Genomic DNA, 72,089 nt, shown 5'->3' with positions numbered 1-72,089 from the left:
AAATTTAAATTTTATTGCATGTGTTAATAGTAAGATACTTATTGCCGTGCACATTTGGAACATTAAGATATTATATATTAACATTATATAACAGTGCACTCAAAATTGGTATAGACTATACATGTACATATATGTATATTAGTTTACACACACATGCATATATAATTTACATAGCCAAATTCAGTCAGGACACTTAAAACTAAAGTGAGTGTCTTATCTTAATACCACAGAGCTATAATATCCAAAAAATCCAACACATTCTTAATATACACACATTTCAGGCCCCCCAAAAATATTTTCAGTTGTGTGTACCAATTTATTTTACATAATCTATGGAGCAGTATCTGTTCAGTTACTCGTTAACTATACTAATTATCTTTTATTCCAGCTTCCATAACAATTATCAGTTCATGTCCAGAGGACAAATGAGAGCACAGTTTAATAACTACCATCAGCCTAGAAAGTGTCACATAGTAATTCTCTCAGGAGATGTTCAGAAGGAAGGCACCCTTCTGTTTTTATTTCTGCTTTCATTTTAGTGGATGTTCTTGATAATATTATTTTAGGAATCAGAGTACACAAAAACCCATAGAAGCTCGTGGTATAGGCTTGAAATCAAGCCTCTGAGGCTTAGACAAAATGATGCCAAGTTCAAGGACAGCGTAGGAAACCTTTTGAGACCCTGTCTCAGAAAGTATAAGAGGGCTCGGGCCATATTTAGTGGTAGATAGCTTGCTTAAGAGGACTTGTTAATCAGCACTACACACACAAAAAAAATCACAGCCATGCTGTCAAATTATTTCTAAATACTTAGGGAGAGGTTGGTAAGTTATATTTAGGTGCACTTTTATTGTAATGATTATTTTCTGGCTTTATAGAATTATTTTGGTTCTTTGACTTTTTCTAGAGATTTTATTCCTTTCTAATTCAGTTTTTCTCGTGACATAAGCATTGTTGCATACTTGCAACTTTCATTCCAGACCACAGGAATATACCAAAGTGTTGTACTAAAAAGGTCATGTGCATATTTTTGTTTAATGTCTATAAATTTCATGTTTCTAGTATACTATAGTCAATTAGGTGTGTTATGTAAAGTCCCTGTTGTGGTTTCAATATGTAATGTGACCTATAAGGCCATGTATCAAATGTCTATTCCCAGAAGGTGGTCCTTTTCTCATGGGCCATGAAGCCTTAGGAAGCAGGAGATGTTTGGCAGAGAGAAATAACTCAGGTGAGTCTCTATTTCTTACCTGCTTTCTCTGCTTCCAAGTGCTGGCCTAAGTGTTGTAACAAGTGTCTCCATCACAGGGTTCTGCTGCCATGAGTTCTGTGCTGTCTTCTCCACTATAATTAGACCAAAACTTCTGAAACTCTGAGCCCAAGGAAGTCCCTTTCTCCTGTAATTGTTCCTGTGAGATTTTTTTTTTTTTGCCATAGAAATGCTGAAAGCAGCTATATACCTGTATTCAAAAAGACTTCATCCCTAAAATCCTAGTAAGCATCTGCATTCCAGCTACCCACAGAAATTCTCCTTCCTTGGTATAATTAATAAAGGGGATAATTGCTAAAGACTAAAAGTCAGTAATTTCACAAAACAACAATAGAAGATGTCATGCCAATGGACCCTTCTGAGATGAAAATTTTCTTTACAAGATGCATTTTATGCATACTATCACTTCTTTCAGAAGCAGAGTCAATCCTCCCCAACCTTGCCACTGCTTTGTCAACTAAGTTTCTGTGCAATTCTCACACCCCTATTAGCAGTTTCAGCAATTTTTACTGCATCTCTACTGGGGGATAGCTGTGCTTGGCTCACTCATTAGAAATAACTCCTCATTTGTTACAACTTTACCATGAGATTATATCAATCTCGATACAGCTTTGGGTTCTATTTCTACATTGAAAATCTATATAGGTAGCCACCATCACCAACTGTCTTATCTAGATTGCCTGCATGGCTTGCTACAGGTTCTACCACAGAACACATGTTTCATCTTGGATTTGGGGAGGTGACTTGTCATTTAACCTCACAAATTAACTTGGATTAGCTTCGAGCTTTTCAGCTGCACTTTCCTCATCTCTTTCACCTTCAGGGCTTTGCTTCAAATTTGACTTTGGTTTAAGGGGTTGTAGCTGTTTCTGTCCAGACTACTAAAATCCTCCCCACATCAGCAACAGGCTGCTTCACTTTCTTATTTATGTGCTCAATGCAGTAGCACTTTTAATTTCCTTTAAAACATGTCTTTTGAATTCACAAATATATAGCAGTTTATCACTAAGGAACTGCCTATCTCAGCTTTCAACATGCCTTCCTCACTATGCTTAATTATTTAGTTTTCAAAGTGAAGAGCATGTGGCTGTAGGGTTACTAATTAACATACTTTCAATAGTGTTGTATTTCAGGGAATGGGGGTTTGAAAAGGGGAGACAGATGAGCAGGGGGCTGGTCAATGAAGTAGTCAAAACACACACATGTATCAATTAGGCTCACCAATTTATGATGGCACCATTAAATGGTACCTTACAATGATTACAATAGTATAGTAATACGAAAGATTATGGGTCACAGATCATCATGCAAAATAGTGAAATTTGAAATATTGAGAGAGATTCAAGTGACATGAACACAAACACGAAAAGTTAGGTCATGCTATTGGGCAATTGGCACCAGAGTGTCTACTTGAATCAGAGCCACTATACCTCTCAACTCTTAAAAAAATCTTCCATGTGAAGAACAAGTATGCAAAATGCAATAACAATGACATATAAATAGATGTAAGTAAGTAAAGGCAAGAGACAAAATTCTACTCTGCTGACAGGTCCAAGTGAATCACAGGTCTGCGCTCCTCTGGCTTGCACAGTTTTCTTGGAGCTGATGCTGGTGTCAATATGTGGCAACTTAGAAAATTCCCAGGGCTAACTTACATGAGACTTTCTTTATAAACTGGAAACAGTGAATTTCCATGTGGTAATTACTAAAGGTACTATACACATTAAACAATGAATCTCTAATTGATGGAGTTGTGGACAGCTGTGGAGTTCATCCTCTGGAACAGTTGCCTTTTTCTCACCAATGGCGGATGCTAATGTGGAAAACAGAAGAGACAGGAATCTATGAGTCCCTTCCCATCACACATAGTCACTATTTTCTTCATATACAGTATTTTCTAGTATATGGGCCATATTATTACATATTCCCCATGAAGAATCCTTGGATCCTTGTTGGACCACAGTCCAAGAATGGAGTTGTGTGAGAATTCTGAGTGTTTGTGAGAAAATAAGACATGAGTATTGTGACTTCTCTTTATTCAGAACAGAATGGAATATGTTTGTGCTCCTCCCAGGTGTAGCAGACAGGAGTGCATTTACTTCCACTGTTTTTATTCATATGATTGTGAAAAAAGTGTTTTGCCATATTCAGCTTGTCCTTGTGATTGTACACTTTACTCAGGTGATTCTTCTTAAAACTCAGAGTATAAACCGGGCAGTAGGTGCACACCTTTAATCCCAGCACTTGGTAGGCAGAGGCAGGCAGATTTCTGTGAGTTCAAGGCCAGCCTGGTCTACAGACTGAGTTCCAGGATAGGCTCCAAAGCTACAAAGAGAAACCCTGTCTCAAAGAAACAAAAAAAAAAAAATTCAGAGTATGAATTATCTGATGCTCAGAATAAAGTTGGCCATTGTATGAGACTTTCGTACCCCTTATCTTTAGGTCCTGCTCTCCCAGTTTTACTCTGCTAACTCGATTGGTAAACGAGTGGCAACACTAACAGGAGACCTGAAGCTGGCAAAGAGATAGTAGAGTGGTAGAGTGGACCCTACAGAAAGAGATGATAGAGTAGTAGAGTGGACCCTACAGAAAGAGATGATAGAGTAGTAGAGTGGACCCTACAGAAAGAGATGATAGAGTAGTAGAGTGGACCCTACAGAAAGAGATGATAGAGTAGTAGAGTGGACCCTACAGAAAGAGATGATAGAGTAGTAGAGTGGACCCTACACAAAGAGATGATAGAGTAGTAGAGTGGACCCTACAGAAAGAGATAGTAGAGAAGTAGAGTGGACCCTACACAAAGAGATGATAGAGTAGTAGAGTGGACCCTACACAAAGAGATGATAGAGTAGTAGAGTGGACCCTACACAAAGAGATGATAGAGTAGTAGAGTGGACCCTACACAAAGAGATGAGTAAGCGTAGTGGGCCAGAAATCAAGGGAGGCTGTGCCCTATGTTCAGCATGTATATCATTTCTTAAAGAAAGGAGGAGTACAAGTATCAAAATCACAACCATTAGATTGCTTGTAGGGTGAAAAGGGTCAAGTTAAAAACACCCTGCCCCACTAGACTCTGGACTGGGGCCAAGGAAAAACACCCTGACCTTGCCTTGACCCCAGGACCACTTTGAAACCCCACCAATCTCTGAGCCTTTCCCAGAGTCAGGCTGCTGAATCTCACCAATCCCTGAGCACAGACTCTCATCAATCCCTGAAGTCTCTGAGCGCAAAACTCCACCAATTTGTGAGCATGAAATCCCACTAATCCCTGAGTTTGCCCTAGAATCAGACCACAGGGAAAAAAAGAAAGAAAAAAGAACACCAATTCCAAGCCCCTTTGGAAAGCTCCGCACCCCTCCCCCACAAGAAACTCTACGTATGCTCTGTATATTCTCCGTACACTGTTCAGTTTGCTGCTGCTGCTTTTCTCCCCAAGGCAGCCTCCCTCTTGGACTTTTCCTTCCCAATAAATTTCTGGAACAAGGTTTGTTGTGTGGTGTGCCAATTTCACCAGAGCAGAGTCCAACTGTAACAACTTTTGATGTAGGAGCCAGACCCAAGCAGAACTGTAGCGCTTTTGCTGGGGAAACTTTCTCCTAGAGGAACAGAGTTGTTACACTCCTGGGGACCTAAGCAGAGCTGTAACACTTCACTGTGGGAAATTTTCCCCAGTGGAGCAAAACTGTAACAGCTTTGGTAGGGAAGCCCTCCCCTGCTGGAGCAGTTTTTACACTTGGATTAGGGAAACCTTTCCCTGGAGCAGAGTTGGTTAGCTATAAACTGCTATGTTTGCAGTGATTTTATAGTATTCCTTGGCTCCAGAATGCCAGGAAACCTTTGTATCCAAGCCATAATGTTTACATTGCTTGCAAGTTGTTTATGATTATAATCCCTGGTTTCCAGAAAGAACTTCAGATGAAGACGTATAGGACAGAATTCGAAAGAACATTGAAAAATCATACAAACAACAGTTAGATCCCCATCAATTTTGTGTAACCTGAACATTGATTTAAACTGTTATTTAAATACTTAAGGAAGAAAAGGATATCAGTCATGACAAAGAGATGGCTAATTCTTTGACTAAATATAAACTGATGATAAAACTTTAGAACTGATAAAAGAGCCAAAGAAGGAGGTTTGTCCTGTGCAGGCAGAATCAAAAGCAAAAACAGTGCCGCCTATGCTGCTGATGGGATCTCTCAGCTCCCTTACTGAAGCCTCTTTCAGATATGTATCCTCCACTGCCTGAAAATGACCCTGAAGCATAGGGTGAGGAATTTGATAATCTAATCTTGAAATTTCTCCAATTTTTGATGAGGAAGTAGGAAAACCTATGAAAATTCTAACTTTACAAAATAGACAAACTAAGACATACCTTAGAAAAGGGAAAAAGAATTGGATTACCAAATCTTCCCTAGCCTTAGGAATTGCAGTCCAATTTCAGCAGAATCAAAATATTTACCTAATTATGCACTATTCATTCTATTCAAAATTCTAGAATGAGAGACAGCATTGGACAGTTGTAAGTGTAATTCTTGCTTGATAATTGTTTTTTTAAAGGTAATTTTACTATGTTAAAGTTAAAGTCTTCCTTTTTGAAAAAACAGAAAAGGGGAAGCGCTGTGGGATGTCCTGTATGCTGTGACTATATGTTGCTATGATTGATTGATAAATAAAATGCTAATTGGCCAGTCGCCAGGCAGGAAGTATAGTGTAAGTGGGACAAGAGAGAGGAGAATGCTGGAGAGAAGAAGGCCGAGTCAGAGACATGGCCAGCCATGAGGAGAAGCAGGAGGTAAGACACGTGTAAGCCACGACCCATGTGGCAAGGTATAGATTTATGAAAATGGGTTAATTTAAGATATAAGAACAGATAGCGAGAAGCCTGCTATGGCCATACAGTTTATAAGTAATATAAATCTCTGTGTTTACTTGGGGGAGATTTGTCCAGCCTGCCAGCAGGCTGGAACACAGGAAAACTCCAGCTACAGACAGTCCTCACATATTTTGTTGATGCAAGAAAAGAACTAGAACTATTTGAACACAGACTGTCCACCACATCTCAAATCAAAACCACTCTGGATATCCTACCGTTAATGAAAGGGTTGGGGGAGATGTTAGAAGACAGTCTAAGAATGGAGTTGTGTGAGAATTCTGAGCACTTGTAAGAAAACTCCAAGGAAACAAGAATCTTGTGACCTCAGTTTCTTTAAGAATTCTTATTGAAATATATTTTCATGCTCATCCAAGCTGTAGTGGATAGGAGTGAGTTTACTTCAGCTGTTGTTATTTATATGCCTCTATGGAAAAAAGCACGTTTTCGCCACATGTGGTCTGTCCTTGTGATTGCAAAGTTATTCAAGTAATTCTTCTTAACCCCCAGAGTATAAATTGTCTGATCCTCTCAATAAAATTGGCTATTGCATGAGACTTCAGACCACCTCATTTTAGGTCCTGCTCTCTGAGGTTCACACCCACAACTAGAGTGGTAAACAGATCCTACCATGTTTCATATTTTTAACTGAATTGTCACATATTCTTTGCATTACTTAATAAAATATACAATACCATGCTTTGCCTACAAAAGCTTGCAAATGCTTTTTGAGATTCCATTATCTTTAACCATTCACATTTTGAAAAATCCAGAAAGTTATGGTAATTATTGTGATAGTCTGCTTAAAATCCTGACTGTAGGGAAATTTTCTTATTAACATTTTTTGTTTGTTTTGCATATTTTTTACTTCTTTGGCAGAACAGATATAAACAAATAACATTATTATAGTAGCATCTATGTACATGAGTAAGGACTTACTTCAGCAAAACAACTTCTGATAATATGTACCTCATGATTACTCAAGGTTCTCCATCTTCCTGATGCTGACCCTTTAATATAGTTCCTCATGTGGTGACTCCCAACCATAAAATTATTTTTGTTGCTACTTTATAACTAATTTTGCTACTGTTTTGAAAAGTCATGTAAATACCTGTGTTTTATTATGATCTTAGGTGACCCCTGTGAAAGAATCACTTCGAACCCCAAAGTGGTCATGACCCACAGTTTGAGCGTTGTTGCCTAGAAGAATGGAACCAAGAGAAAAAAATGTATTTTTAAAGGGATTTATTAGATTGATTTTTAAAAACACCATTTCAGTAGTACAACCATGGGTATCTTCACACAGGCTGAAAACCTAGAAGCTGCTCAGTCTATAGACCAGGATGCCTGCTGCAGCAGGCCCAGTCTGGCAGCACAGCTTTGAGGCAGTGCAGTGAGCCTCATTGTAAGCCCTGCCAGGTGCACACAGCACCTCATCCATCAGCTGGACCTCTCTATGGGCAGTTGGGGACATGGGTGAGGCCAGAGCCAGGGTGCACAGTGTTTGAGGTAGGGGGTTGAGAGTCAAGTGGAGAGGAGGCCAGGTGACACCCCACCCTGGTGAGGCTTCTGGGATGCCCCTGCTCCAGCCCTGTACACAGCTCTCTATGGCTTCCCAAATAAACCAGAAGAGAAGACACAAACAGGCTGCCATCAATCGATTCAGGAAATGGTCCTGGGTAGGGGCTCAGCAGCCAAAACCCTCATACTGTGCAAATGCAAAGACCAAAGTAAAGAACCCCCATAAAGGCTGGGTGCACATGGCTGTACTTCCAGCCTGGGAGGGAATCCCAGAGTGAAGAGGACAAAGACAGATGGGTAGAAACATGGCTCCGGGCTAAGAGTGCTTGCTGCCCTTGTAGAGGACCTGCGTTCAGTTCCTAGCACTCATGGTGGGAGGCTAACAATTCTAACTCCAACTTCAGGGTAATTTGATGCCTCTAGCCACCATGGGCGCGCGCGCACACACACACACACACACACACACACACACACACACACACACAGGCTTTGGGCCTTCTGTCTACATTGAAAGTTCAATGAAACTGGCCACTGATATCTGCCAAGGAATAACAGCAGCAGCAGTGGCAAACCAAGTAGACAAACTTCTAGCAAGAACCAAGGCAGGTGGACAAGCAGGCAAGAATCAGGAAGCTTTCCCCTTGATGTGCTATTATCGATGCCGCCCCCAAAGGGGCTGCCATATTTAGAGTGGGTACTCCCATTTCACTTAGTCTAATGGAGGAAGTCCCCCACAGGTATGCCCAGTCACTTGACAAGCAAGATTAACAATCATACATAGTAAAACTAAATATCATAACTAAATATATATATATATATATATATATATATATATATATAACTTTAATGTTTTATGCTAATATGAATTTAGTATTCATGAAAAAAGAAAATTTCTGTAATTTATGGTTGAATTAAAAAATTTTGTTTTTAGTTAATGATACCAAACCAAATTCAGCTGTTTTCATTCACTTATGCTTCAATAACAAAAACAAAATGCTAGCTTTCCTAAACATGAGATAATTTATTATCATATAAGATAATACATATAAACAACATAAACAATCTATATATCTTATGTATGTGTGTATGTATATGAACCCACACACACACATACACACACACACACACACACACACACACACACACATATATATATATACATGTGTACTTATCCTGGGACCTAAATTAATTCAGCATATCCTTGGGATATTGGTAATATGTCACCTCTCACTTCTTTAAGGAATTCCAAAGTCAGATAAAGATAAATATTTCTGAGACAGATGAAGAACAAAGGCCTGAGGCTTTCGGAAAGCCCTTGGGAGTCTTCAAGAAGACATTCCCTTTTCTTTGAATTAGAAATATAAGAGTGCTTCTAATATGTCTGACAATACTCCCAGTGTCATTATGGTGTCCATTCTAAATAAATGAAATATATCTTCACAGGAAAACAGGTATAAGAAGAAATGAAGAGACTGCGATTGTTATGAGTTGTAGAATTCCAAAATCAAACAAGTCAGTGGAGTAAGCCTGCACCCCAAAATCTCCCAGAGATTTACAGTAGGAGTCAGCATTCATCCCTCACTTGGGATGAAAAGCCGGGATCCACTTCATAGGGACAAAAGATCACATCATTTTAAATGCCAGCAAGTCCTTTCCTCCCCGCCAGAAAGCTGGCACCAACATACATTATTTTGCTGACAGCCTGTCAGTGGATAAAGTAAGGGATGCTGCTGTGACCTTCCTGCTCCCTCCCCACACTTCCCCTGCACTCTTTGGTATTTGAACTGATAAGGCCTGCCTGTTCTCAGTCTGACCAGTGTATGCAAATTAGCTGTATTTCGCTTGTTCCTTTGTCTTCGAGTCGTATATAAACTAGCCTATTACCCCAATGAACAAGGTTCCCCAGATGCAGACTTCCAGTTTTTTGCTCCTACCTACTCATAGCCTTCAGACACCCAAGCCTTTGTTCCCCCTGGGTCCTAAGACTGCCTCCACTCTGGAGTCTTGGGGATAACAACCTCAAACAGAGGACATCTGTCAGTGTTTAAGCTGTGGGGATGAAAATTCATCAGCTGAATGAGTCTGCACAACTCACTCTCTGTGTTGGTGGAAAAATAGAATCTCTACCAAGTTGTATATTATAGTGTGTGTCACATCTCTTAAAGAATCAGTTATGAGTGATATCCCTATTCCAGGTATCCTTGTTTTGGAATTACTTTTGATGTGTACCAAAGTTTGCATCAGCAGAATCCCAGGCATAATAGTTGTCACTGTATTTTTTAACTATTTTTTTTTGCTTACAATTAAGTTTCATTATGAATTTTTAAAAACAAAGATCCTTATATCTTCTTCCCTGTCTGTCGTCCTTTCCCTCAGACCCTAAGTAGTCTCCTTTGCACCTTCATGGCTACCGATATTCTGTTTTCTTGGCAAAATGACTGGTATTGTGTACACCTAAGAAGGGAGCTGACTCTGGGATATACAACATTTCAGGCTTTGGGCCCCTGTGCACATTGCCATGTCTATTACTGTCTTTTCACCCAGCCTGATTTGAAAACCTGCTGTGGGTCTTCCATTCTTCTCAGAGTTGAAAATCACATTAATCCTCCGCACCCGCCCTTGCTGAGAGCCCCTCTGCAGATAGATGTCCTCCTTCTGTCAGGTGTTAGGTGCTCGGTGCTCGCGGCCCAGAAGGCCAACCTGCTTCAGAACATGCCTTAACCCCCTCTTCCCCACCTAGGGGAAAACACCAAGCAGCATTTATAATTTTACAAGTGCCAACCTAGTTTTAATTAAAGTAGATTATTATTACCACAAACACCTATTATACTTTCTGGAACAGCTTAGTAAATGTTTTGAATACGTAAACCAACAAATGACAAAGAAAATCAGTCACTAATTGTATATCTTTATTGTATTATTTATTATATTATATAAAATCATCCCTAATTGTATATTTTTATTATATTCATTTGATGATACTGTTATAATCTATATAATCTATACAATATTTTACCACCATTGTGATATTGCTATTCCCTAATCTATGATATTCTACAATTTTAATTTAAATAGTTTTTTTAATACACATAGCAAATTTGTACACTGAGTACTTTTTATTAAAAACTGTTTGACCCAGAATTCACATTTTCTTTTTGTGTCAATAATAACTAGGCTAAGATGTCCTAAATTAAATCTTACAAGACACCAAATTGATTGATGCAAGTTTACAAGGCTGTTTAAAATTCTGACTTCTTTTAATTTTTCTATGTAATCATAACAATATAACAAGAAAATGGAAGAAACACTTTTCTCCACTGTTAGGCAGGCATGACCTTTCAACCCTGATAGTTCATAATTTCCACATATGGCAAATGGCTGTTACCAGTCACCTCCAGCTGTCATAGGTTAAAGAACAATTAAGACCTTTTCAAGAGATCATAATGATTATTTTTTCCTCGGAACACTATGGCAAGAAACAAATGACATTCAGCTACATTTAAGTCATTTTAATGATTTGATTTGATCACATTTATCATTAGAAGAAAAAACATGCAGGGCACATTTTAATTATCTCTCTATAAATGAGTGCTTCACTTGCATTACTTAACAGGATGCTCTCAGTTTCTATGTGAAACGGAATAATGGCACTCTGAAACTCTACCTCTGCTTCAACACTTTATATTGTCATATTAACACCAGCCCACATCTCTGCATGTTATGGGCTCCCTCCTTTTTCTCCATAAGGTCTACATAACCTAGATATTTTATGCATGGAAAGACATAGAGCTATGACCTGAAGGAATCACTTTTGAAAAAAGTCATAATCATATCTAAGACTTTAAAATGATTTGGTAGACAATAATAATGAACAAATCTCTAGCTAGAGTGACAGGTGCTGATAAAGTCAAATTCTGGTTATCAAAAAAAAAAAAGAAGGGATGAAGCTGGATGCGTAAGACAAGTGAACAGAAATGTGCTGCTCAAAGGCTCCTCAGCAAACCCTGTGGTCTGGACGATGGCTTCCATTTTCACTTCCTGCTTTCGAAAGACGATGACAAGTGTAGATGAGGGAAAATGATAGACCTGACAGTACACATACACAGCGTATTCCGGAAGTTCCCTTGTGAATGCTACGTCTTAAATCCAGATACAGTGTTCTATATTATAAATTCTATTAACCCACAGCACTTAAAATCATGGAATAATGAAAGCCAAAAGTGTGTTAAAGAGATGAGATCTGAAATTTAAATATCTTTCATAACATTCAATATACAGCTGATATTGTAGACAGTGCTTCAGTCCTCTTGTACCTTTATAGTGTAGTAATTTAAACTGGATAATTTATAATAGGAGAGAAAAGTAATTGTAAAGAGTTCTGAAGCTACCTGCTGATTACATGGACATGGAGGGCTGTTCTCTGCTGTTAAGGTGGTCCATTGTTACTTCCTCTGGAAGGGATGAATGGTGTTAATGCTATTAAGAGGCACAATGTTATTCATTAAGCAGCACTGTTTACTGTGAGAGAAAAGCCAAGAGGTACAACAAAACCCACTATAAGAGTTTATTAAGGGAAGGGAACAGAAGGGATGTGCCTGTGGGGAATGACCATAAAGGAAGAGAGAAGAGGGATAAGTGGAACCCACTTTATAGGTTTCCTCCCACACATGCACATACGGGCCCGTGTAGCTATGCCATGCATATGCATAGATTATGTGATCATGCTGTGCACAAATTATGTGATCACACAGCTCACAGATTACACAGGATGTAAGGCCCTGAGATGACTAATCATCTTACCAGGGCATGTGAGGTCATGTAGCTGGGGGAGTGGCTAGGAATTCTAACAATCCAGACTCTGTTTTTTATCAAAAATGGTGAGTGAACTCCCGGGAATGGGAGTGCGGTGTCTCCCGAAACTGCTTCCAGCTGACTCAGTGGATGTCAGTTAACTTTTGGGGGTAAGGAAGGGGGGTTTAGGGGTAGCTGGAATCCAGAGGTCCTGGACTGTCCTCCACTGCTTTGGGAATTGTTCATCACCTTCTGCTGCTTTGGGCTCTGTAACTGTTTGGGTCTGACAAGTTGCTGGAGAGGCAGAAGAGGGAGTTTAGAAAAAAAAATTTACCTTGGGGGAGTCCCTGAGGGGGTCCCAGGGTGAGGAAGGTGGGTCCCAGGACCTGGAAAGTTTGAATTAAATTTATCTGAAGTGGATATGACCTGTCCAGGTGGATTCAAACTGGCTCTGGAGCTGAGAGGAATTTTTAAACATATTAAAAGCAGCTACAGGAAATTTAAAATCTTGAGCTGGTAGCCATGATATTATAATATTTAGTACTTTGCTATCAGAATTTTACTGGTTAGTGTTAGCAAAAGAGAGAGAGAAACCTGGAACATGCTTTTAATTTTCACCTGAGACAAACCTTAAGGCACCTCTTTTCTTTATTAGTTGAGCATCCAGGAGACACAGGTGATTGGTTCCTGAGGACATTTAACAGTAATAGATTGTTATATTAAAGTCTTTTTTGCAGAGTCCAGACCCTTTTGCATCTGGGGATAGCTAGTAGGAGGAGGAGAGGAGCTGTTGACGAGTCTGGAGTAAGGCAAATGGGGGAGCAAATAAAAGAAAAACTCCTACCTCAGCTAGAAAATCTCTTTCCATTAGGGGCACAGGGAAAGTTGGCACAAATAAAAATGTGTGGGTGAGAGGGATACTCCTGAAAATACAATTAAGTGCTGGAGTCTGGTGAGGTAGGTAAGACTCTCCCCCTACCCTGAGAATAAGGAAATGAGAAGGAGAGGTGGTACCTCAAAACTCCTTCAGGATTAAGTAAGTGGCTCCACTGCCCGAAAGGAAGGAAATCAATTGCCCTGATACTGTAATGACTCTCCTGGGTTCCCTATGAGAGATGGCTGTGGTCGGGCCAGGAACAGGGTACTTTCAATCATCCATTGCCAAGCCTAGGAGATTGTCTGGAGGGTGGTCTTTGATGTCCCCATGCCACAAGGTGCACGGTGGCAGTCAGCTGACCAGTGTCCCACTTGGTGGCACTTTGGACAAGGCCCAGATAGTGTCCCATGTGGGGCAGAGCAAGCACGAGCCTAGTGGCCTTTTCTACCACACTTAAAACAGGGACCTGGAGGCCTTCAGGCAGCTGGTTGGATAGCATGTGCCAGCATTTGGCAGTTCTGTTTATGGGCTTTCTCATCTCTACCATGGTATACCACAAATGCCACCAAGACTTCTGCCCGCAGGGTCAGAGGCCTTCAGATGCTTAAGTATAGCCCTGATATTGGGGAAGCTCTGTGAGACAAAGTGAGTCATAAGGAGCTTACTGCCTTCCAGGCTCTCTGGATCTAGGCTAGTATATTGTAAGAGAACTTTTGTAAGCCATTCTAAAAAATGAGACAGATTTTCTTCCTTATCTTGAATTATGTTTTTTTTTTCTTTAGCTTTTCATAGTTTACTGGTTTGAGGGAAGCCTTATGAAGACCTGCTAGGAGGCAGATTATAAACAAATCTCTAGCTAGTGAGCCATCTGGGGTGTTGTAATCCCAATGTGGGTCCTCATTGGGAACCACCTTGGCTCTGGGTAGATGGGCGGCATTAGTTTGATGAACTTCAGCTGCATGGTCCTAGCCTGTTCCCAAACTTGTCTGTGCTCCCCAAGAAGTAGGTAATCAGCAAGTATCAGCAGAATTAGAGGTACAGAAACCTTTTTTTTCTATCTGAGAAAGTTCTGTGAGGGAGAAAGGGACATGAACCTTAGCCAGTCCATCCACCCTGGCCACCTTTTAAAAAGTGAAAGGAGTTGATGGGTCAGCACGGCCGGAGTCAGATCCCTTAGCAGTCCAGGAATGAGTGACAGGAGGGTAAAGTTTGGAGCCAGAGACAGGCTGTTGGAGTGTTCCAATAGTGGAGAAGAGGAGGGACTAGAGGAGGAGCCAAAAGAGCAGACACCCGAGGAGTGGGAATAAGTAGAGGTTCATTGGCAGGTTCCAGAGCAGTAGTCAGAGATTCCTCAGCTTCAGGTTGCACAGCTGGGAGCACGTGGGCAGGAGAGAAGGAATCAAGAAGGGAGGGTTCGGAGCTTAGGTTAAAAAAAAAAAAGCTTGGATATAAGGCAACTCTTTCCATTTGCCCATTTGCTGGCAGAAGATAGATAATTCCTGTAAAATATTGGGGTCCAAGGAGACATTAGGTGGCCATTTTTTACTGTTATCTAAGGGACATTTTGGCCATTTCTCAGTGGAGAAGTGGGACTAATAGGATGAAGCCTTATTTCCCATGACTGAGGCAGAGAGAAAAAAATATAAAAAAATAAAAATAAAAAACAAGCATGATCCAAGACTATAATCTCGGGTGTCCCCAAGATCAAGTGAGGATCAGCGATTGGCACAAGCCATTCAGTGCTTTGTCAAGCCAGAGAATGAGAGCCAGGGCATACATAGCCTAGGACAAGGGTCCAACAGTGGCAGGGACAAGTGATGCAATGCTTCCACAAGCAAGAGAATGAGGGCAGGGTGTACACAGCCCAAGGACACAGCTTGAGGACAGGATGGGGTCTGACAGTGAGAACAATATCTCAGACTGCACTCATGGGAAATGGCTAGAGACTGAATCCTGCAATGGGGGCCAACTGTAGCCAATGAAGGCCATGGATGGGGTTCCCCCAACCTTGAGGACACCAGAAGGACACTGGATAATCTACGGTCATTCCCACAGGCCCAGGGGACTGTTTACATTGGCTGGAAAGGGAAAATTCACCAATCGAAGAAACTGGTGTTGTGTGAAGCAGTCCACTGGCCAGGCAAATGGAAAAGTGGGCAGTCATAGAGTAAACCTTGGTACGGGGCCTCAGGTGCAGAGCACTGGGAGGGCCTACTTTGTCTTGGCACCAATGTTATTTATTAAGCAGCACAATGTTACTCATTAAGTGATGCTGTTTACTGTACAATAAAAACCACAAGGTATAATAAAACCCACTACAAGAGTTTATTAAGGGAAGAGAACAGAAGGGATGTGCATAGGCCTATGGAGAATGACCGACCATGCAGGAAGAAAGGGGAGGGATAAGTGGAACCCATTTTTATAGGATCCCCCCTCATGCACATATGGGTTTACATAGCTATGCCACTCATGTACATAGATTATGTGATCATGCTGTGTGTAAATTATGTGATCAAGGAGCTCACAGATTACATAGGACGTAAGGCCCTGGGATGTCTCAGCATCTTGCCAGCGCATGTGCAGTCATGTAGTTAGGGGAGTGGCTAGGAATTCTAGCAGTTATAACCTTGCATATCAGAAAAGACAGAAGGGGGAAGAGTTCATTGCCTTTAACCTGGAGTGTAAAAGAACCCAACAGGAGTGCTAACCCTACTGGTGATCATACAGCCCTTGTGACTTAATTACCTCCTGAATTAATTTTCTAATTTTTTTTTATTATTTAAGATGTTTTTCATGATTCATTTTAAATCATCAGTTGCTAGGTATCCACTGCTGCTGATGTAATAAGCCAATCAAACCAAATTAATAAATCCAGGTTTAATGAACAAAGCATAGCCAACCTGACTGACCCTTGGAAAAAAACAGGGGAAGAGTAACATAGCATATACGGCTACCAGGCCTTAAGTAATCTGAAGGGGTGGTCTTGAGTAGCCCCAGGGAGTGGCTGGCTTTTGGTGGGCTTTGAGGGGGGGGGTTTGGGGAGGGAGATGGGGGAGAGGAGTTGAAGTGGAGCTTCCACCAGAACATTTCAGACTCCTTGGGTATATGGTTGCCATGGGCTGAGGTGAAGCTTCCACCAGAACATTTCATACAATATACTTTGATCCCCTCCCCCAGCTTCTCTCAGATCCTACACACCTTCCTACCTACACAACATCATGACCTCTCTCCCAGCTCCCTCCCTGTCACTGCTTTCTCTCTCCTTCCTTCCATCCTTCTCTCCCTCTCTCAAAATATTAAAAGCAAAAAAGAGTAAGATAAAAAAATAATTCCAAAATAAAAAAGCACACAAGAAACATGGAATTCATTTTGTGATGACCAATCATCCTGGGGAATTGGGCCCAAGTTTGCATATGGTTGATAGACCTGGTGTCACTCCAGTGGAGGCTTCTTATTTTTCCTTTCCCAGAAGGTGTCAGTTGCAAATAGCTTTTTGGTCAAGAGTGGGACTTTGTATTCTCTTCCCCTTTTCCAAGCTTAAACTTGTATAGGTCTTATGTGTACTCTCACCATCTCAGGGAATTCATATGTGTAACAGCCCTGTTGTGTCTATAACAGCCTGTTATATGCTGATCCTTGGAGTCATTCATCACCTCCGGCTCCTATAATTTCCTCTTCCATATAAATTCCTAAGCCTTGGTGGGAGGGGTTTCATAAAGAGATCCTATTTAGGGCTTAGTCCTCTAAAGTTTCCTATCTGCTTATTGTCCATAAATGGGTCTCTGTGTTAATTATCATATGCTGCAAATAAGGAGCTTCTCTGATAAGTGCTGGGCAATGCACTGATCTATGAGTATAGCAATGTGTCATTATAAGTTGTTATATTGCTATGTTTATTAATAGTAATAGTAGTAGTTTTTCCCAGAATGCCTATGACCTACCAAGTCTCAGGTTCCTATCCATTTAGCAGTGCTGGACTGGGTTTCATTACACTAAGTGGGCCTTAAATTAAAAAACAAAAGTGGTTGGTTGCTTCTATAACATTTGTGACACTATCGCACCAGTATATCTACAATGTTTTCTGGCCTAGTGGTCAAAAGTAATTACACATGCATGCAACTGTATATTCTACACTAGTAAATAATAATGTTTGCTTTCCAGAGAGAAAATATTTATTGATTTTTCTTCATCTTGTACTAAATTTGATAAAGAAGTTAAAAGATAATACCTGAAAGCACTTTGAAAGTTTCAGAACGTTCACAGTTATCATCTATCCATGCCACCTCCCACCATCAACAGCTGTTCACGATGACTGTTTTTGTTGTTTGTATGTTTAAATACGGCATCCCTTAGACAAAAAGGGAAATGTGGTAATATTTTTATACAGGTAATATATATATATACAGTATATAATCCATGCTGGCCTTGGACATGCAGTGACACTACTGAATCAGTCACCCACAAGCTGGGATTATGGATGTGAGCCACCACCTCTAGCTAGCTTGAAGGATCTTTAAAAAAGGGAAATATACAATTTAAATAAATTTGGATAATGAGAAGAAATAATATACATATATAGATATATAATAAAGAGAGATTCATATATATTATACTAAATTAAGAGGGCTATAAAATTATATCAGAAAGTATAATTATGAACTTTGTCCAAATTAAAAGCAATTAGACATAGAAAAATTTAGTAAGATAAATTTTCTTTAAAAGTTGAATTATAGAAAGAGCACATTCATGCCTATCTTTTTTAAAAGAGAGAAGCAATTATTTTCTTTTTATTCATTTTACATACCAACAACAGTTCCCCTCCCATCCTTCCTTCAAACCACCCCCTATGACACACACACACTCCCAACCCCCACCCACTCCTCCAAAAAGATAAGGCCTCCCATGGGAAGTCAAAAAAGCCTGGTACATTCAGTAGAAAAAGTACCAAGCTCCCCCTCCCCCACATCCCTGCATCAAGGCAGGGCAAGGCATTCTACCATAGGGAATAGGCCCCAAAAAGAGAGGTCATGCACCAGGGTTAGGTAGATCCTGATCCCACTGCTAGGGGCTCCTCAACAGACCAAGCTACACAACTATCTCCTATATGCAGAGAGCCTGCTTCAGTCCCAAACAATCTCCATAGCTGCCAGTCTAGAGTTCTTGAATTCCCATGAGTGTAAAATGTATTGCTAAATGGTCTTATTAATAGAAAAAAAAAAAAAAAACAGAACCAGATATGGGGATTAAAACTGAGAGATCAGAAGAGTAGAATAAGCCACAGCCAACCTCACCATACCAACTCCTCAGCCTCCAGAGAGAGCTACTTCCTGCATACTCATGCCTATATACTTTTTTGTGCCCTCCCATCTTACTTTCTCTCTCCACTCAGATACATCATTTCCTCTTTTTGCCCAACACTATCACTTCCTATCTGTCTAGACAGTCATCCAGACCTCTATGTTTAACTAGCACTGGGATTAAAGGCATGTGCCACCACATCTGGCTCTGTTCCCAGTGTGGCCTTGAACTCACAGAGATCCAGATGAATCTCTGTCTCCCAAATGCTAAGATTAAAGGCATGTGCTGCCACTACCTGACCTGTATATATAATATAGTGGCTGGATTTTTCCTCTGATCCCTAGATAAGATGTATTGGGGTACACAAATAAAATATTACCACATTTCCCTTTTTGTCTAAAATAAAAAATTATAATTAATATAAGAAAAACTATATACAATATATATGCAATAAGTACATCAACAATGTCCATTTGCATTTAACAAATTCAGTGAAAATATTCCATTATCTACCCTATTTTGATGAGTCCAAAATGTTCTTAATTCACTTTATATTCTAATTTGCATCACCTAAACTGTCTTTTGATGTCTTTCGAGCTTACACACTCTAGACCTCTTTAGTGAGTTTCTTTTCTGAAATTGTTAACAAGGAAAACTATAACTGTAACAATCTAATCTTCAACTCCCTCAGAGACCCAAGAAGGAAATAAAATTACCTAGTTAAACAGGAAGTGCAAACAAGCGACCTACAAAAATTGTGAGGAATGACAGAAACAGCTGGCTACCTGTACAGTCACCCAAAATTTCTCTGCAATGTTGGGGCATCTGTCTTCAGCCTACAGGCCTAGCATATCTGGCAGACTCATCTGTGAAGCAGAATTTTCTAAAGAGCTTTTCTATTTTGTCTTGGCAAGGATCAGCAGTCCTTTTTTTTTTTTTTTTTTTTTTTTTTTTGTCCTGCTTGTCCTTTTTGGACAGCATACTGTCAGCAGTCAAGCCAGGGGCACTTTCTTGTCCAGTGGCTAACTTTTGTCACAATGAAAATAAACTCCATATGGAGTTTCTTCCATGACTATCATCTTCTTTGAAGTAGATTGATGCTGTAAGGAGCAGACATGTCTCATTTTCATAAAAAAAGAAAAAATCTGTTATTAAAATATCTTAAATGCCATATTCTGTAGATCTCTGAAGTGTTTGGAGATGACCTGTATATCTAGAATATATTTTTGCTTGACCTTGAAAACATACTTAATATGACTACAAGTTTGATTGTAATGACTAACTACTAACTTTCATTTCTTTATTATCCTAAATAGTTGGTAATAACTTTCAAGGACTAGAAAATTGCATTATATTGTTAAATAAGATGTATAGGTGCAATACCTTGAAAAAGATTAAAATCATATGTACAGTATTTTCTAACAAAATCAATATCAAATTCATATCAATATACATTTGTATACAATATACAAAAATCCAATCCAAAGTAAAATATTTAAAACTAGTAGTTTTAAAATTAGATTCAATAACCTTTCATCTTGGCCAGGCACTGGTGGCACATGCCTTTAATCCCAGCACTTGGGAGGCAGAGCCAGGAGGATTTCTGTGAGTTCGAGGTCGGCCTGGGCTACCAAGTGAGCTCCAGGAAAAGGCACAAAACTACACAGAGAAACCCTGTCTCAAAAAAAAAAAAAAAAAAAAAGAAAAAGAAAAAGAAAAAGAAAAAAAAGAATAACCTTTCATCTTATTATATCTATAAAAATCTATCTCATATTTGTAGCACTATACATAATTTGTATACAAAATACAAAAATCCAATCCAAAGTAAAATATTTAAAATATAAGTAGTTGCCTTTTAAAAGTAGATGGAATATTCTACCTTATATCTATATCTTCTTTTTTTTTCAAACATGAGCCCTGAAACTAATTTCCTTTGTTTAACTTTTTTTCCTTTGACCATTGACAATTAACAACTTATAACCAACCACTCTAAACAAAAACCCATTGAATGAACAAAACCATTCACCCCACCTCTTGAGAATATGGGCATTGTTTGCTTTAAATTACTTCCTGCTGTCCAGGGGTGATGGCATCTTTAGGGAATCCTGAAAAAAAATGGGTTAGCTGTATCAATTGTTGTCCATTCTCTGCATAATGCAAAAATAAAGGGCTTGTCTCAAGCCCTTGCATGAGTGGTCTGTGAGGCTGGATCATCTCAGCTAGCCATCTCAAAATTGTCCTGAGCAGTTTGCAGTCCAAAGCCAATATTTGAGTGGTGTTTGTCAGCTTAGTGGTATTATCATCATCCTGATGGAATTGTCACTGTGTGGTCCCATCATCTTTCCGGAGATTTCAAATTTACTGTTAGGCATAGTCATGATTCCTTTCAGGAAACTGGTAGAAACTCAAACACAAAAACATGTACAGGCAGCTAGATAAAACTTTTTTCTAGAATTAGTACTCTATATGATCATTAATATCATGACAAAAGTTTAAATATATATAAATATAAATCTTATAAATTTTGATATAAAACTTATACCTTAAGAAAAGTTTTAATGAGTCAAAATAAAACCAAAGGATTATGAGATTAGTGGCAATAAAATAGTCCCTTAATTTTGCTTTTTCTTCTGTCCAATAACAGGTGGCTTTTCTGACATGATACAGAGATTTTGCATTTTCTTTTAACAAGCATGCTTATGTTTAGAGAAAGAGAGAGCCACTTTCCAACTCCAAAGCCAGCTTTAATTTTTAATTGAACTGGAACTACACAAACACCATTTGAGTTATGTGTTTGTAATGAGCATCAGAAACAAATATTTAGGAAGACTTATGAAATTTTATCCTGTTAGATATGTGATATACCAATAGTCCAATTTATTCTTTTTCTTGGGACATTTTTTTTTTCTGGAAGATTTGTCCTTTTTCTTCAGATGTATCATTGGCTAGTGTTCTTCATATTCCTTAGTCTCATTCTCCTGAAACACAGAAAAGAAAACCCTTCCCCAACTCTAACTTTGGAGAGGTTCCCTTTTGGCAAGTTATATCTGATTAAATGAAAAGCATTTGTTAGTTGAATTAGTTAATTTCAATTGAATGGTCATGATGGTTGATGAATTATCACCTCTTCTAATCAAGAGGTCTCTCTTGTTCAAATTGAACCTTTATCACTTTTGATGGTATCCATAGCTTTTCTTCTCTTGTAAAAGCAAAAGCAAAACCTCATCCCCAACTTAACACATATCCTGGTTTCCATTCTGAGGTCAGCACATTCTTAAAGTATGTAGGCAGATTTAACTCTGTAGTTTGTCTATTATCCAATGTCTCTCCACAGCTGTTACTTCTTTCTCATTAGCACTGAGAAAATTCAAAGTTAACAGAGCATTATGTAATCTATTTCTATGGGTTTTGCTACCCCTTTCTGTTTATTTAGCATATCCTTTAGAGTTTTATTTGATACTTCTATAATTGCTTGGCCTGTAGGATTATGTGGTACACCTGTAATGTGATTTATATTTTAATAAGTAAAAACTGTTTCATTTTAACAGAGACATATGCTGGAGCATTGTCAGTTTTAATTTGTGAAGGTATACCCGTGATGGCCATAACTTCTAGCAAATGTGTGACTACCAAATCAGCTTTTTCAGAACTCAGAGCAGTTGCCCATTGAAATCCTGAAAAAGTATCAATGGTGTGTTGTACATATTTCAGTGTTCCAAATTCTGCAAAGTGAAACACATCCATCTGCCAGATTTCATTCCCTGAGTAACTTTTGGGTTACATCATGCTGGTAGTGGAGTCTGATTGTAAAAAGAACAAGTAGGACATTTCCTTACAATTGTCTTAGCTTGCTGCCAGGTTATGAAAAAGTACTTGTTGAAACCTTTACTATTGATATAATGTTTTTTTTTATGAAATTCTGAGGCCTCTAGCATATTTCTTACCAATAGTTTATTAATCTCATTATTACTTTGTGCTAGAGGGCCTGACAGACCCATATGGGATCAGATGTGAGTTATATATAAGGGATGCTTCCTATTCCTAACTATATATTGTAATTGAATAAATAAAAAAGTTAATTCTGAGTCATCAAGGATAAATCCTGCAGTCTCAATATATAAGACCACTCTTTAAACACACTGAGAGTCAGTAACTATGTTGAGAGGTTCCAAAAAATCCATTAATGCCAACAGAATAGCATGTAATTCCGATTTTTTGAGCTGAATTATAAGGACTTTGAACCACTTTACTTAACTTTTCTGGCTTGTAACCTGCCTTTCCTTGTTTGTTTGCTTCTGTATAGAATGTACAAGCTTCAGATAAGAGTATTTCCCATACCATGTGAGACAGAATCCAATCAGCTCTCTTTATAAGATGAATTCTTTTACTTTTGGAATATTTGCTGTTAATCTCTCCCAAAAAATTACTGCAAGCTCTTTGCCAAGGTTTGCTTTCTGCCCATAATTTGTCAAAGTCATCCTTAGTTAAAGGTACTACAATTTCTGCTAGGTCTATTCCTGCGAATTGACAAAGTCTCAATTTTCCTTTTAAAATCTAGTCATAGATTTTTTTCACATAAGTTTTTAATTTTTTACTCTGTTTATTTTATAGAAATATCCATTCTAATATAATATTTTCCCTCTGCATTAAAATTCCTTAGGAGAATGTTTAGAGGGTAAAATAAAATGCAATCAAGCTTTTGGTCCACATGATCCACATGTCCTTCCTGTACTTGTACTTTTTCTTGTACAAATCTCTCTCAGCTTCAGCTTGGATAATTTAAGTCCTTGTCACTTTCATAGGTTTTTGAACAGATTACTCAGTTCATCATTTTTTACCCAACAATAGTTCATAGATGGGAAATGTCTTCAAATAATCTTTGAAAGTCTTTGAATCCATAATGGATCTCTCCTAATTTGCACCTTTTGGGATCTAATTTTTATAGACCTATTTTACAGACATCCAGACCTGCTGTGGGATAATGCCCTTGTACACTGGTTTAATAAAATGATGATTGGCAAGTAGCCAGTCAGGAAGTATAAGTGGGTTGAGCAGACAAGAATGCTGGGAAGTGGAAAGGCTGAGTCAAGAGTCACCAGCCAGACACAGAGGAAGCAAGATGACAAGGCAGAACTGAGAATAGGTACCAAGCCATGTGCTTAAACATAGATAAGAATTATGGGTTAAATCAAGTGTAAAAGCTAGTCAGTAATAAGCCTGAGCTAATGGCAAATCAGTTATAATTAATATAAGCCTTGGTGTGCTTACTTGGGGGACATGAGTGGGAGAGATTTGTCCCAACTGCTGGCCAGCTGGGACACAGGAAAACTTCCAGCTACATAGACCCCTATGGAAAACTACTACTGGGCTTAAAGGTATGTGCCACTACATCTGGCTCTGTTCCCAATGTGGCCTTGAACTCACAGAGATCTAGATGAATCTCTGCCTCCTGACTGCTAGCACTAAAGGCATGAGCTATCTGACCTCTATATTTAATACAGTGGCTGGCTTTTTCCTCTGACCCCTACATAAGCTTTATTGGGGTACACAAATAAAATATCACCACACACAAGCTTGGTTCAGTTGCCTCTGTATATTTCCTCATCATGGTCTTGACATTCCTTGCTCATATAATCACTCTTACCTCTCTTCCACTGGTCTCCCAGAGTGTAGTCTAATGTTTGGCTGTGTATCTCTTCATCTTATTCCATCACTTACTGGATGAAGGCTCTATGATGACAGAGTATACACCAATCTGATATCAGGGGAAGGCCAGTTCAAATATGCTCTCCACTATTGCTAGGAGTCTTAGCTGGAGTCATCCTTGTGGATTCCTGGGAATTTCCCTAGCACCAGGTTTCCCCTGAACCCGATAATATCTCCGTCTATCAAGATATCTCTTTCAATGTTCTCCTACTCAGTCCCTCCCCCATCTCGACCATTCTCTTCTCTCATGTTCTCATTCCCAATCCCCTCAATTCTAATGACTCTTTGCCCTCAGTTTACCCAGGAGATCTCATTTGTTTCCCCTTCCCAGGTTGACCCATGCATCCCTCTTAGCATCCTCCTTGTGACCTAGCTTCTCTGGAGTTGTGGGTTGTAGTCTGGTTATCCTTTGCTTTTCACCTAGTACTCATTAATGAATGAGTACATACCGTGTTTGTCTTTCTGAGTCTGGGTTACTTCATTCAAGATGTTTTTTTTTCTAGTTCCATCTATTTGCCTGCAAATTTCGTGATGTCACTGGTTTTTTGTTTTGTTTTTTACAGCTGAATAATTATGTACATGTACCACATTCTCTTTATCCACTCTTGGGTAGAGGGGCATCTGGGTTGTTTTGAGGTTCTGGCTATTATGAATAATGTTGCTATGAACATAGTTGAGCAAGTGTCCTTGTGATATGATTGAGCATTCCTTGGGTATATGCCCAAGAGTGGTATCATTGGGTCTTTAGGTAGATTGATTCCTAATTTTCTGAGAAGTTGCCATACTTTTTTCCAAAATGGCTGTACAAGTTTGCACTCCCACCATCCCACATCCTCACCCATTCCCCTTGTCCCACATCCTCTCCAACATAAGCTATCCTCAGTGTTTCTGATCTTAGCCATTCTGACAGGTGTAAGATGGTATCTCAGAGTCATTTTGATTTTCATTTCCCTGATGACTAAAGATGTTGAGCAATTCCTTAAATGTCTTTTGGCCATTTGAGATTCTGTTGAGAATTCTCTGTTTAGATCTGTAGACCATTTTTTTAAATTGGACTGTTTAATATTTTGCTGTCTAGTTTCTTGAGTTCTTTATATATTTTGGATGTGGGGTTAGTGAAGATCTTTTCCCATTCTGTAGGCTATTGTTTTGTCTTATTTACTGTGCCCTTTGCCTTACACAAGCTTCTCAGTTTCAGGATGTCCCATTAATTTATTGTTGCTCTCAGTGTCTGTGCTACTGGTGTTATATTTAGGAAGTGTTCTCCAGTGCCAATGTGTTCTAAGCTACTTTCTATTTTCTCTTCTATCAGGATCAGTGTGGCTGGATTTATTTTGAAGTCTTTGATCCACTTGGGATTGAGTTTTGTGCACAGTGATAGATATGGATCTATTTACAATCTTCTGTATGATGACATCCAGTTATGCCAGCACCATTTGTTGAAGATGCTTTCGTTTTTCCATTGTACAATTTTGGCCTCTTTGTAAAAAATCAGGTGTTCATAGGTGTGTGGGTTAATGACAGAGTCTTCAGTTCAATTCCATTAGTCCATGTGACTGTTATTATGCCAATATCAAGCTGTATTTATTTCAATCTCTATAGAAGAGCTTGAAATCAGTGATGGTGATGCCTCCAGAAGTTCCTTTATTATATAGGATTGTTTTAGCTATCCTTGGTTTTTTGTTTCTCTATATGAAGTTTAGTATTGTTTTTTGAGGTCTTTGAAGAATTGTGTTGTGGTTTTGAAGGGGATTTCATTGAGTCTGTAGATTGCTTTTGAAAAGATTGCCATTTTAATTATATTGATGCTATCCATGAGTATGGGAGATCTTTCCATTTTGTGATATCTTTGTCAATTTCTTTTTCAAAGACTTAAAATTCTTGTCATACAGGTCTTTCACTTGTTTGGTTAGAGTTACCTCAAAGTATTATATATTATTGGTGGATTTTGTAAAAGGTAATGTTTCTGTCATTTATTTCTCTACTCATTTATCATTTGTATATATGTGTGCTACCTTTTTTTTTTTAGTTAATCTTGTATCCTGCCACATTACTAAAGGTGTGTATCAGCTGTAGGAGTTCCCTGGTAGAATTTTGAGGGTCACTTATGCATACTATTGTATCATCTGCAAATAGCAAAAGTTGACTTCTTCCTTTCCAATTTGTATCCCCTTTATCTCCTTTTGTTGTCTTATTGCTCTAGCTAGACTTTTAAGTACCATATTGAACAGATATGAAGCTTTTAGACAGACTTGTCTTGTTCCTAATTTAGTGGAATCACTTTGCATTCCTCTCCATTTAAATTAATATTGGCTGTCAGGTTGCTGTAAATTGCCTTTATTATGTTAAGTTATGTTACTTGTATTCCTGAACTCTCCAAGACCTTTCTCATGAAGGGGTGTTGGATTTTGTCAAAGGGTTTTTCAGCATCTAATGAGATGATCATGTGGGTTTTTTTCTTTCAGTTTGTTTATATGGTGTATTACATTGACAGATTTTCATATGTTGAACCATTCCTGCATCTCTGGGATAACACCTACTTGACCCCGGCAGATAATTTTTTTAATGTGTTCTTGGATTTGGTTTGCCAGTATTTTATTGAGTATTTTTGCATCAATGTTCATAAGGAAAATTAGTCTGTAATTCTTTTTCCATGTTTCATCTTTGTGCGGCTTGGATATGAGGGCAACTGTAGCCTCATAAAGGAAGCTTGGCAGTGTTCCTTCTGTTTCTATTATTTGGAATAATTTGAGGAGTATTGGTATTAACTCTTCTTGGAATTCTAGTAAAATTCTGGGCCGAAAGCATCTGGCCTTGGGCATTTATTTATTTATTTATTTATTTTGGTTGGGAGACTTTTAATGACTGATTCTATTTCCTGAAGGGTATAGTTCTATTTAAATTCTTTATCTGATCTTGGTTTAATTTTGGTTTGTGGTACCTATCCAGAAAATTGTCTTTTTTTGTTGCTTTTGTTCTAGAGCTTTCAGGTGGCTGTTAACTTGTTAGTGTGAGATTTCTCCAGCTTCTTTATGTAGGCATTTCATGCTATGAACTTTCCTCTTAGTACTGCTTTCATAGAGTTCCATTAGTTTGGGTGTATTATACATTCATTTTCATTGAATTCTAGGAAGCTTTCATTTCTTTCTTTCTTTATTGCTTGACTCATTGGTGATTGGATTGAGCATTTATTCAGTTTCCATGAGTTTGTAGGTTTTCTATAATTTGTGTTGTTAAATTCTAACTTTAAGCCATGATGATCTGATAAGATACATAAGGTTATTCCAATTTTTTATATCTGTTGAGATTTGCTCTGTGACCAAGTATGTGATAAATTTCATAGAAGGTACTATGAGTTGTTGAGAAGAAGATATGTTCTTTCATGTTTGGGTGTAATGTTCTGTAGATGTATGTTAAACCTATTTGATCATAACATCTGTTAGTTCTCTTATTTCTCTGTTAAGTTTCTGCTTGTCAGACCTGTCCATTGGTGAGAGTGGGGTGTTGAAGTCTCCCACTATTAGTGTGTGGGGTTTAATGCATAATTTAAGCTTTTGTACTGCTACTTTTACATATGTTTGTGCCCTAGTATTTGGTGCATAAGTGTTCAGAATTGAGACTTCATACTGATGGATTTTTCCCATGATAAATGTGAAATGTTCTTCATCTTTTTGATTAATTTTAGTTTGAAGTTTATTTTGTTAGCTTTAGGATAGCTACACCAGCTTGCTTCTTAAGTTCATTTGATTGGAAATTGTTTCACAACTCTTTACTCTGAAGCAGTGTCTGTCTTTGAAGTTGAGGTGTGTTTCTTGTATTCAGCAGAAGGATGGATCCTGTTTTTGTGTCTGTTCTGTTAGCTTGTGTTTCTTCATGTGTGAATTGAGTCCATTGATATTAAAGGATATTAGTGAGCAGTGGTCGTTAATTATTGTTATTTTTGGTAGTAGTGTGTGTATGTGTTTTCCTTCTTTGGGATTTGCTTATGTGGGATTACCTATTGCCTTTATTTCTTAGATGCATCTAACTTCTTTGGGTTGGAGTTTTTCTTCTAGTGCTTTCTATAAGGCTGTATTTTTAGATAGATATTGTTTAAATTTAGTTTGGTCATGGAATATCTTGTTTATTCCATCTATGGTGATTGAAATTTTGCTGGGTATAGTAGTCCTGGCTGGCCTCTGTGGTTTCTTAGTGTCTGCATAATGTCTGTCCAGGGCCTTCTGGCTTTCACAGTCTCCATTAAGTAGTTGTATGTTATTCTAATTGGTCTGCCTTTATATGTTACTTGGCCTTTTTCTTTGAGGCTCTTAATATTCTTTCTTTATTCTGTATGTTTAGTGGTTTGATTATTATTTGGCAAGGGGGCTTTATTTGTTGGTCCAGTCTATTTGGTGTTCTGTAAGCTTCTTGTATCTTCTTAGGCATTTCCTTTTTTAGGGTAAGAAAGTTTTCTTCTATGATTTTGTTGAATATATTTTCTGTGCTTTTGAGCTGGTATTCTTCTCCTTCTTCTATCCCTATTATTCTTAGATTTGGCCTTTTCATGGTGTCCTAGATTTCCTTGATATTTTGTGTTATAACTCGGTTGGCTTTAATATTTTCTTTGACTGATCTATTTCCTTTATCATATCATCAACACCAGAGATTTCTCTTTCACCTCTTGCATTCTGTTTGTTATGCTTTCATCTGTAGTTCTTGGTAATTTACCCAGATTTTGCATTTCCAGCATTCCCTCAGTTTGTGTTTTCTTTATTGCTTCTATTTCAATTTTCAAGTCTTGAACTGTTTCCTTCACCTGTTTGCTTGCTTTTTCTTGGTTTTTTTTTTTGTCCTTTTTAAAAGGGTTTTATTGATTCCAATTTTTTATTGGTCTTTTGTTAGGAGCCGCCAACCGCCATTCCGAGATGGCACCAGGCCCGAATCGCCAGTTCATAACCAACTCCATATAAAGGTAATTGCAGAGCTCTGTGGCTGATATACACTGCACTTGCGCGAGTGTTGGCATCATGACCTTGTGTCCCCAAGCCTATCCCGTGGCGCCCCGTGCTCGAATTCTGGTGGGATCCAATCACAGAGTAACCCGTTTGCTTGATTTCCCATATAAGCAGCTGCCCTTTTGTTCTCGGAGCCCCTCACCTCCCGCTCTCCCTTAATCAAGAGGCGCTCCAATAAAGTGTAATCTGAGAAGAATCCTCGAGTGGTGGTCGTTCTTCCTCCCTGGTCGAGGAGCTCGCCGCAGCTGGTGCCGAAACCCAGGAAACTCAGACACCAGGTGGGGGGTCAAAGAGGATTCAGAACTCAACACACGGAGCGGGGATGTCGGTAAGTTCTCTCAAATATGCTGATTGCTGGGATTGATCTGCTTGTGTTCGCTTTAGTGTTCTTTCTTATGGTGATTGCTGTTCTCTCTTGCTGTTTTTTTCTGCGCTGCCATGAGCCCGGCAGGGAGTGTCTTTGTTGGGTTTAAAGTGAATTTAAATCTGTTGTAGATAAGACGGTGTTTCCTTTTCGAGGCAGGCAGAGTCTAAAGCCCAGTAAGTAGGATGCATGTACATAAGTGTACATCATGGGAAACAGCCAAGGAACGGGCCCAGGAACTTGTGATGTATATAGTCCAATTCAGGCTTTGCTGAAGCAGCGAGGTCTTAAGATATCATCAGGCACAGTCCATGCCATAGTTAAGGACATCGACAAGAATGCCCCATGGTTCGCTGTGTCTGGGGATCTTAATCTAGGATGTTGGGAGAGGTTAGGCAAAGATCTGGAAAAGGCTAGGCAAGAAGACAAGTTGGGCAAAGGTACTATGCCTTTATGGAGGCTGGTACGTGCATGTCTTAAGGAAGGAAGCAACGTGGAAATTATTAGGGAAGGACGCAAGGCACTGATCAAACACCAGGACAGTCTGTCAGAATCAGACTCTAAAGGAGAGAACCTAAGTAGGCCTAAAAAGAGAAAAGAAAAGAATAAGGAAAAGGATAAAGAAAATAAACCAGAGAAGGAAGAAAATTTAGAAAAGAAAGGGAACCCTTTATATCCAGTATTAGAAGAGTTTGCAAACCTTGATTTTTCTGATGATGAGTTAGACCCTGATAAGGAGGAAGATTTAGAGGAAGCTGCCGGTGAGTACGAGGAAGAGAGATATGGGTGGCGGTGGCCCCCTCCTTATAAGGTTTCTGCTGGGATGAGTGTGGAACCAAAGGCGCCTTCGGGACCACACCCACCCCTGGCACCACCTTCGTATCTGCAAACTGGCGGAGGTTGCCATTTTATCAGGAGGGACACCTGGGCGCGGCTAGCATCCACGTTCCCAGTCTTTGAAGACCCACAAACAAACAATAGGTATCATGACCCTGTGCCTTATAAACAACTAAAGGATCTGGTGGAGGCTGCTCGAGCCTATGGAGTAACAGCTAGTTATACTTTAACCTTGTTGACTAGGCTCACCACACAGGCTGTGACTCCAACAGACTGGTTTGAAATAGCTAGAGCATGTCTGTCTACAGGACAGTACTTGGATTTTAAATCTATAGTCACAGATAGAGTTCAGACACAAGCTAGAATTAATCTTCAGAATAATCGACCGCAGTGGACAGCTGACATGATACTAGGCAAAGGACAATGGACTGTGAATCAGACAGCATATCCTATTGAAGTTGATCAACAAATAAATGACATTTATTCTAAGGCTTGGAAGTCATTACCAAATAAAGGAGAGGTCTCAGGGAACTTAACTAAGATCATTCAAGGACCCAATGAACCTTTCTCAGATTTTGTAGCTAGAATGTTGGAGGCAGCAGGAAAGATATTTGGGGATGTAGAAACAGCTATGCCTCTGGCTCAACAATTAGTGTATGAGCAAAGCCCAAAAGAATGCAGAAGAGCTATTACCCCATGGAAAGGAAAGGGATTGGAAGCTTGGTTAAAGGCCTGTAGAGAGATTGGAAGACCGCTAAGTAATGCTGGCCTAGCAGCAGCAGTCCTCACAGCCACACGAGCTGCACTATCGAGAAAAAATGAAGGATGTTTTAGTTGTGGCCAGAAGGGACACTTTAAGAGGCAATGCCCTAAAACAAAGGAATGCCTGTCCGTGGCTCAGAATACCACAGTGAGGCAGCCTGGCCTGTGTCCTAAGTGTAAAAAGGGGAAACTTTGGGCAAATGAGTGTAGGTCAGTCAAGGACATTAATGGTCAACCCATCCCTCAGTCTAATGACCAAGAGCCAAAAAACGGGGTGCGGGGCCCATGTCCCCAGGGCCCAAAAGTTTTGCGGGCAATACAGGGTCCCAGCATGAGGCCCCCTCCTCAGCAAGGAGAGCAACCCCAGGCTCCGCAGGGCTGGACCTCCATGCTACCACCAGACTGGTATTGACTCAGAAAATGGGAGTACAAGCAATTGAAACTGACATGACCAGACCACTAGAAAAGGGAACTGTTGGAATAGTATTGGGACGGTCTTCATCCACCATGAGAGGGTTGTTTGTATTTCCTGGGGTCATAGATTCGGATTACACAGGAGTGATTAAAGTGTTGTGTCATTCCCCCCACGGTATTATATCCATAGCTCCGGGAGATAGGATTGCTCAATTGCTTATCTTGCCTTCCATGCATGAGCAATTTCAGGCCAAGGACAAAGTGAGGGAAGACGGTGGACTTGGTTCCACAGGAGTAGATTTGGCATGTTTGTCCTTGGATTTAGATCAGAGACCCATGTTGAGATTAGAGATAGAAGGAAAGGTATTTTCAGGTCTATTAGATACAGGTGCGGACTGGAGTATTATCCAGTCCGGTGCCTGGCCTAAGCATTGGCCTTTACTAAGCTCCGCTCAAACGTTGCAAGGATTAGGTTATGCTCATACTCCCTCCATTAGTGCAAAAGAGTTGATCTGGAGAATGGAAGATCAACAAGGAACTGTTCAACCTTTTGTAATAGACATCCCCATTAATTTATGGGGCAGAGATATTCAACAACAGCTACAATTAAGATTAACTAATGACTATTCAGAAGCAAGCAAAAATATTATGAAGATTCAGGGGTATGTTCCCTCTAAGGGTTTAGGAAAACATTTACAAGGTAGGCATGTCCCTATGGAGCCCATAATTAAGACATATAGGAAGGGACTGGGTTTTTTCTAGGGGCCACTGAGGATGCAATCTTAATACCATGGCTGACGAAAAAGGCAGTGTGGGTTCCTCAGTGGCCCTTATCACAAGAAAAATTAAACGCAGCTAAAAGAATTAGTACAAGAACAATTGCAATTAGGACATGTAGAGCCCTCTATATCCCCATGGAATACACCTATATTTGTTATTAAGAAAAGATCAGGAAAGTGGAGGTTGCTACATGACTTAAGAGCAGTAAATAATCAAATGCAAGTTATGGGAGCTATACAGAGAGGACTACCTCTACTGTCGGCCCTACCCCAGGCATGGCCCATTATGGTGTTGGACATCAAGGATTGTTTCTTCTCTATTCCATTACATCCCAATGATAGAGAGAGATTTGCATTTACTTTACTGTTTGTCAATCATGAGCAACCTGATGAATGCTATCAATGGAGGGTTCTTCCACAAGGAATGGCTAATAGTCCCACTATGTGTCAGTTATATGTTGATTTAGCTTTGCAGCCTATTAGAAAACAATTTCCTATGCTAAGGATCATTCACTATATGGATGATATATTGCTAACCACTTCCTCACAACAGACTCTTGAGAAAGCATTCCAAGCAACCATTCAAGCATTGAAAAGGAAGGGATTGTTTGCTGCCCCAGATAAAATCCAACAGTCAACAGTGATAAAGTTTCTGGGGGCGGTTATCCACCCCTTGATAATTTCACCACAAAAGGTTTCTATTTGAACTAGTCACTTAAAGACACTTAATGATTTTCAACAGTTGCTAGGAGATATTAATTGGGTTCGAGGGTATCTGCATATTCCTCGAGCAGAATTATTGCCATTATATGCAATTTTAGAAGGCAATCCAGATGTAAATTCTCCTAGGGAAATAACTCCTGCAGCTAAGACAGCTCTGGAAAAGGTTGAGAAAGCCATGATGAAAGCCCAGTTGCGCAGGTTTGATCCTGCACAGCCTTTGATTTTGTGTATATTACAGACAAAAAATTATCCAACAGGTGTGTTGTGGCAAGAAGGTCCTTTATGATGGTTACATGGAAACTTGTTGGGTGCAAAGACCATCCAACATTATCCCACCTTGGTTGCTGTTCAAGCATTGACAGGCTTCAAATATAGCTTGACACACTTTTCCAAAATGCCTGACAAATTGGTTATCCCCTATACAAAAGATCAAGTGGAAGTTTTGGCTGGTACAGTAGATGATTGGCAATACTTATCTGTGCCTTTCCTAATGTTATTGATAATCATTTGCCAAAACATGAGTTGCTTACTTTTGTTGATAAAAAAGTGGTCTATTTTCCAAAGATTACTTCCAAAGTACCAATAATTTCTGCATTAACCATATTTACTGATGGTTCAAAGACTGGTAAAGGTGCCTTTGTTGTTCAAGGACAAGAACCTGTTGTTTTAGATTTTCGACCTGATACCCCACAAATCACTGAGTGCCAGACTGTTTTGGAAGTCTTCAAAAGATTTTCAGAACCATTTAATTTGTTCTCAAACTCACAGTATGTAGTGAATGCAGTCGCTTCCCTTGAGGTAGCAGCATCTATTAAGCATACTAGCACGGTGTCTAATATCCTGCATCAGATACAAACTTGTATACTGAATAGGGAGCATCCATTTTTCGTTGGGCACATTTGAGCTCATACCTTGCTCCCGGGACCTATGTGCCAGGCTAATGACCTAGTTGACCGCGCTACTTGATCCTTGGCCCTTGTGGTGACAGATCCTGTACAGTCTGCTAAGGAGTTTCACAAATTGTACCATGTGCCAGCAAATACATTGAGACAGAAATTCTTAATTACCAGACATTAGGCGCGAGATATTGTAAAATCTTGTTCTTCCTATGTAACTTTTCTCCACCCACCACATGTGGGTGTGAATCCAAAAGGACTTAAACCTAATGTATTATGGCAGATGGATGTTACCCATATTCCTGAATTTGGAAAATTGAAATACATTCATGTATCAGTTGATACCTATTCTGGAGTCATTCATGCAACACCCTTGGCTGGGGAAAAGGTGGCTCATGTCCGGACCCACTGCCTGGAAGCATGGGCAGCTTGGGGAAAGCCTCAGTGTCTAAAAACAGACAACGGTCCCGCATATACATCTCGCGGATTCCGTACCTTCTGTGCGCAACTCCAAGTGGCACATACATTAGGCCTGCCTTATAATCCTCAAGGTCAAGGCGTTGTTGAAAGAGCCAACAGAAGTATCAAAGAACTACTTCAAAAACAAAAAAAGGGGGATAGCAGAGTATGCTTCTCCCAGAGAGAGAATATCTCTTGCACTCTTTACTCTTAATTTTCTAATTTTGAATGATGCCAGTGATTCGGCAGCTGATAGACACATTATGGCACCTCCTTATCAGGAAAGGAGAATGATGTGGAAAAATGTACTTGATAACAAATGGTATGGACCGGATCCCGTAATATTGAGATCCAGGGGAGCTGTATGTGTTTTCCCACAGAATCAAGAAGATCCAATCTGGGTTCCAGTACGTCTGACTCGACCCATTGATGATGCCCCTGAGGATGACATGGAGTCAGATTCGAATCAGGCTACTGAGGTGCCTGTTATGGATAATGTTGACCAACTGCCTCGGACCGGTGAAGTCTGAACAAACATTGTGGGCCCTAATGAAAGCCTGGCCTTATCCAATGCCACTTACATTGCAATCAGGGGTGTTCCCTTTTTTCTTTAGCTCTAATGAAACATTAGGATGGCCATCTGTGCCTGTGGATAAGAGTAAGGTGATTACTAATTTTACCACAGCTAGCCTTGTAAATACGCTCTGCTTCATGGTTCAAACTGATAATGCTTCAACCAATCCTTGTGTTGTTCTTATCAAGGAGATGCTGGGATGGTTTGGAGCCCCTAATATTACCCAGGGGAGAGAAATCGGAAACGCTATTATCCTCACTGGATCAACCCCAAGAGCAGTTAGTAAAGGTAACGGCTCTGCTCCCTGTAGACAGCCGTCAGTTCTACCACGATGTGTAGGCTCGACTGATTGGCCCCAACGTGGACAGGCTGTCAGAGTAGCTTAACTCCCAACTGGGTTAATGTGAATAAGACATTTTCCTTGTCCTTGAAAATTTCACCCTTTAATGAAACCTTTACTGGTTTTAATTTTTCCTTTAATAGCCCTTTAATGGCTACCAAATCGAATCCCTTTGATTCTTGGGTTTTGTGTAATGAGATAGGAACCTGTAGTCAGCTTAATGCTATGGGATTTGTATTAGGGGGTGCCTTTAAAAATTGTAGTTATTTTTTTCATTCGGGGGAGACATTTGAACAAAATGTTACAGTAAATTGCAATAAGCCCATGGAATTCAAATCCACACCAGTTTGTGTGTGGCCCCCGTTTCTTTTGGTGGTTTTTAATTATGCACAGAGTGTTTTAAATCACAGTAATCAAACATGTTTGTTAACCCAGTGTTGGAATGCTTCATTGCATGATGCCATGGTTGTGGTAAGGATACCCACTTATGTGCCCATGCCTGTTAAGGTACAAGAAGAAGAATTGCCGATGCTGCTAAGTAGATAGAAAAGAGATTTTGGTATTACAGCGGCCATTGTAACTGCTATTGCCCTTTCTGCCACTGCCGCTGGGGTTGCTGCAGCATCTCTTGCCACCTCTGTCCCTACAGCAAAAGCTTTAAATGAGCTGACAGGGAATACAGCTCAAACCCTCAGCACTCAGGCAGCTATTAATGGACAGCTGCACCGTGGCATAGTCCTAATCAATCAGCGAGTTGATCTACTCCAAGAACAGGTAGATATATTGCAACAAGTTGTCACAGCAGCCTGCATAGTCCCTATGAGTGGCCTCTGCTTGACGACGGTCCAATATGAGAATCTTAGCAGAGCTGCTAACTATTCTAAACAATTGAGTGCTCATTTAACAGGAACTTGGACAGCTGAATTTGATAACCTAACCAGCATACTGTGACGAGAGATCATCCTGGTTAATTCTACTCGGGTGCACCTGGCCACCGTTGATGAGATGTTGTCTTGGCTGCGGTCTTCTATTAGCTTCCTGAAGGAGTGGGCGGGAATGGGATTGCTTTTAGTCTGCAGAGTGGGCGGGAGCGTGTTGTGCCTGTGGTTGATCTGCTGTATGCGAGCACGTGCTCAGAGGGACAAGGTCTATATGATTCAAGCTCTAGCTGCCTTGGAGAATGGCTCCTCTCCCGCCATGTGGCTAGCAGCCCTTAAGGATGCCTAACCCGCTTTACACAGCCCTTGCACCCCTAGGACTAAGTAGTCCATTGCACTCTGGAGGGTATGTGAGAGATTTGTCTAAGCATAGCCTTTGTACCCCTGGGGCATCGGTCCATTGCACATGGGAAGGTATGCTTTTGACTTTGCTGTTCTACCATCCTCGATCGGTTCACACATCATGAGGTGGGGACCTGATTGGATGATCTAGTACAGTGCTGGCATTCTATTAATAAAGAAGGGGGAGATGTTAGGAGCCACCAACCGCCATTCCGAGATGGCGCCGGGCCCGAATCGCTAGTTCATAAACAATTCCATATAAAGGTAATTGCAGAGCTCTGTGGCTGATATACACTGCGCCTGCGCGAGTGTTGGCATCATGACCTTATGTCCCCAAGCCTATCCCGTGGCACCCCGTGCTTGAATTCTGGCGGGATCCAATCACAGAGTAACCCGTTTGCTTGATTTCCCATATAAGCAGCTGCTCTTTTGTTCTCGGGGCCCCTCACCTCCCGCTCTTCCCTTAATCAAGAGGCGCTCCAATAAAGTGTGATCTGAGAAGAATCCTTGAGTGGTGGTCGTTCTTCCTCGCTGATCGAGGAGCTCGCCGCAGTCTTTTACTCAATTTCTTTAGGGGAATTTTTTAGTTCCTCTTTAAAGACCTCTAACATCTTCATAAAGTTATTTTTAAGTTCATTTTCCTCTGTTTCTTCTATTTAGGGATGATCAGGTCTTGCTGGTAGAGAACCGATAGGTTCTGATGGTGCCATATTGCTCTTTATGTTGTTGAATATATACTTGCACTGGTGTCTACCCATCACTTCCTCTTATTGGTGCAGAGAGTGCCTGTGCCTCCAGTGGCTGTTCTTTGTCCAATTGGTGCAGGTAGTGTCAGTGCTACTGGGGCAGGGTGGGGCACTCTTCCTGCAATTGGTGCAGGAGATACCTGTGTTTCAGGGAGCCACTCCTGTTCCAATCAGTGCAGGCAGTGTCTGTGTCTCAGAGAGCCACTATTATTGCAGTGTTGGGTGGTTTGGGGGAGCAAAGTGGGACTTGCAGGTAACAGGGTCTGATGGGGGTGACTGCAACAGCCTTCAGGAATCTTGCCTGCAGGCCAGCTAGTGGGGCTATGATGGGTGGGGATGGGGGGCACTGCAAATACTTTATTCAATTTCTTCCCTATCTTCTATGGTAGCATGTACCCTTTCAGTTTTGAATAAATATCTGCCAATAACTTCTCTTTCATGGAGTTCTCAAGATTAGAAATTAATACCCTATTAATGCATATACTTTTTATGTTTTAATATACCACTTTCAAAGTAAATGTATGCATTTTCTTAAATTAATTAAGTGAGTGGGGTCAGAGGACAACTTTTTTTTTTCACCATGTAAGTCCTGGGATTGGGCTCTGCTGAAAGGCAGCAAGCACGTTTACTTGCTAAACCATCTCAATTGACTGTAAATTTACTTTCCTAAAAAGAGTTTTCTTGCCTTTATTTCAAATTCCTAATATGTGCCAACTTTCAAAGTTTGTGCAGTTTAAACCAGTCTTGAAATAAGTTTCCACATCTCCTCTCCTCAGCAGTGAATTTTTTTTTTGGAGACTTTACACTCAGGTATGACACATGATCTTCAGAGACTGCTGGGATGTGCTTTCCAAATTTGGTAGGATATTGTTTTCTATCTTGGAGTAAATTCTTCATCACAGCCTCCCTACAGCATTTCCCAATGTCCTTCTATATATCGTTGCTGAAAAGAACTTATAACTTTCATTGCTTTTAGTTTTAGACATTGATTCCATTTAGTTTTGAAAATAAATCAAGATTTCCACTTCAAAAATTGTTTTCTTTACATTAAGAAAGAAATGCAATTTATCACAAACTATTTATTCAAAAAGTTTATAAAGCATAAAATCATATGAGAACAAACACCCCCCCAACACACATATATTTCTCCTCAATCTTAAAACTTGTATATATTTTGACAGAACTTTACCAATATTTGATCCTGGCATTCTCCTGTATAGTCACTCACAAAGATATAGCTGTACATCGCTCAAAAATTAGGCTTCCTTTTGCACAATACATTGCCAAATGATTTTAGTATTGTACAAATTTTATAAATTGAAGTTGCAAGCACCAAGATAGTAAAAATCAGACCTTCTGTCTAGCACCTTGATGTAGTAAAAAAATGAGCTTAACATAGAGTGTCTGAAGTTGTTACCATCAAAATTCAATGTGTTGTATTACATCAAGAACTCCTTTATAACTAGGAGTAGTGTATTCTAAAATAGTAATGATAGATAATATGGTATAACACACACATAAAATAGCACCATAAGTTATTATTTTTTATCATACTCACATATTATGTGTCATGAAGAAGTATATGTTTGTACTTTTAAATAACTAACAGTGCAGCTTGTTTATTCCAGAATTACCACACACAAGTAATACTTTGCACTGTGATCATTTGACAGCTACAGTGTTACTAGTCAATACACAATTTTCACTCAGGTCTCTTTTAAATTTGGGGGCAACTCTTACACATGTACTACATTAGAGAACCAATCATCACTTTGCAATATTGTCTAGGTATGAATTCATTATTATATGAGTAGCATAAAATTATTGCCTTGTGTTTATGTATGTAACTCCCCCACATAGTCGGTGTGATGGTTATTGTTAACTGTCAACTTGAAGGAATGTAGCCTCACTTTTGTGATAGGACACCAGGCACGCCTGTAAAGGGTTAACTTTATTGTGGTCATTGATTTGGGAAGGACTGTGTTGAAAGCAGGCGCAGTGGCTCTTGGGAAGTGGAGAGACTATGAGAGGACCAGAGCCAGTTGTGTCTATACATCATAACATGATTCGGTAATGAGACCTAAAACTTCTATACAGACGAAAGCAATGAAGGAATCATAAGCACAAAATGCTGGAAGAAATTCCAGAAATAAAACTAATGTATGATAACAGCAAATGAATTCAGTGATATAGTGTGTACCCCAATAAAGCTTGCCTTGAGGATCAGAGGATGGAGCCTGCTACTAGATTAGACAGAGAGGCTAGACAGTGGTGGAACATAGCCTTAATCTTATCACTCTGGAAGCAGAGATCCATGTGGATCTCTGTGAGTTCAAGGCCACACTAGAAACAGAAGCAGGCAGTGGTGGCACACACCTTTAATCTCAGGAAGTGATGGCAGGGCAGAGAAAGGTATATAAAGCATGAGGAAACATGAACTAAAGCAATTCAGCTAAGACCCATTCATGTGAGAATTCAGAGACTTTCAGTCTGAGATTTGTGGAAACAGGATTGGCTGAGGAGTTGGCCAGGTGAGTTTGGCTGTGGCTTGCTATGCTTCTCTGATCTTTCAGCTTTTACCCCAGTATCTGGCTCTGAGTTTTTTTATTATAAGAACATTAAATATTCAAACAACAAATGCATGGTTTTTTCTGTTAGTGTACCACAGTGGAAATGAATGGGAAAAAAAGCTTAGAAGTTTTGAGTTGTAATGATTATTCTATATCTTGATAAATGGTCATTAAATGGGTCAGTATGTCTGTAAAACAAAAAAAAAGACTCACAGAATTCTAAAACAATGATTTTTATGATGATGATATTTTACATTCATTCTCTAGATTTCTAGGCCAGCATCATGTAAAAACTTGTAAAAGTGCAAGATGTCATACCTTGTGTGATGATGAGCAGAGACTTTGAAGGTAATGCATACTTTAACAAGCCCTCCAACTCTCTGATGCTTACTTGAGTTTGAACATGACTATAGCAGATGTTTATTTTTATTTTTCATGATAATCTCCTTTGAAAATGCTTTTTACAATGACTTTTAATTTATAAATCCTTTCAAAGACTTCTATTAGTGAAAATATTTGCACAGGAATAAGTATTCAAACCTACTTACTCTTCGTTAGCATATATGTAGTCACAAACTCAGATGATCCTGACATAAAACACAATATATTGATTGAAATCTCCTTCAAAGAATATTCTTGGTCTGAGAAGGATAACTGAGAAAAACCTGTAATAAGAGAAAAATTTAAAGGTCTCAAAAATTAGTTGGGGGTTAATTTGAGGGAGAAACCTCTCTCCTTACAATTAAGTGTCAGTCTTATAGACTGTGATGTGATAGGGGAAAAATCATATAGAGGAATATAAATAACATCTCCTTTAAACTTCCCTTAAGTTTTAGTTTCCAATGATAACTACTTTAAAATGTATAGTTCTTAATCTTTAGAGACTGAACTTACAATCACAAATAATACAAATAAACTTTGAAAATAGCCTATTTCACTTACATTCTATAATTTATGGTTCTTATTCTATAACACCCCAGTCACTTGCTCATTTTGTTAGCTGTCATTTCTCCTACGTCCTTTTCTTCATGTGTTTAAGTAATATGTTGACACCTCAAATTTTTGAGTCACCAACACCATGAGTTGTTATGCATTGACTTCATGTGACTGCAGTCCAAATGGAATAATTACAAATCCCTCTTCATAAAAGAAAGGCATTTGTGTATTCTTTTTGACTTTCTTTTAATTTTGGACTTCACCTTTGATGAATATGCTTTCTACCTTTACTATTTATCCCATCCTACCTTTCCTGTTATTCTTGGAGTAATAGATTATTACCTGAGTTGTAGAGTAGAGGGATCTAATGTACATTTTGTTTACTTATCATTTTTATGAGTATGTGTGTGCACCTATGTGTGTTTTTGTACACCGTGCATGTTCATGAGCCCTGAAAAGCCAGAAGAGGCCATTAGATCCCCTAAAACTGGATTTACAGGTTGTGATACCATGCATGTGTTAAACATCAAACCTGGGTCTGCTACAAGAAAGGTAACAGGTCTTAACCACTAAGCCACCCCTCTAGCACACTAATTTCTATTTTTAAAATGTAGTCCTATTTTCTAGAAAATTCATGTTAAAACTGGACTTCTAGTAAGGAGGCTAGTACACTAGTTTACCCTCATGTGGTTGAGACTCATAGATAAATTTGAAGTTTGAATAATAAAAACATCATATACAGACTGTAATAAAATGAGTCATGGATAATTTGTAGATCTGGTGGATGATAAGATAGGAAAACCTGGACAAAATGGTATTGGACAAGGAATATCTAGAGAATTCTACTTAATGTTCTGAAAACACTTCAGAGTTAACATATTACATAACTAAGTCTCAGAGCTCCATGCATGATATGTGGAATAAAGGAAGAAAGGAGAAAAACACAAGAAAGAGTAGTAGTTCTTAATTACTCTAATCATTTGTGGCCTAATTTTTCTTTTGTTTTTAATCTATTGATCCTATGGAATTTATTGATGTCTTTTATTTATTGGTGCTTAGAATTCTCTCAGGGCAACAAGGAAATGTTCTGTATAGCATTATTGTGGGTTTCCCTAATAATTCAAATCTGCCTATCAATTCAAATCTGCCTGCTTTACATCACACATGAAGTCCCAAGTACTCATGACCTACTGGAACTTTGATTGCAGGACAGCTGCTATTCACTATTACATGGTGCTGTTTCAGTGCTTATCATTAGTCTGTTTTCTGGTTGTTTATTTTTAATGTAGATTCAAAACTTTTTTTGAGAAGAAAAAAGAAAACCCTCCACAAATAATGTTTACTATTGGTGATGACTATGCGAAAATTTTAAATTCTTAGGTTATTTAAAGTAAGTATTGTCTTAAATTTATCACTTTAAAATTTATCACTCAATTTATCATTTTAAAAGGGCATTTATGATAGATTAAAAATATATATCATACTAGGAATTGGGGGAAGCTGTGTGGCTGTTCATTGTAGACATTTGTAATATTTTTAAAGACAAAATAAATATCAGTATGTACCTACCCAAATCAAAACCTGAAATAAAATCTTACAAAGACTTGGGTTCCTACACTTTGTTTTATTTTGTTTCCATGTATGAAAAGGCCTAGTATGAACATGTCATTTCTGTTTAGCTGGAGAAGGGATTCAAAGAATTGATATTTTACCCATGTCGTTAAAAATTGACATTCACTCTATCTTTTCAATCCGCTCCAGAAATAGCTCCTGCAAATGAGATCCCATTTCAGCATGTTGCATCACAGTATTAATGAAAATAACACTGTACAATGTTGACTCTTCAACATTCTTGGGACACCAAGAATACTGTACAATGTGGTTTCAGAAAAAAAATAATTGCCTGACAGGCAGAAAAATTTATAAATATATTAAAGCATGATATCGTTTCCTTTTAAAAATTAGAGCTTAATGAGTTTCTTTGAAGTGAGAGCAGTATGGAAGGGTGGAGGCCAAGAGCCAGAATTTACTTGTATGGATGAAATATACATTTCAGGCTAAAGACATCACTACTCCTACTCACAGAGGCAACTATGAAATACGGTGTGTTATAAACTAGTGATCTTCCTTCCTTTCCTGAGGTGAGGAGTTGTGTGATATTTGTACACTGTATGAAGATACATTGCTATGATTTGTTTAAGAGCAGAATGACTAAAAGGTAGGTAGGAGCTATAAGCGGGAGTTCTGGGCAAAGAGAAAGGAAGTGGGAGATGAGTCTAGACACGTGGAAGATGCCAATGAGACATGGAGGAAGTCAGACATATTGAATCAAAGAAAGGTAAAAAGCCATGAGGCAAAACATAGATTAATATAAATAGGTTAATTTAAGTTATAAGAGCTAGTGGAACAAGCTTAAGCTAAGGCTGACCTTTCATAATTAATAAGAAGTCTCCATGTCATTATTTGTGAGCTGATGGCCAACAGCAAAGCTTGCTACAGTGAGGGTTTCTAAATCTTAAGCTATCAATAATGACAAAAGAATGAATTAAGCTCTATGTTGTCTGAATCTAACCATTTGCTATTCAAAACAGTGTTTTAAAGGTGCAAGTAGGGATAAACTAATTTGAATATCTCCTATTAGAAACATTCTTTAAATATTTTTAAAAGCATTTCCCAAAAATATAAAGAATACTGACTAAATAAGTCTGAGATTAGTCATCCATTTGACCATGAAAATAAGCCGGCGACCTCTTCTTTCAGTAGATGCCTTATCAAGCAGGAAAGGAACCTGAAGCTTGTGAAATGTAAAGTGTATAGAAATGTTTACATTGTGTTGTTTGTATTTGTTTTTTAACAAGATTGATCCCACACATATAGCTTCTTACAAAGCCAATTGTAGAGTAATAAAATTTTGGCACTTTTAATACTTTAAAAACATGTGAATAACAGTATCACATCTATTTACAAATGGCTAAATTTTAAACACATTTTTTCTTGCACTTGTCTCTCTAAACATAACAAATTATCTGAGTAATCTAGTAATTACATAGGACACCTCTATGTGGGTTTAATTAGTTCTTACTTTTCATATTAATGAAGCAAGTCAAAATAATAGATAAACCAACAGTGTAAATACCTCCAACCCCCAAAGTCTATTTAACATTTTTTGGAAAATATAATCCTGTCTCTTCATATAAGAAAGCAATATATGTGTGTGTGTGTATGGGTGTGTGTGTGTGTGTGTGTGTGTGTGTGTGTGTGTGCCCGCCCCCTAAGATTGATTTCCAACCTCATTGTCGTAAGAGCCTGGAAGTTTCCTCATCTGCCTGCAGCTTTGTTTTTGTTTCCTCGTGCATAGAACTAGAAACACCAAGAACAAACATTTATGAGGCTGTGGAAATGAACTGCTTGGTGCACGTGAAATATGGGAGGATGTTCTAGCACATAAATAGCAACTGGTGCAGGTGACACCACAATGGTGGCATACTACGAATCAATTTCAAAACAAAATTATAAAATTTCAAGAAGGAAGACTGAACCAAATCATTTTAAGGAATAGTATTTGCCATCAGAATACTTCATGGAAAATACTACACCCATAACTTTTTAATTTTTTCTTCTATTTTTTTCAGATTGCAATATCATTAGATCATTTTCTCCTTCCCTTCCATACCTTCACAACCTCCCACCCACCCCTCCTTTCTATTTCAAATTCATGGCCTCTTTTTTTTATTAATTTTTGTGCATGTGCACATGTGTATGTGGGGGGGGTGTTTAATCTTAAATCCCTAAATACAACCAATCAGTCCATATGATGTTATTTGTATGTATGTTTTCAGGGCTGAATATTTGGTATTGGAAACACAGTGTGTGTGTGCTCTTCCCTAAGGAAGACTACCCCTACCCTCTGCATTCTTTGGCTGCCTGTAGTTCTCTGTGTGCCACTTGACATTTCAGAGGCTGGTGGCTGCTTGCTGACATTCACAATTAGGTAACAATTGTGAGGTAAGATCTGGGCAGCATACCACAAAGACAGGTAAATGTGTGTATGGGCATGGCTTACAGGAAGACATACACATAAATTAAAAATAAAACTCAATACTTATTTCTAGCCTTTTGGTTAAGATCAAGTATAAAGTAAATTTCAATTAAAATGAGAATAAGAATGAACTTTAAAAAGATGGACAGGCTAGGAAAATGGCTCAGCTGTAAAGTGTTGGTCAGGAAGCAACCTGGGTTCTGATGCCCAGACCCAGGTAAAATGCCAGGTGTGGATAATTCCAGAACATGGAAATAGAGACATGAAGATCCCTAGAGTTTGCTGGGCATGTGGCCTAGCCAAATGGGTGAGCACTAGGTTTAGTGAGAGATCTTGCCTCAGAAAATAAGGTGGAGAGCCAGAAATGAGATTCAGTGTGTTCAGGCATGTAGTGCCAAGCCTGATTACCTGACTTCAGTCCTAGGGACCCATATGTTGGCAAGAAACAACCAATTTCCACAGTTGCCCAGTAACCTCTATACAAGCACTATGGTGCACATACACATTAAATAATTTTAATAATAAAAAATGGAGAGAGATTGAGGAATACCATAAACCTCAATCTCTAGCCTCCACACATGTGTATGCATATATGTACACCTGTATATATGTGAACCTCTACACGCACGCGCGGGCACACACTCACATAAACACATACATGTACACTGTTTATTTAGATTGTGAAAACTCAGTGGATGACAAGGGAAAAATAGAGGTGGAAAATGGTGAGAGTTGTGAGAACAGTTCTACAATATTAAAATGAAAGAGGCCACAATCTAGCTTAAGTAATGATCTAGTTTGATATTAAAATGACTTATATCAGAAAAACAATAGAAAACCCATAAGCCTAAATAGTGAGGACTGGACCAGACCCTGGTACTATATCAGCTGCGGGTCAGTTACTCTGTTGTTGCTCTAGCTGCTTCTGCTTGAAGATTAACTCAGGGACTTTAGAAGAAAGAAGAGATGAAAAGTCCCTGCATAAATTCTCTCTATCATTCTAACCTGATTTAACTTGGAACTATAAAACACTAAATAACAATGAGAAGCTATGAGATAATTTGAAGACTGCCTTCAATGTAAATCTGTAATGAGTAATGAGCCAGACCTGTGATGTCCCGTCAGTGGCTGTTTCAGGGAGCAGAACCTTAGGACTGAAGTGACAGCTCCTTCTATAATGAACTACCTTTCAAAGAGAAAGTCTGCATAGACTCCAGGCCAAGAGATTCAGGTGCCAAACATTGCAGGTGATCTTCAAACACTATAGCAAGTGGGAAAAACAGTCTTGCAAGAAATGCCTTATGACAGTTAATTGAAAGAGACAGTGAAAATTAGTAGTATTTAACATATATTATGCTGAGTCCCACATCTGTTTCTTTTAAATATTAATTTTATATGCACATATTTATTAGCTTCATGTTGCATAACATTTAATAGTATCAATAAAATCTATTTCTCCATCTTTCTCATCTGTAAGTCCATCTTAACCTACTCAAAGTGTTTTTTATACCTTGTATCTGTTCCTTCAATAAACAGACAATAACTATCCATTATCACTTCTGGTGGGCCACTTGCAATATTTGCAAACTTAAGATGTAAAATGTGGAGGTTAAGAACCTTGGGACCAGTAGTAGAGGTGGTTACCACTTCTGCTAGAAAACACTAATATTTTGATGGAATTAGACCCTATGACAACCACATGGCCATTTGTGTTTGTCATGTCATTGGGAAAGTAGGAAGAAATAAAAAAGAAATTATAGGAGGGGAAGAGTTTAGGAAACCATTTACTAAGGCAAGTTGGACTTTTAACTGGGCAAGGAGTGTTTGCAAACCTGAAGAATTCACAGGCACTCTCTTCTTGTTGGCTTGTCCAGGACAATCATGAGTGAATAAACATCTGCCACATTCCAACAAAACTAGTGCAATTAAGGATGTTGAGACCTTATTGAGAATGATCCTTTTAGTGGAAAACACACTATCAATTACTTCAGTAGCATTAACAACACCAGAGGGATTGTCATTGACTTAGGGACTGACCTACCTGGAGGTTGTATGTTGCTGTCATCTTAAAGGAAACAAGAGCTGTTGCCCGATAGTGTACACTTCCTTTCCGAGGGATAAGGTGAAGGACTTATTCTTAAATCCTGCAGGTCCCACACTGAGGTATCATAAGGGGGTGTACATGAAAGCTGCAAGGAGTGGCTTACAAGAGAAACAACTTGTGTCTTCCCAGATTTGTGCAGTCTTATCGGCCTTGTGGTCCTCTACTGCCCAGAGAGCCTTTGAAACACCTTATCTTGGAGCACTATCAGCTGCATGCTGCTTCCAGGATCTGACTAGGTTATGCTGCAGCTCCAAAATCCAAACCAAGATTCTTCTTTTTTCATTCTTCCCAACCTCAGTGAAATGCCACAATGTATATATGGCATAGATTCCACAGGGGCTGTCTAAATGGGACAAGTGACAAGTCCCAGAAGTATGAGACTGTGGTGAGAGATAACATCCTCCTGTGTGCGTCACATCTAATAGACTGTTCAAAGTGGGCTAGTCCTCTTGAACCTACTTTAATCCCATCATGAAACACAAGTGGCTGCTGTTCTTTAATGAAACCATGCCAGTTCAATAATAAAAGCTACCTTACAGTTGCTGTTCCTCCTTTCCCATTTCTTCCTTTCCCCTCATTATTGATGCTACCCTAATAAGGCATTACCAGGAAGTTTTGCTTCTGGCTGTCTCCAGAAAGTTCTAGCTAAGATTTAATATTTTTGAGTCAGTCCTTTCAGAAGTTCTTTGAAAACTGAACCACACTCCATGGTTTTATCTGAGTATAGCAGGAAAGGAGTATACCACGACTTAAAGACTGTACTTCAATAATCACACTTTGTACTAGCATTAAAATGAAATGTTAGTGCTTACCCAATACTCTGTTCTTTCATAACTCTCAGGTAGACATTCCACTAAATTTTTGCCTAAGTGTACTTGAAAGTCTCTTTCCTCCAGCTATTTACTTTACTAAGCATCTTTTTATAACTTTTGAATTGATGTGTTGTTTAAGTTTGAAATATTTGCACACTTTAGGAAAGCTCTGATGGCATATTGCTACAATAAAATATACTTTAAAATATTACTCTCTATAAAACAAAGATTTAGAAGGAAGCAACTGCTCTTAAAATTTGTTGAGCGGGATTACATGTAGGAACAGAATGCTTAATAGTTTTTGAAATACAACTCTATCTAAAATGAAGATATAAAATATATTTTGGAGAACAAAACACAAAAAAATGTGTAAAAGATGTTGAAATTATGTTCTGTCACCTTTAGATTACTGGGTAGAGAAAAGGTCACATTTCAGAAAAAGAAAATTAATCCATTAGCACAAAAGAATGACATATAATATCAGATTGCAAATTGCTAATTTATAAGAAGAATTCTGAAGGTTTTGTTGCCAGTGGCTCAGCCAAAGCTTGCAGATATATTTAGCTATTAAATACAATGCTGACATACTGAAAATGACATTGGCCTTCGGTAACAAGATGCTCAGTGGATGTTGAGAGACTAAGTAGGTTCTAAAAGAGAAGACTGCAGATATTCAAGTCTTCATTTGCAGTCAAGGTGTCCAAGCAGCAAGAGCTTGTCATACATAGATCGTTAACAGCTAAAAAGAGGAAAAGAATCCACACTAATACAGACTCCAAAGAAGGATGGTATTAAGCTCTGATTTTAAAAATTCATTCTGTTTTTTTTTAAGTTGTCTTCTCTAAGATACATGAAAAAGTTAAGGAATATTTTTTATTAAACAGATTCCAATATAACAAAAGGAAATGCACAATTCAAGGAGTATCGGAAGAAGTCTCAGCACAGAGGTGGTGATGTCTTACCAGTAACAAATTATAGACCTAAGACTAAGTGAGCAGATGTCTGCTGCCTCAGGGAAGGACCATCACATCCATCTTGTTTTCCTCTGTGGAAAGTTGAGAAAGCCATCAAAGCTCTGAGACCATGAATCTTCTATTTCAGTTTGTCCTCTGTTTAACTGTTCTCAGTATGATCCCTTTTAGTGAACGGTGATGAGTTTGCTTTAATGAAGTGAAGTGCATGAACTCAGACTCTTTGTGAAAGAACCAGCTACTCTTGATCTACAGGTTTGGATTTGGGTTTATAAACTACTTAGAACACCATGTCACTTTTAAGTAAAAAATATCGTTATGTTAAAAACATGTTTGAAAGAGTAAGAAGAAAAAAGAAATTTTGAAATCAGTCATCTACTTGCTTATAATGTTAACATTTTATTTTTAAGAGTAATAATTTGGAAGCCTGGTGTTGGTGGCACACTCCTTTAATCCCAGCAGTCGGGAGGCAGAGGCAGGTGGATCTCTGTGAGTTCGAGGCCAGACTGAGCTACAGAGAGATTTCCAGGACAGGCTCCAAAGCTACACAGAGAAACCCTGTCTCAAAAAACCAATAATAATAATAATAATAATAATAATAATAATAATAATAATAATAATAATTTGGAGAGAACAGAGAGAAAAAGAGAGAAAGCAGGTACAGTAGCTACCTTATCCAAAATAAAAATAGCTTTAACCTGTGATAAAAACTTGTAAACATACAACTACCATTGATTGGAATTTTGGTACTGTAGGGAAACAGGAAGAAAAGAAGAGAGAAGGAATAGCATGTTTTCTATTTTTTGTCTGAAATAGGAAGCATCAAGTAGTAGCCCTTTGAAAGATGACTACAAACCAGCTTGTCATACTATGGGCTCCCTGAGAACAAGGCCCATGACTCCTTTACATCTCTATCCTTAGCCTCCCACACAGTATGTGGCATACAGAAGGTGTATTATAGGTGTTTTTGTTTGTTTTGAGCAGGTTTTCTCTCAGTAACAGTCCTGGCTGTCCTGGAACTTGCCCTTTAGAACAGGCTGGCCTTGAACTCACAGAGATTCGCCTTCCTCTGCGTCTGAAGTACTAGGACTTTTGTTTTGTTTTGTTTTTTTGTTGGAGCTGAGGACCGAACCCAGGGCCTTGAGCTTGCTAGGCAAGCACTCTAGCACTAAGCTAAATCCCCAACCTTTTGTTGTTGTTGTTGTTGTTGTTGTTGTTGTTGTTGTTGTTGTTGTTGTTTGAGATAGGGTTTCTCTGTGTAGCTCTGAGCCTTTCTTGGATCTCACTCTATAGACCAGGCTGGCCTCGAACTCACAAAGATCTGCCTGCTTCTGCCTCCCAAGTGCTGGAATTAAAGGTGTGCGTCACCACCACCACCCAGCCTAAATGTTTACTGAATGAATAAATAACCATACAGCTTTTCAGTAAAAGGTAAGGAGAAATAAGCATGATATAGTAACACAAAGAAGTTAGCACACAATGTTATTCTGTCAGTGATCACCACATACAGAATAGAAGCACAGAAGTGGTACAAACTGTGACAGTCTGTGTGTTTTATCTGTCTGTACCATTCAAATTTTATAAGATACCTAACCTAATTCATGATGGGAAGAAAATGGTTCTTTGTACTCTCATAATTAAATTACTGCTGAAACCTAAAATTCTTTCTTAAAATGTTTTGTTATCTTCTGAAAGGTTGTTATGATAGACTAGGATACCCAATATCCCCCTTCTACTCTGTATGTCACTGGTGAATCCAGACCTTACTCCTTTGTCCCTGTCTCATCTATGTGCAGCTCAATTTGACCCCTAAATAAGATACATGCCTCTGCACATTCACATTTGCTTTATTTACTTGTTCAGCTCACCAATTCATTGCACACATTTGATTGTGGAATAGCTTGTGAATGCATTCTAGACACATTTTATGCTTATAATTAAGAAAAATACTTGCTTGAATCTCAATCTGTACAGATAAATCTTTCTCATCTACCACAAAATGTATTCAGTGGCTATTTGTTTTGTAAGTTTTTATGTCCCTAAAGACTAATTCAGAACAGAACACAGGATAAGCCATTACTTAAAGCACAGCTACACTTTAAATTGAGTGTTTAAGTGACCTTGTGGGTTTCTGTTTTCTCTAGGTTAACCTTATGTTGAGTCTATTGTTTAAAATACAAGCAAGGAATTTGAAGGAATAACAAGATTAAAAAAAAAAGCTACTGACACCACTAGACATTTCCTAAAAAGAACCCTTATAGCAAATGTGCCTCTCCCAGGATAACATGTCAATCAGCATGCTGTGGATACTGCTCTATATGCTGTGAATGTGTTGCTCTGATTTGGTTGATAAATAAAATGCTGATCGTCCAGTAGCCAGGCAGGAAGTATATTATAGGCAGGATAAGCAGAGAAGAGAATTCTGGGAAGAGGAAGGATGAGGCAGGAGTCACCAGCCAGACACAGAGGAAGCAAGATGTAAAAGTACCAGTAAGCGACAAGCCACGTGGCAAATCATGGATTAATAGAAATGGGTTAATTTAAGATATAAGGACTAGATAGCAAGAAGCCTGCCATAGCCATGCAGTTTATAAGTAATATAAGTCTCTGTGTTTTAACTTATGTCTGAGCGGCTTCAGGAGTGGCTTCAGGAGCTGGGTGGACACAGGACAATTTCAACTACATCAGCACATAAAAGACTATCTAGACCCCCTCACCCCTGCAACTAAACTCCAAACTGATCAACATTAGGTTTATACCTAATCCTGTAACTCCTACTTCTGACCATGCCAGCTTTCCTGTTTAGTGGCTCTATCTCTCTGTTTTGGAAAAACACTTTCATAAGAAAAGTTCTTTTATTTTGACCTATTGCCAGAATCCTAGATGAGTACCTTGACCTTGTTTATATCTATAAGTAGTAAGAATTCACACACATACACACACACACACACACACACACACACACACACGAAAATTGAATGTTCCATGAAAAAGCATGCATCATGTCTAATTACAGTTTCTTTTTTTATTTTATGAGCTTTATTATTTTATTTTATTTTTATTTTTGAGATCAAATATAATTACATTTCTCCCTTCCCTTCTCTCCCTCCAAACCCTCCTTTCCTTCAAATTCATGGTGTCTTCTTATCATCGTTATTGTATGTGTGTATGTGTATGTGAGTGTGTGTGTATGTATATATGTATATATATATATATATATATATATATATATTCATTCCTAAATAATACCTACTCCGTCAGTATAATGTCACTTGTTATGTACTTGCATGTATGTTCCCAGGACTGACAATTCAGCACTGAACAACCAATTGATGTATTCTTCCCTATGGATACAAGACATCCCCATACCTAAAGCTCCAGGCATATTTTGGAAGAGTGGGGAAAAAAGAATGTCAAAGTCAGACAATCAGAGAGTTCTCTTAGAGATTGTGTTTCCTAGTAACGTCAGAAGCTATAGTCATGTCCCACATGAATGTTCAAAGTCCCAGTGTGCACTGAACAAGGATGGCAGCAGTGGGCATGCCATAATGGGCGAGGAAAAGCTCCCACAGCCCAAATGACAGGCTTTCTTGGTGTTTTTCTTTATCTCTCCAATAGTTATTGGAAGTTCCTTTTCATCTTTAGCCAGTGTTCTTACTGAAGTGTTGCCAGCATAAAATATATGGACCTGTCTTTCACCATCCCATCCTATTTCACTGATTTTAGATTACCAGATATCAGCCCACAAATGCCCTTGGCAATAGGCACCTTCCCTCTCTTGAGCTTCATCCCTCTTTTTAAGATTCCTTTTGCTTTGTTTACACCACCCAGTCTCCTTGCTCTATTGACACCTACTTACATCTTCACTGAAAATCTTTCATCAAAGTTCATTTCCAATTCCAGTAAAGTAATTATGAAATCAAGCTTAGAGTAGCTCTGTTGTATAGTGTGGGCCATTATTTATTGATCATAAAATCTGTTATCTGCAGAATTATGAGGAAATAACACCTAGGAGAGACCTCTCTAGGAGTCTTTGGTCTTTCGCCTTTCAAAATGTGAGAAGCTTACTTTACTGGTTATTTTTATGCCAACTTGACACAAGCTAGAGTCATCAATGAGGAGGGACCTCAACTGAGAAAATGCCTCCATATGATCAGGCTGTAGGCAAGCCTGTAGGGCATTTTCTGAACTTGTGATTGATGTGGGAGGGACCAGCTCATTGTGGGTGATGTCACCTCTGGGATGGTGGCCTTGGGTGCTATAAGGAATCAGATTGAGAAAGCCATGAAGAATGAGTCAGGGAGCAGTATTCATCCACATCTGCATCAGATTCCTGCCTCCAGGTTTCTGTCTTGAAGTCTTTCCCTGAGATTCATGGGTGGTGGACTATGATCTGAGAATTGAAACCTGAAATGAACCTTCTCCACTTTGGTCATGGTGTTTTATAACAGTAAATGAACCCTAACTAAGATACCTGCATAACCAAATTTCCTCCAAAACAGTCTCTCTTATGAATGACATAATCAGATTTACCAGGTATTCTATTAACCACAATAAACTATTAAAATAGTTTATAACTCAATAAAATAGGTTATAACTTTATCCCAGGATGAATGCCAATTGTCCTGATCTCATTAAACTATTTCTTGGATTCTAAAATTATTTCACAAAGCAAAGCTTGCAAATAAATTGAACAAAATCTGGCAAATCCTACTTATCCACTTATTTGCTATTAAGTGATCAAATATGATCTTTAACTAAAAACTTTTTTCAAATTTGGCCTCTAAGCGCTCGCCTTATATTTAAGACAACTTTTATAGCACAGTTCGCACATTGGTTCATATTGAGAGCCAAATTTGGCCTCTACAACATAGGTCACCTAGTATTTCTCATGATAAAAATAGGAGACAACATACATTAAAGTAGGGGGAAAAAAGAACCTTTAGAAACTTTGATTGGTAAAAGTGATTTAAAAAGCAAAACATATTTAAACATAGAATAAAATGCCCTAGTCTCAGAAGTAATGATTATAAAAATAATAGTGAGTAAAACTGAAATTAAAATTCAATTTTAAAATAGATACAATTATCAATTTTAAATTTTATGAAAAGAAAAATGTAACCCATTGCTTTTCACATCAGCCTTGGAATGAAGTTCCCATGACTTTGTAATTGTCCCTCCTGAGTGGAAAGTATGCTTTCTCTGAGAGGTCCTATTCCAAAGTCACTCTTCCATGAAGTTTCATGCAATGGTGAGGCACTGAAAAGGTTCTTCATGAGGTGTGTCTGAAACAGAAGGAAGTGTCTACTGCTAATTTTTTAAAATGTTGTGATAAAGAACAGAACAGAACATCCATTTAATAAAGTTCCTGAAGTCATTTATAAACATAAAGAATAGGAAATGACTTACTAAACGAAAGTATATCCATAAATTTAGACCATAAAGTCATAGACTATGGATTTTCTTAAAAATTTTCATAGGATTTTTTAATATTCTGAAAACAATTACAGGATAAAAGTTACTGACAAAGTTTAACAGCACAATATAATGTGTAGATCTTGTTTTGTTCATTTTCCAACAGAGCTGAAGACATATTTTTGCAGATAGATGGAAGTTGAATGAAGACTGGGTATTAAATGATATTAAAGAATGGTAGTTCATTAGTTAGGGGTTACAATGAGATGATAGTTTTGTAAAAGAAATTACTTTCAGCTAAACATGCACATCAAGTGAAATAGCATGAAACTTTCCTTAAAATATTTAAGGATAAAAGGAAGAGAGGGATGAGAGTTGAAATAAACTAAGCAAAACAGCACTAATTGTGGCTACTTCCAGTTCTGTAGTGGTTCATTTAACATGGTATACTTCTGTGTTTCTTTGAAATTTTACACTAAAAAGTTTAAAAATGATTAAAGAGAGGAAAGAGAGCTTTAGGCAACTTGGTATACATACTGTGGTGAATAAGAACCCTGTGGGGGGGGAGAAGAAATGTTAAATATGTTCTTTCAGTTAACTAATAAAGTTAATGGTCATGACCAAACAAGTATGCCTTATAACACTGTGTGATGCAGCCCAACTAAGAGACCTAGAAAACTCTTCTGTATAAAAGGAGCAAGAGACACTATTTGAAGGGGAAAAAAAATAGAGATTTTTCTTTGCAAATTATGTTAATATCTATATGAGAGGAAGGGCGGAAAGTGAAAGAAAGAAGAGGGAAAAACTAAGGGATACGAAGGAAGGAAAGAGGGAAAGGAAGGTACAATTTGAACATTAATTCCACGTGAAACAATCCAAGATCTGAATGAAGTAACACTGGAAAAGTCTGGTAAACAACATAAAGCAAAGCCCTTCTGTTTTTAAAAGGTACACATGAATAGTGTGAGGATGGTAGCTATCTCTGACTAGCCAATATGCCTTTTTGATCCAACAAAAATTCTAGTTCAATTTTAATTTAATCAATAATGATAGTATTAATTTTTGTGAGAGAATAAAATTGAGTAAATGACATTATTTGTGGTACCAGAAATTTAAATAAGGTGAGTGTGTCTCTTTATAGGAAACTCAATGAAATCAGAATGAATGCTTGCCATGGGGTAATCTGTAGTCTTTCACTGTTAATCTAGGCTGTTCCTGAACTCACTGCAACACCCTGAAGTACTGGGATTAAAGGTAGCATTTTCAAACAAGTGTCTGCTGTATATACAATGTGGTAGATGCAAATACACAGTGTTGGTGAAAAAGGTAAGAAACAATGAGATCTGTAATTGTGTTTTATGAGGCAATCCCTATTTTGGTGAATGTATATGGAACATGTGCAAATAAGTGGCTAAACATTGAACAGTATGATATTTGTCTAGAGTAAAGACAGAATGAAAAGGGAAAGTAAAGAGAGAAAGCAGAAAGGAGACAGAGCAGAGTCAGAGAGAAAGTCAAAGGGAGAGACAGAGATAGAAAGAACAGAAGATTGTGTACAAACCAAAGATGGTAATCAGTTTACAAATGAGCTGCCAAACTGACACAGCCTACTGCATCTGAGTCCTACTAAAAGTTGGTAATTAAGAAAAACTCTGATCTTAATATTTGGAAATTCTGTTTTTGATTGACATAGATTTAGTGACATAAAATCACATTTTCTCCATGGATAAAATAATTCTTTCTTGGATCTATATTATATTAGTCTTCCAACTCATAAAACAAGATGTGGCAAGTAGGATTTTTAAAAAGCACATATGTAACTGGTTTGTGATATCTGCTGGTCAGCTGTTTGAGCAGAGCTTAGTCTGTCCTCTGCTCAGGGTCAAACTGTGTTAGAGTCTCCTTATCAGCATGACTTCATTTTCATCTGGAGCTAGGACTGGAGGAAAATGCACTTCTTGGCTCATTCTTCTTGTTATTGACAGAATTAATCCTGTGTGCTTTCAAACTGAGGATTCTATTTCTTTTTGGGGACTATAGACTAAAGGCAGAGTTTAATGTGTATGAAGCACATGCTCTATCACTGACCTATATCTGCAGTCCCCATATTTTCCTGATAGCTGTCAGACAGAGAGAGAGAGAGAGAGAGAGAGAGAGAGAGAGAGAGAGAGAGAGAGAGAGAGCGCACGCACACACACACACACACACACACACACAATTATAATGATATGGACAACATTCTATCTCCTTTGTCACATTCTAGTCATAAAAACCAAACCATATTGCTGCCTCCTCATCAAATTTGTTAGCCAAGTTTTACAGTGTCTTATTAAGACAATCTCCTAAATAAAAACTTAGACAAAAACAAAAAACAAAACAAAACAACAACAAAAAAAAACCAAATGCTCTACCTACACGCAGGGCAAAGGCATCAACATGGGATCCTTTTAATATCAATCTACATAAACAATATTTACATCATTCTTCTCCTATAAAGGCTATTTATTAGCTTTACAATTTTAGAATCAAGCTCTATAGGCAGACAAGTAGATTTCTGAGTTCCAGTTTAGGATCTGCCAGTAGTCTGCTTTGGGCAAGTTATCAACTGAACTTTACTTTCCTCATGTATCACCTCATTATTGGGCACAGGAATGTGGTTTTCAACTCTTTTAAGTATCAAATACTGTGGTGATACTTTATTTGTACTGAAATGTGATATTTTATTTGTATGTTAATAAATAAAGTTTGCCTGGAGATCAGAGATCAAATAGCCATAAACAGAAGTCAGGCAGTGGTAGACCATACCCTTAATCCAAGCACATGGCAGGCAGAGTCTCTGTGTGGTCAAGGACACAGCCAAGCCTGGTGACACGAGCCTTTAATCCCAGTACCAACCATAGAGACCTGGATGTCTGTATAGACAGTCAGTGATGAGGAAGTCATGTGATTAGGTTTAGAGCCAATGAGAAGGCAGAACAAGAAGGCAATAAAAGCTCAGTTTAGACAGGAAGAAGCTCGCTCTGTGGAAGCTACTGCGTGGTGATAAGCTAAGGCTAGTTGTGGCTATTTGCTCTGATCTCTTTGGCTAGTACCTCTGTATTTGACTCTGTGTTTCTTATTTAATACGACTATTTAGAAATTCATCTACAAGACACTTAAATGAAATTTAAGTATTTTAAATAAAATTTTGCAATATCAAATTTATCAAAAGATCAAAATGAAAGAAAAGTAAACCACATTGCATTTTTCTTTCAGAGAATTCAGGCTCTTCTCAGCCCTTATGTACTTTTTGAGATGAGAAGCTCTTTGGTCTACATACATGTAAGCCATTACTAGAATCTGATTGAAGGGCTCTGGCACAGACCAAAGTTGTACCAACAAGCTCTAAGGAGATGCTACCATCATTGGATTGTTCATCTCCTTACAGAAAGTTACTTGATGATAACAATTCTCTTTCTAATGACTGGAATTTTACTTTCCTACCCCCAACTAACTTTTTTTTTTTTTGTAGCCCACTGACAATAAGACTGAGCAGGAAGAATCCTGCTAGCTGCAAACTTACCAGCTATGCTGCTGACACAATCTGAATCTGTGTTATAGTATCAGTGCACAGCCATGGAGAACACAGCCTCTGGGTTGGATGAACTAAATTCAAGGTTACATCTTCTCACTTATTTAGCAGAATGTGAAACAAAAATGAAATAACCCTGAAACTTTGTTAGGTGACTATTGACTAAAGGCCACACATATTTGTTAAACAAATGATGGCTTTACTAGGAGATGTGTGTGGCCGACGGTAACATTGCAGTCAGAGGAAAATATGCTAAGCCTTTCCGAATTTCCCAGACAGTGTTCCAGGAAAGGATATCACCCACATAGTCAGTGAAGTGTGCTTTATTTCCCATGTCCAGGAAGCCATGTGTACCATGCTATATCCTCTACATAAAAAGACATGAAAACTGACCCTCTCAAATTTTAGCTCTAATGAATCATGTGACCTTGGGCATAACATTGAGGCTTCTTCACTTTATAGTCTTTTAGTAAAGAAATTGCCACATCAAAATTTTAAATAAATTTATAAGATTTTTGTGTTTGCTCTGAATTGTGATGTCAACAAGATAAGTAAGCTGCCAAGAGAGGTCGTGTGCACTGTAAGCACAGTGAGCACCCTTCTTTTAAGAAGCAAACCTGGACTTTACTGCACTTTGAGTCATGAATTTACACTTAGGCAGCTATGAAACAGTGAACCCATTTGAATCATTTCTTCTCTAAAGGATTATTCTTTTTTTTTACTTGAGGGATATTTTCCTATTCCCCCTAATCATAGTGTCCTATACATTGTAGGCACTGAATAAATGCTTGCAGAACAAAATTAAACATTTCCTAAAGAGAAAACACAGCAAAGGGGGCAGTTTCTCCTTGTGAAATTCCTCCACCCACTTTTTATACTCCTGTCTTTTGTGCTGATGCCCAGTGTCCATCACACTGGCGCACTGTGCACTTTTCTTTAGTTCTTAGCCTGGAAACCCCCTACTGCCCAGCCACCTGCTTCCTGATAGAGTTAACCAGCATGTACCTCCCATACCAGATGTCTCCCTTCTCCTGCCTTTGCTTGGCAAGAATTTACAAACATATTTCCGCATGTCCAGTCTAGGACATAGCCAAGAGGCCAGGCTCTGTGTGGGCATCAGGGAAGGCCCAAGGAGCCCAACCGAATTTAGGAGATCTGCACTCCTATACTGTTGTATGGTTTCTTTTTGTTTACATGGTAATTTTGTTTTTTGTTTTTTGTTTATGAATTCTTTGTTGGTTTTCTTCAACTTCTGAATTCCTCACAATTTTCCAAGGCTCACCCAAGCAGCTCCCTTTGACACCTTCTTTATGTCACATGATCATCAATCCAAGTGCCACTTTGATAACATGATTAGGAATGAAGAACTCCCTTAGGAAAAGAATAACTGTAACTTTGGGGATGAGAAGATGTGGAGGAGATAATCAGAGATTAGGAGCTGCTTGGGAACCAAACTGGTAGATAACCAGTGCAAGCTGTAAGCAAGTGTCAGGTCTCAGGGGTCTGTGCAAAGAAGTGGCAGGAATGATGGATGACTACAGGTAACAGTGTTCAGACATGACAGGGCTGTACACACGGGAACTCACGGAGACTAGCAGCAGCACAAGACCTGCACATGTTCAAGCCAGACAGGACTGCGAGGGGGATGTGGGCACGAGGTTCCACCCTCCTCAAGAAGTTATTTGAAATTGCTACCCACTGGCAAAGGGAAGAATCAGCTTGCTTCAGTTGATTCTTGTATACAAACCAGACTCAAGGTCAGCTCTCATACCCTGGAATAAATAGCTAACAAGAAACAAATTCCATGTTTGTTTGTTTCACTTTGTTTTGGTTGAATATTTTTGTCTTATTTTATTTTTTGTTTGTTTTGATTTTCCTTTATATGGTTTTGAGGGTTATTTTTTGTGTTTTATTTGTATGGAGATTTTTGGGGTTTTTTTTTTTTTTGCTTTTTGAAAGACAATGCACATTAAAATTGTGTGGGAAAGATCTGGGAGAAGTTGGGGGAGAGAGAAACATAATCAAATATATTGTGTAGAAAAAATTGTGAAGAAAAAAATAAAACAAGCTTCACCATTTCAGAGATATCTATCCTTTTATAACCTCAGAAGTGAATACAGCTGTTGACAATGAGAGAATTTATACTCCGGAGTTGAAATTTAGAGTGTTGCATCCTTGTGGTCCACCTATCATTTTTTTCCACATTAAAATACTTTATTTTTTTTTCTGTTGACTAATATTTATTTATTTTTCTATTATCAGTTTGATATAGTATAAATTCTTATCCTAATAATGAAATGTTTCATTGAGGCCTGCCCAGTGATTGAGTAAAACCAAAACTTATTATAAGCCACAGTCATCCTAGAGTCCCCCTGCTATGTAGCCTCCCTTGATCTGTGGGTTGCAGTCTGATTGTTCTTTGCTTTGTATCTAGAATCCATTTATGAATGAGTACATACCATGTTTGTCCTTCTGGGTTTGGGTTACTTCACTCAGGATGCTGTTTTCTAGTTCCATCCATTTGCCTGCAAAGTTCATGATGTCATTGTTTTTCTCTGCTGAGTAGTACTCCATTGTGTATATGTACCACATTTTCTTAATCCATTCTTCAGTTAACGTGCATCTAGGTTGTTTCCAGGTTCTAGCTATTACAAATAGCGCTGCTATGAACATAGTTGAGCATGTATCTTTGTGGTATGATTGAGCATTCCTTGGGTATATATGCCCAAGAGTGGTATAGCCAGTCTTGAGGTGGATCGATTCCCAATTTTCTGAGAAACCACCATACTGATTTCCACAGTGGTTACATTCCCACCAACAGTGGAAGAGTGTTCCCTTCCAACATTGACTGTCATTAGTGTTTTTGATCATGGCCATTCTGACAGGTGTAAGGTAGTATCTCAGAGTCACCTATTATAATGGAAAGAATCACATTTCTCTTCCACAGGCACCCATCTCAACTCACCTCACAAGCATATACTGGGTAGAAAATGGTGCTCTCATAAACAACAGAAACAAGAACATAATTGTATCTCTCTCTATAATCACCACCTCTTTTCACTGCAAAGCTATGTACTAGGGCCAGATGGTTTAGTTGGTCAGAACCATCAAAGCTAGCCTAAGAAAAGACAGTCCTTGATGAGTGGTCCAAACAGTGACACTTGCATTATAGAAAAGCCTAACAAAAAAAATTCAGAGTAAATTGGTAGGGAAGGTAGCCACTAGGATTTTGGTTTTTTGTTTGTTTGTTTGTTTTGTTTTGTTGTTGTTGTTTGGGTTTTTCAAGACAGGGTTTCTCCATGCAGCTTTGCGCCTTTGGCCACTAGTTTTTAACAGGCCTTTGCTGTTAACTTTTACATGCTATCCTTACACCTGTCCCCTTTGCTAAGGGACACCTCTTAGAATCCTCAAAGGGTCAGGTAGGATAATATGCTAGGTGCCCAAAGTGACTTTGGATGATTTGGTATCTCCTGACATCACTAGCGCTAAAGTACATAAATCTGGTAAGTAAGAAAATATGGGCCAGGTGGTGGTGGCGCATGCCTTTAATCCCAGCACTTGGGAGGCAGAGCCAGGCGGATCTCTGTGAGTTCGAGGCCAGCCTGGTCTCCAAAGCGAGTTCCTGGAAAGGTGAGAAGCTACACAGAGAAACCCTGTCTCGAAAAACCAAAAAAAAGGGGGGGGGAGGGAGGGTGGCTCAGTGGTTAAGAGCACTGATTGCTCTTCCAGAGGTCCTGAGTTCAATTCCCAGAAACCACATGGTGGCTCACAACCACTTGCAATTAGAGCTGTTGCCCTCTTCTGGCCTGCAAGGACACATGCAAGCAGAATACTGTATACATAATAAATAAATAAACCTTTAAAAACAAAAAAAGAAAGAAAATATGTATTTGCACATCTTTAAAACCCACAAAATCTTCTTCCACCCACTTAGAAAAGGAGAAAATCAAGGAAAATGAACAATTGCCTTTTCTACACATATTTTTCTCCCAAAGTGACAACTGTAGAAAAAGCTTTAAGATCAATCAGCTTTACCAGTGGGAGGAAAGTGGAAATACTATGTATCCTACGTTTTCGTAACACATCCCTTTAGTTAGAGGCTATCCTTCTATTGAGCACAGTCTACATATGCAGGATCATAGGCAGTACGAAGGTTATGAATTGATGAAGCTGCTTTATTCTTCTCCAGCAGTTTTTGTCTACTGCTAGGATGCCTCACTGAAATCAGCAAGGACAATGCTCTCCCTGGAGACTTGAAGACACAGAGTGCTAAATTCTTGAAAGAACACAAAGCGATGAATATAAATATCACTTTGTTTATTTCTAAGAGCACTGATTGATTCATTTTTATTACTTTCTTATTGATAGATTCTAGAAATAGCTCAGGGAAGAATGAAACATACCAGGTGTAAGGGCTGGTTTTGTGCCAACTTGACACAAGCTAGAATTAACAGAGGAGCAGCCTCAGTTGAGGGAATGCCTCTGTGAGATCCAGCTGTAAGGCCTTTTTTCAATTAGTAATCGTTGAGGGAAGGCCCAGCCCATTTTGAGTGGTTCCATCCATGGGGTAGTGGCTTGGCAGGCTGAGCAAGCCAGGGGAAGCAAGCAAGTAAGCAGCACTCCTCCATGGCCTCTGCACCAGTTCCTGCATTGTTTTAGTTCCTGTTCTGACTTCCTTCAGTGAAGAACAACAATGTGGAAGTGTAAGCTGAATAAACCCTCTCTTCCCCAACTTGCTTTTTGGTCACGACATTTCATTGCAGCAATAGAAACCCTAACTAAGACACCAGGAAAGCTGTACCCATGAAATCTCAAGAGTCTGCCTAAACAAGACTGAACTACTACCACATGGCATGTCAAAGTACTTGCAGTACTTGATGAAGAGTTCAGTTAACAATTGCTGAGTGTATCATTCTTGCCCAGGTATGAGGCTCCTAATTAGTTATCCAATACAAAGTGATCAATTCTAAAAATGTATACATACAAGCAGCATGGTCTTACAAATAGACTCAGAAATTGCATTATTTATATATTTGTTTAGATATTATATATATTCTGTTAGAATTCTGCCCTTACTCCAGTTGACTGTACATGTGCAGTTTGGAGTTAAGCAAAGGGTCTTATGTCTTATATCATCAGTGTGCGCTGGTGGTCACCTACACACAGCATGGTTGCACAATCTGTGCATGCATGGCATGGCTCTGTAGGCCCATCTGTGCTTTAAGGAGCCATGACTCAGACCTCACCCACTCTCTCTCCCTGTTCTGTTCTGTTCTGCTCTGTCATATTCCCTCTCTCTGCACATGCTTTCCTTCCCAGGCCTCGTTCTCTTGTATGTCCCCACCCCTCTTCCTCCTAATAAAGTTCTCTGCTACTAGACAGCCACAGCTTGTGACTTGTGACCTTTTTGCATGGTAACCATTGCCATAATCAGCACCATTTATCATACATTTCACATTCCATATATATGTAACAATAATAATTTTGAGATGGAGAGGAACATGGGAAGGGTAAGAAAGAAGAGAGGGGAGGACTGTTACAATTATATTTTAATTTAAAGTAAGCTATAAAAGAGAAGTCAGCAAAGAAGAGAAGAGGGAAAGGAGAAGAAGAATGGAGAAAGATAAAGAGAAGAAAAGGAAGGATGGGAGGGGAGTGGATGGGAGGTGTTAAAAGCTGGATCTCTGGGTAGGTAATGTGTTGGCTGTTCACCTAGAGTTCTTTAGATAATATCATCCCTTTTCCATGCTTCTCAGTTCATTAATGTGTAAAATGTAATAAATGTGCTTACATGAATATTGAAATATAATCACAACTGATGGGGCCTTAAATAAATGGTTTGTGAGATATATTTTAAAAGAAGTAATGAAATAAAAACAAAAGGATACAGAAATAAGGGAAGTAACAGATGTTATGACTCAAATGTATTTAATAGACATCTACAGAACATTCCACCCAAACACTGAAGAATATACCTTATTCTCAGAACTCCATGGAACCTTCTCTAAAATTGACCACATACTCACCCGCAAAGCTAATATCAACAGATACAAAACAATTAGAATAACCTCCTGTATTTCATCAGATCACCCTGGCATAAAGTTAGAATTTAACAACAACGCAAATTACAGAAAGCCTACAAACACATGGAAATGAATAATGCTCAACTGAATGACCACTGGGTCAAGGAAGAAATAAAGAGAGAAATTAAAGATTTCCTATAATTCAATGAAAGTTAATATACAACATACCCAAACTAATGGGACACTATGAAAACAGTGCTAAGAGAAAAATTCATAGCAGAAAATGCCCACATAAAGAAGTTGAAATCAGGCTGGAGAGATGGCTCAGAAGTTAAGAGCACTGACTGCTCTTCCAGAGGTCCTGAGTTCAATTCCCAGCAACCACATGGTGGCTCACAACCATCTGTAATGAGATCTTGTGCCCTCTTCTGGCCTGCAGTCATACATGCTGTATACATAATAAATAAATAAATCATTAAAAAGAAGTTGGAGAAATCTCACACTAGTGACTTATCGGCTCACCTGAAAGCTCTAGAAGACAAATAAGCAAACTCATCCAGCAGGAGTAGATTAAATTGAGGGCTGAAATCAATAAAACAGAAACAAAGAGAGCAGTGTGAATAATCAATGAAACAAAGAGTTGGTTCTTTGATAAAATCAACAAGATAGACAAAGCTTAATTCAAACTAGCCAAAAGGCAGAGAGAGAATATCCAAATTAACAAAATAGGAAACAAAAAGGGAGATATAACACCAGACATTGAGGAAATCCAGAGAATCATCAACTCATACTGCAAAAACCTGTACTCCACAAAATTGGAAATCTACAGACTCAATGCAATCCCTATCAAAATCCCAACACAATTCTTCATAGACCTCAAAAGAACAATACTCAATTTCATATGAAAAACAAAAAAAAAAAAACAGAATAGCTAAACACAATCCTGTTCAATAAAGCAGTTTCTCGAGGCATCATCATCCTTGACTTCAAGCTCTACTATAGAACTATAGCAATAAATACAGCTTGGTACTGGCATTAAAACCAACATGTGGACCAATGCAATTGAATTGAATACCCTGACATTAATCCACATATCTATGAACACCTGATTTTTTGACAAAGAGGCCAAAATTGTACAACAGAAAAATGAAAACATCTTCAACAAATGGTGCTGGCAGAATTGAATGTCAACATGTAGAAGATTGCAAATAGATCCATATTTATCACCATGCACAAAACTCAGGTCCAAGTGGATCAAAGACCTCAACATAAATCCAGTTACACTCAACCTGAACCTGATAGAAGAGAAAGTAGGAAGTAGCTTAGAACACATTGGCACTGGAGAACACTTCCTAAATATAACATGGTAGCAAAGACACTGAGAGGAACAATTAATAAATGGGACCTCCTGAAAATGAGAAGCTTCTGTAAGTCAAAGGACACAGTAAAATAAGACAAAATGACAGCCTACAGAATGGGAAAAGATCTTCACCAATCCAACATCTGACAGAGGGCTGATCTCCAGAATATATAAAGAACTTAAGAAACTAGACAGCAAAATATTGAACAATCCAATTAAAAAAATGGTCTATAGATCTAAACAGAGAATTCTCAACAGTAGAATCACAAATGGCCAAAAGACATTTAAGAAATTGCTCTATATCCTTAGTCATGAGAAAAATGCAAATCAAAATGGGTCTGAGATACCATCTTATACCTGTCAAAATGGCTAAGATCAAAAACACTGATGATAGCTTATGTTGGAAAGGATATGGAGCAAGGGGAACACTCCTCCACTGTTGGTGGGAGAGTAAACTTGTACAGCCACTTTAGAAATCAGTATGGTGGTTTCTCAGAAAATTGGGAATCAATCTACTCAAGACCCAATGATACCACTTTTGGGCATGTACCCAAGAGATGCTCAGTCATACCATGAGGATACTTGCTCAACTATGTTCATAGCAGCATTATTCATAATAGCCAGAACCTGCAAACAACCTAAATGCCCTCAACTGAAGAATAGGTAAAGAAAATGTGGTACATATACACAATAGAGTTTTATTCAGCTGTAAAAAATAATGACATCATGAAATTTGCAGGAAAATGGATAGAACTAGAAAATATCATCCTGAATGAGGTAACCCAGACAATGAAAAACAAACATGGTATGTACTCACTCATAAGTTGATGCTAGGTGGAAAGCAAAAGATAAGCAGACTACATCTAACAGCTCCAGAGAAGCCAGGAAACAAGGAGGACCCTAAGAGGAATATATAGGTCACCCTGGAAATGGGAAATAGATGAGATATCAATGAGTAAACTGGGGGAACAGGGGGCAATAGAGAGGAATGGATGGGGGATGACACTATGAAGGAACAGGACCATCGAGCTTGGGGAGGGATGGAGTATGAAAGCAATAGAAGAGATATCTTGATAGAAGGAGACATTATGGGGTTCAGGAGAAACCTGGTGCTAGTAAAATTCCCAGGAACCTGCAAGGATGACCCCAGCTTAGACTACTAGCAACGGTGGAGAGGGTGCCTGAACTGGCCTACCCCAGTAAGCAGATTGGTGAATAACTTAACTATCATCATAGAGCCTTCATCCAGTAACTGATGGAAGCAGATGCAGAGTTATACCCCCAAACACAAGTCTGAGCTTCCAGGAGACCAGTCAACAGGAGGGAAGAGGGATTATATGAACAAGGGGCATCAAGATCATGATGGAGAAATCTACAGAGACACAAATTTTAGACCAACAGCTGGGGAACCTTCACAGGACTGCATTAGGGCCTCTGCATATAGAAGACAGTTGTGTAGCTTGGTCTGTTTGAGGGACCCCTAGTAGTGGGATCAGGATCTATCCCTGGTACATGAGTGGGCTTTCTGGAACTCACCATTGTCTATAGTGGGATGCCTTACTTACCCTTGATACAGGAGGGAGGAGCTCGCTCCTGCCTCAGCTGAATGTACCAGGCTTTGTTGACTCCCTATGGAAGCCCTTACCCTTTGGGAGGAGGGGATGGAGGGTGAGTTTGTGGAGGAAAAGCTGGGGCGGGGGGAGGAAGCACAAGGAGGTATGGGGGGGTTCTGTGTTTGATATGTAGAATGAGTGGAAATTTTCTTAAATAAAGAAATAGCATCAAACTGAAAAAAAGAACACAAGGATAGATTTTTTAAGAGGGTTTTTAGTTAACCAGAAATAGACTGGTCCACTGTTGGCTTGCATTCAGTTTATTTTTCTTCTGTCCAGAGCAATTATGGGTGGACACTGGTCTTATGAGGTCTGTTTGAAGTCCAGGCCCACCCACATGCAATCTGCACAAACTTGGATGTCTCATGCAACAACTTTGACAATTTTTCATCTGTAAAGTGACTGTAATAACCATGTGCATGTGTGTGAAGACTAATAACATCTGCACACCAAAAGATTTCTTAGTTCAGTGCTTGCCAAATTGAAAGCTACAGAAGTATTTCTCATTATGATTTCAAAGGGGAATTCTAGAATGAAACATATTCTATAAGGAAATTGGGTAATAAAATGATTGTTTTATAGAAAATTATTCCCATGCAAGATTAATATCCACTATAACTCAGCTCAATGATTGATCACAGTTTACAAATCTCAAATAATAATTACCATCATTTATTGGGTACTAGTAAGTGAAAAGCATGTACCATATTCTACAGATATTCACATTTAATCTAAGAACAGTATCTTCAAGACAAGCTAGTTTTTCTAAGTCAGAATATTGCTATTGTTTATATTAATTCTAAGTAAACAAAATGCTGTTTTTTACATAGTAATTTATTTATTTATTTATTTATTTTATTATTATTATGTGTTTTAATTTTATACATCAGCCATGGGTTCCCCCTGTCCTCCCCCCTCCCGAACTCACCCCCACCTTCCCTCCAAACCCTCCCCTCCATTCCCATGTCCTCCAGAACCAAGATACCCCTGGGGATTCATTTAAACCTGGTGGATTCAGTACAAGCAGGTCCTGTCCCCTCCTTCCAGACTGAGCATGTGTCCCTGTGTAAGCCCAAGGTTTCAAACAGCCAGCTCATACACTAAGGACAGGTCCTGGTCCCACAGACTGGGTGCCTCCCAAACAGATCAAGCTATTCAATTGTCTCACTTATCCAGAGAGCCTGATCTAGCTGGGGGCTCCTCAGCCATTGGTTCATAATTCATGTGTTTCCATTCGATTGACTATTTGTCCCTGTGCTTTTTGCAATCTTGGATTTCAAAAGTTCATGCTCTTGCAGTCCCTCCTCTTTCTCGACAGTTGGACACCTGGAACTCCACCTGGGGCCTGGCTGAGGATCTCTGCATCCACTTCGATCAGTTATTGGATGAGAGTTCCAAGACAACTGTTAGGGTGTTTAGTCATTTGATCACCAGACTAGGTCAGATCAGGCTTTCTCTCGACCACTGCCAGCAATCTACAGAAGATATATCATTGTGGATTTCTGGGGACCTCTCCAGCACTCTGCCTATTCCTGTTCTCATGTGGTCTTCATTTATCATGATATGTTATTCCTCGTTCTCCCTTTCTGTTCTTGATCCAGTTGGGATCTTCTGCTCCCCTAAGCTTTCTTTCCTTCAAATCTTGCCCTTCATTACTCCCACTGTCGTCCAGGTTGTTCATGTAGATCTCATCCATTTCTCTGTCATTGGGTGATCGCTGTGTCTTTCCTAGGATCCCATTTTCTAGGTAGCTTCCCTGGAGTTATGTAGCAGTCTAGTCATCTTTGTTTTACATCTCGTATCCTTCCTTCATAGTAATTTAACCTCTTAAAATTTCTTCAAAGAAGGAAAGTCCTCCCTATGCACAAAAAAAAAAAAAAAATCATGTCTTTTAAGAGCAACATCCAATACTTTCAAACAAGAAGAAAACCTGAATTGTGGGAGGGATCAACCTAAGGCAGGTCTAGCTTGAGACACCAGAGTTAGCCCAACCCTGACAGTGCCTGCAGTCCCAGGACCCAGAGGCTGGAAGGCCCAGAGACCTAGGATAGATGCAAACACAACTGGAGAGAAAAAGTCAATGTAATAATGTCTAATGATATTCTGCTATGATCAGTGCCTTGTTCAATTGTCATCAGAGAGGCTTCATCTACAACTAATGGAAACAGATGCAGAGACCCAGATATTAGACAGAGCTTGGGGAATCCTGCAGAGGAGGGAGAGGAAAGATTGTAGGAGCCAGAGGTGTCAAGGACCACACAAGAAGCCCACAGAATCAACTAACTTGAGCTTATAAGGGCTCACAGAGACTGAACTGATACCCAGGGTGCCTGCATAGGACTGACCTAGGCCCTCTGCATATATGTTACAGTTGTGTAGCTTAGTTGTTTTATGGGACTCCTAATCGTGGGAGCTGAGGCTGTCTCTGACTCTTTTGCCAGCTTTTGGGACCTTTTCTTCCTACTGGGTTGTCTTGTCCAGCCTTAATATGAGGGGAGTGTCCAGTCTTACTTCAACTTGATGTGCCATGTTTGATCAATATCCATGATAAGCCTTTTCTGAATAGAAAAGCAAGAGGAGTAGATAGAGGGTACAGACAGTGGGGACTTGGGGGACTTAGAGGGGAAACTGTGGTCATGATGTAAAATTATAATAATAAGTCATTTTTCAAAAGAGGAGTAGTTCTAAGTATCTTTGATTTTTTCATTGCTTTGTCTCTTTTAATTTCCTCAAGTTTTATATGATGATTATATACTGAATTTTTACATTAATATAAGGAAGATAAAGGAAAATAGATATAAGGCAGGAGAAAAGGAGATAAGAGGGAGTCAGAGGGGGAGAGAAAAGGGAATGAAGGGAGGAAGGAAGAGAGAAACATCTTGACCATATCAGTTGGTAAAACACTCTAAGAACCTCAATAGAATGGGACATTTATAGAGACCCAGATGGAAAATTTACAAAATTAGTGAGAAAAGACTTTAAAGTTGAAGGTAAAAGCAGAACCTGGACAAGCTCCCTGTAGAGGACAGAGGGCAGGTACCCCAGCTACTCTTGTCTGGTCAGGCATTTACCTGTATTAGCTGGTTGAGGTGTCCACTAAAAGCACATGGACATCCTCCATGGTCTTATCCCATGCTCTGTGTGTTAGAACAAATATGTCCAGTTCCTTTCAGAGGGTCACACCAAAAGTAACTCTGACCTCACTGAAGAACAGTGTCCATCTGGCAGTACAGCAGAGTCAGGAATGCATGTGGGCTCTGAATCAAAGCATTCACTTCATACATTCTTTTGCCACTAGCTACCTTTGTAATCTTGGCTATTTACTCTCTATGGTAAATAAAATTTATAGAAATAGGCCACACGGTGGTGGCACACGCCTTTAATCCCAGCACTTGGGAGGCAGAGCCAGGTGGATCTCTGTGAGTTGGAGGCCAGCCTGGGCTATCAAGTGAGTCCCAGGAAAGGTGCAAAGCTACACAGAGAAACCCTGTCTTGAAAAACAAACAAACAAACAAAAATTATAAAAATAACAACTTCATGTGCTTTAGCAAGAACTAAATGAGCTACTACATGCATCTCAGAAGTCACAGATTAATGTGAATTGTTCTCATTATTGCCTTTAGCTAATGAAGCTTAATGTGACCAACAATATTTTCTTATTGTTAGTTTGCAGGCCATCTTAAGTAGAATTCCATATTCAATCACCAACTTACCTCTCATGAACAGTGTTTGCCTTCTTGACTTCCATAGGATTGCACTTTTTTTTTCTGTTTAGACATTATAGTACATTTAACACTTATCACAAAGTGACTCAAATGGTTTTCTGAAGGAGGTTATTCTATTTTTAAAAATCTCAACTACATTTCTTTTTCTAGCTACCACCCTACCTGATCTCCTTTGTACTCCAACCTCTCCTAAGGGTTTTCATGGCTCACTGCTTTCATTCCTGTAGCTTCAAGCTTTTCCTTGAACATTTTGTTCTACTGGAGTCTAATCATGCTTCACACTGAGACCACCAGTGTCATCCAAAAGCTAACCCTGATGAATGCATCCTATGCACCTCTTGGGTGTATGCTCAGTACTTGATTACTAACACAGATCACTGTGACTCGCTCCTCACTTTTGAACATTTTTTTTCCTTTGCTTCAGAGATGCCTTTTAGTTAATTAACTTCTAGAAGTACTGATGCATTCTCTCTTAGCCAGTACTAATTTTTAACTTGCCAATACCATCATCTACTCAGTATCCAGTTCCAGCCCTGGATATGCATCTCCACCCTGATTTCAGCACTTAGGCAGAACAACTTACATAGAGTTCTCTGGAGGCTTTCCCCTTTCTGAATGAAGACAGAGGAGTGGTGGATGGCAGGGAGGGGGTAGAAAGGAGGTGGGGAGAGGAAAGGAAGAAGGGGAAACTGTGGTTGGTATGCAAAACAAATAAAAAATTAATAAAAAGGAGAAATTCATTATTTCCTACCTTATTTTTGAATGCCTTCATGAACCAACATAAACTCTAAAATATTTCTTGTCCCTAATATCAGCTAGGTTACCAGTGTTCTGCATAATTTTCTTCCCTGTCATTTCCTACAAGCAAATTACTTTCACCTATTGTGACCTCATCTCCCAGCTATTGTACCAGACTCTTGCTTAGCCTTCCTCAGGTCAAATGATCTCTAGATCATTCTCCATACAGTCTGTGATCTGTTTGAATTACACACTAGTCTCTCTCCTATTTTAAAGCCATTACTGTCAGACTAAAGTGGGTTTAATCTGACCTACATGACTTTAAAAGATCTTTCCCCTTCTTGTGGGCCTAGAATTTCAGGTTTTGTCCTATATCTTTTCTCTATTGTGCTTCACTGTCTCCCTCTGTTGTTTGACCGAACATCAGGTTATCACTGTAACATGAATTGCTAAATGGTCTTATTAATAAAAATAAACCCAGAGCCATATATTGGGGTGAAAGCTGAAAGATCCGAAAAACAGAATAAGCCACAGCCAACTTCACCTCGCCAACTCCTCAGCCAATCTTGTTTTCTCAAACTGAAAGCCTCTGAGTCTTCACCCAAAGACTCTCAGCTGAACTGCTTTAGTTCCTGTTTCCTCACACCTTATGTGCCTTCCTTCACTCTGCCATCACTTCCTGAGATTTAAGGCCTGTGTGGACTGGGA

This window comes from Onychomys torridus, chromosome 19 (assembly GCF_903995425.1).
Source record: "Onychomys torridus chromosome 19, mOncTor1.1, whole genome shotgun sequence".
Taxonomy (NCBI): Eukaryota; Metazoa; Chordata; class Mammalia; order Rodentia; family Cricetidae; genus Onychomys; species Onychomys torridus.
Note: the sequence above shows the minus strand (reverse complement) of the source record.